Raw genomic sequence first — 58,769 nt, 5'->3', positions numbered from 1 at the left:
TCCCCCCCCCCCCCACCTCTTCCCCATCATTATCAGCCTCTGTGTTGACTTACCTCTGTGAGAGTCCCAGGGTAGGGTCAGCAGGGAAGTTGGCTGTAGCAGCCAAGCTAAGGGTGAATGCCAGGACACCTTCCTGTAAGGTAGAGGGGCTAGTGGGGGCCCACAAAGGCACCTGGGATGCCAGCGGACAGTGACCTAGCTTGAATTGATAGGGGATCTGGTAGAGAAGTTTGATGTACTGATCTAAGCTAAATCATAGAATCGTAGAAAAGTAGGGTTGGAAAGGACCCCAGGAGGTCATCTAGCCCAATCCCCTGCTCAAAGCAGGACCACCCCCAACTAGATCATCCCAGCTAAGGCTTTGTCAAGCTGGCCCTTAAAAACCTCCAAGGATGGAGGTTCCACTACCTTTTTAGGTAACTCATTCCAGTGCTTTGCCACCCTCCTAACAGCCAACATAAACCTGCCTGGCTGCAATTTAAGACCATTGATCCTTGTTCTGTCGTCTGTCACCGCTGAGAACAGTCTAGCTGCATCATCTTTGGAACCACCCTTCAGGTAGTTAAAGGCTGCTATCAAATCCCCCCTCAGTGTTCTCTTCTGCAGACTAAGGAAGCCCAGTTCCCTTAGCCTCTCCGCATAAGTCACATGCTCCAGCCCCCTAACCATTTTCATTGCCATCTGCTGGACTCTCTCCAACTTGTCCACATCATTTCTATAGTGGGGGGGAGTGCAAAACTGGACACAGTACTCCAGATGTGGCCTCACCAGTGCAGAACAGAGGGCAATAATTACTTCCCTTGATCTGTTGGCAACACTTATACTAATGCAGCCCAGTATGCTGTTAGCTTTCTGGGCAGCAAGGGCACACTGCTCACTTATATCCAGTTTGTTGTCTACTGTAACCCCCAAGTGCTTTTTGGCAGAGCTGCTACTTAGCCAGTTGGTCCCAATCCCTAGCAGTACATGGGATTCTTCTGTCCTAAGTGCAGGACTTTGCATTTGTCCCTGTTGAACCTCATGAGATTTCTTTTGGCCCAATTCTCCAATTTGTCTAGGTCACTCTGAATCCTAGCTCAACCCATCAGTGTATCTACTACTCCCTCCAGGTTGGTATTATCCACAGACTTGCTGAGGATGCAATCCATCCCATCTTCTAGATCATTAATGAAAATATTGAACAAAACTGGCCCCAAGACTGACCCCTGGGGTACTTGACTTTATACTGGCTGCCATCTAGACCTTGAGTCATTGATTACCGCCCAGTGAGCCAGCCAGCTTTCTATCCACTTTACAGTCCATTCGTCCAACCCATAATTCCTCAGTTTGCTTGCAAGAATGTTGTGAGAGACTGTAACAGGCTGCCAGCTTGGAGCAATTAGCCAGTCAGTAACAGGTTGCCCACTTAAGGGGCTACAGCTGGCTCAGTCAGTCAGTAAATGGGGGGAAGTTGACTGGCTGACCCAGAAATAGACGGGGACAGGAAGAAGAATTGAGGGTGTGGAGCAGAGTATGAGGGGAGTCCTGAAAAATGGAGGGGTTAACAAGCCTTCAGGGCAGGTTGTCATAGGGATTAACAAGCAGGGAGTAGGAGGGGACAGCCTGGTTAACAAGGGACACCTGGGCAGACTGATTAGCAGCTTCCCTGAAGCTCGTAAAACAGATACAGGAAGAAAGGGAAAGGGGAGAACGGCCAGATTAAGTAAGTCTCTTCTGTAGGGAGGGAGCTGCTAAGAGGACAGCTGAGAGAGGCTTAAGTGTGCCCAAGCAGGGCAGACAGGTAAAGGCCTGGGAAGATCTTAGCCTGAAAGGGACAGTGAGCCTTAGCTATCCCAAGCAAAAAGGGGACTTTTCTTTAGTTAGAGGACTGGAAGGGCCTGATTTTTATGTCCTCCCTGGAGGACCTGGGGAGGAGTAACTGGGGGTGAAGAGGAGGTCCCCACAGGAACCTGGGTAGGCTCAGCTACAAAGTAAGAAAATGACTGACAGCCAAAGAATATGGAACACGAGGCAGAAGCCCAGGAGGGAAGTGGGACAGGGCTAATGTGGAGAAGCAGGGCACATCAAGGTCCTGCTAGTAGGGACAAGAACACTGGAAATAGGGGTACTGTGGATTTCACAGACTGTGGATTGGACCAGAGGGATAAGGGGACTACAGAGCAGGAGAAAAAGCCAGAGCCTCAAAGTAACACCCTCATAAGCAGTGAGCAGCCTCCCTTCTCAAATGACTATCTCATGAGACCTAAAACTGCAGGGCAGGCACTGGAATGGAGGCAGGCTTTACCCAAGACCAGTCCAGGGGGGGAGGCAAAGCAAGAGTCCTCCCATCCTGTGACAAAGGGAGAGGGCCTGGGGTGAATTTTTTGCATGGAGAGGCAGGCCTCTCCAAGGAAGAAAGGAGAGTACAAGGTGAGAATTAACCCATGCTTGTGGGTGTTCATTGTGGACTGTTTGTATCTTCTGTTGCACCCTGTGCTGTGGATTAACCCAGGGCTTGAAGCTTCTTTCAAGTACAGCCAGCTTTCTGGGACTCCTCTTCCCTCCTGTATGGCACCCCAGGGTATCCTACTCATGAGTTTCCTGAGTAAGTAAAATCTGCTTTTCTGATGTCCAGGGTCCTTCCTCAGTTGCTCTTCCTTCCTTTTCTCAGGATCCTGAACTCCATCATTTAATAGTCACTGCTGCCCAAGTTGCCATCCACTACTACTACACCTCCACCAGTTCTTTCCTGTTTGTGACCAGCAGGTCAAGAAGAGCATGGCTCCTAATTGGTTTCTCCAGCACTCGTACCAGGAAGCTGTCTCCAATGTTCTCCAAAAACTTCCTGGATTTCCTGTATACTGCTGTATTGCCCTCTTGGCAGATGTCTGAATGATTGAAGTCTCCCATAAGAACCAGGGCCTGTGATCTGGAAACTTCTACTAGTTGTCTGAAGAAAGCTTCATCTACCTCACTATCCTGGTCTGGTGGTCTATAGCAGATGCCTACCATGACATTGCCCTTGTTACTCTCCCCTCTAACCTTAACCCAGAAACTTTCAACAGGTGAGCTTCAGTTTCATACAGGGGCTCTGAGAAATCATAACCACACAATTCCTCCTCTTCTTCCCTGCTTGTCCTTCCTGAGCAGTTTATACCCATCCATGACGGTGCTCCAGTCATGCGAGCTCCCACCAAGTCTCTGCGGGTCGGGTACTTGTTATTCCAATCACATCATAGTTCCTTGACTGTGTAAGGACTTTCAGTTCTTCCTGCTTGTTTCCCAGGCTCTGTGCTCTCTTGCTTTAGCCCCAAAACTGTGCTAATCCCATCCCTCTGACCCTGACTGTGCTATTTTTAGTCCCCCAACTGGGCAACTGTCTTGCAGATCCACCAGTCCCCTCACATGTGGACGTGCCAGCCTCCTTCTGATCCCAACATCCTGAGTTACTTCAGGCTCACAACACAGCTCCCAGGAGCTGTGAACAGTTGCACACACTGCTTCTAGCAGTGCCAAGCTGCTGCATGCACCATTCCTGGTCCAGGTTTAATTCATCTCTTAAAATTAGAGGGCTTCACAACCATTATTCCATGGTCTTCACAAGCCCCCTATGAGATAAGAGGGTGTTATCTCCATTTTGTGGGTAGGGACCTGAGGCACAGAATATCAAGGTCAAAATTAATCTGAGTTCCCAAACCAAGCCACATACAGCATGTTTTTCACTTTACTTATCACTATATTCAAAGCACAACTCTTATTGGCTTCAGTTGCAGATATGAGTGCTCAGCATGCCTGAAAATCAGACTCCAAGGTATCAATCGGGGCACTCATCAGAAGTTGGTAGGTTTGGTTTAAATGTGTTGCTAGTGTTGCAGAGAAGGAGAAGGTAAAATTCAATTCTCACAGATTTTAGGATTATAAACATCTGAAAACATGGTTTTAAAGTGCCAGGTATTGGGCAAATTTAATAATAGTAGAGCTCCCTGCCTTGCCTTTCTAAAAGCATTGCATTTGAAAAATCAAGTAAGGCCAGGTGCAAGGTATAAGGCTGCTTTTCCTTGATCCAAAAGAGCCCTTAATGGGTTGGGTATGTACAAGGAAACAGAACAATGTGTGGGTGCCCTTACATGGGGAATGGAGAGGTCTGCATTAAGATTGAAGAGAGAGGCTTGAAGCTGCCTTTGCATGTACTGCAAGCACACAAACACCTACCAGCTAATATTTCCTGGAGTAACAGTCAACACCCAAAAACCATTGACAGGTCTACAACTCTTCCCATTACTTAATAGGAGCAGTTGCCACACTTGTTTAATGCTGCAACCAGCCTTGGTCTTCTGTGAATTACAATCCAGAGGCATAATGCCTCTAAGCAAGCATGTATAGAGCTAGAATATATCTGACACACACTAAATGTGCTTCCTCTCTCTGCTGTCCACAGTGTAGCTCTGAAGAGGTATGAGAGAAACCTAAATATTATCAGGAATATCCACAGATACATGCAAAAGCACTAACTATGCAGAGAAAGTGTATGTTCCATACAAGCATATGCGTATGAAATGGATGACAGTGCTGTGAAATGAGCAAGTTGGTGTCCGTTCAGAAAGTGAGGCTAATTCTCCAAATATACTTAACTACCACAAAAGGGAAGTGGCACTTAAAGCCAGCTGTCCAACCCCTTGTTGTTAACGGTGCAGTTCAGACAGCACACCTTGCTGCCCCGGCTCTGTCTTTGATGCTTTATCTCCAGAGCAATGTTACAGATCAGTTATTCTGAATCAATAATATCTGTACGCGTGTATGTATAATCCACGCTCAGGAGGGTAAATTGGAGCTAATCAAACTGAAACAGCATTTATACATCTGGTAGCTCCCTGCTCACTTGGAGTAATCCACTATATTAAAACACAGTGATCAAAAGACCTAGAACTGAAATAGTGAAGACATCTGATTTTTAAGTAAAACTACTCTCAAAAGCAAGTGCCTTGTAAAAGCATACAGGTTTCTACAATACTAAGCAACAGATGCAGCTAATACCCAAACCTAGACAATAAATTACCTACAACCAGCAGCTGTCAGATCAATTAATTGATCAAACAAATCTATCTATTTGTCTGGGGTACTCATATGGCCTCAACCACCATAGTATCTGAGCACATCACAAATATTTAAAAAGTGAAATAATACCACCTCTTTCATGACCTGAAGAGAAAACTGCTTGATTTGTGTCTTTTTCTATGTGTCTGATTGATTTTAGGTGTGAGTGAGGGGGCGTGTAGCATGTCAGTATGACTAATCAGGATTTCTTTCTTTGTTAAGAGATGATAATTTTTAGAGAGGAAGCAGGAGTCTCCCCCAAACCAGGACAGCCACAAGTGTCGGACTGCTCCTGTGCTCTGATCCCTGCTGATTCTTTACTTGGCAGCAGCAGCAGAATTCCAGTGGATTTTTTTAAAATGGGCAGTTCACTAACACGTGAAATGTGCCTGCTATTAAAATTATGTTATATTGTGCAGTGAGCTAGACAGTGATCCATTCTGCTGTGTAATTGTATCTACATTATATACAATTACAGGGGCTTATTTTCAGCTTGCAGTTTCTATTTTTAGGTATTCCAAACTGCATGTGCACATTCTATCTAATCTCTCTTCCCTAATCCTGTCTAATCCCATCTAATCATCCTGTGTGCCTGTAGATGGGCAAGGAAGGTGCTCCAATGCTCTGTAAGTACACCATGACAGAGCAGACTCAATTAATCATGGAGTGTGCTAATTAGTGCACTCCAGCAGTCTCCGCATCTTGTGTATCAGCATCCCCGCACTTCAAAATGGTAGCAGGGGCATTTTAACTAAAACTTGTTTAATGAGCTTTAGTTAAGCACCCCTACCACCAGAGATGATTCAAGCAGGGTGTGGGGCCTGGGGCAGATCAGCTTGTGCGGAGCCCCACCCCTGGATGCGAGGAAGCCAGTGGCAGATTTGGTGGTGGAGGTGGGGACGTCAGCGAGTGGCCAGCCATGAAGCTGACGGCAGCACAAAATTGCTGTGCCACTCCACTCAGCTCCACGGGACCCCCAAAATGCAGGGCCTGGGGTGGTTGCCCTGTCCTCCCCCCTGCAGGGACAGCCCTGCCCACCACCATTTTGAAGAATGGGGATATTGATATATGAGACGCTGTGGGCACTTTAATTAGAGCGGCTCTTGGAGTTGCTCTAATTAAAGTACCCCCTCCCTACCCCCAGAGTATGTATAAAAACGCCCCCTAATTATCGAGTAGACAATTCACAATTTTACCCCTCCTATTCTCCAATTCAAATTAATAGTAGCTTGTCTCAGATATCTCCTTGAAGATGTCAAAACCAATATGGTGGAATCAGAGCTGTTAATCCTTTCCACATTCCTCCTCACTTTATTCTTCCCCAGTCATTTTTGACAACACTATTATCCTGCATCTCTGTCAATGGCACTCACTTAAACTGGGCATCATATGTGGCTGGGGCCTCTGTTTAAGTCCTCATAACCAGGCTATGTCTGAAAACCCTTTTTCCCTATCCATTTACACAGATAAAACTCATGTCCAGGTTCTTGCAATCTAACATCTTGATTATTGTAACATTTATCTTACTGACCATAACAAATTAAGGCCGGTTTGTAGGCCATTGGTAGCCATCAAGAATACTACTGGCAGAACTCCTTTTTTCTAGTCTGTTGCTTTGACTGCCTTCCTTTTTTGTATCTGTCCACCAGCTCTGCCTGCTCTATAACATGAAACATAAGAAATTTGCCTTCTTTCACAGCGCCACAGATTTTGCCCTGCCTACCTACTCCTTTCATTTTGTTTCAAGAAGTTGATTCTAACCTCCAAATGACCTGTGATGTTAACCCTGGTCACCTAGTCAGATCTTCCAACAAGCACCTTTGCGCTTTCTCTAATACGTGGAAGGAGCTTCAACTTAATATCTAAGAAGCTGCTTTGTTCTTCTTAAACCCCCTTGTAAAAACTCTCCAGTACTTTGATGCCTGCCAAACAGCTTGGAAAAAGCTAGTCTGCTGACATACTGAAACCATCACCTACCATGCTGAGTGACTTGGTCTCATTGTCTCCTCGTGCTTCCCAGTCCATTGTCTTTTTTTGTACTTGGATTGTCACCCGTTTGGGACAAAAAAATCTTTTTATTTCATGTTTCTACCATATGTAGCACATTGTTGTCTATGACTAGGACTTCTAGGCATACATGTGAGAAATACATAATATAAATATATAATAAGTATAGTCATATCCTGGTATATATACTCATGTGTTACAGTTTCATTTTTTCTACATGGGTCAATTATACAGTCTAAGGCCTGCATGTGAGTTCTTGCATGTTCAAAACCATTAGCTCCAGCATCTTGCTCACGGGCATATTTTGACACTTAACACACATGAAGTTTTTAATATTTTTAAAGTGTGCATATAGTGATCTGTATTTGCAAAGGGTGAATGCCTTGCATGTATGTAATTAGGATGTGTACAGGTTAAGAGTAAAGAGATCTTGATTTAGAGGAAGATTTGCATGTGTTACGATGTATGACAGCTTTTCCAACGTTCAGTAATTGGTCATCCTGGCTACTATTGTGTCACATACAGCAATGTCAATAAAACATTGTTTAATTATGGACAGGGGAAAAGAGAGAGAGAGATTTTTTGGCAGGAAATATCACAATCTTCAACTAATCTGGTCTGGGTAAAAATCCAAAATTAATAGTATCAAACTGAGCAGCAGATGTTGTAAAAGAATCAGTCACTGCAAGGAAGTTGGTGAGCCAATGTAAACCTGTGGGTGTAGCCTGGAGAACACTGGACAGAAAGGAAGGTAAAAAGGTAAACAAAACCCAGCAGGTTAAAGGGACACCGAAAGATAAACTAAAATGTGTAGCACATAAACAGGCAGCCATGATCTAATCTTTTCTTTTAACTATGTTGAAAATACTTCTATAGATTATTTGTACCCTTCTGCATTTCTTCTCTATTCCAATCTCTAACGGATTGGAGAAACTGCTTTAATCTAACTGATATGTTGTGAGACTGATGCATTCTGCTCCTGACTTCAGCAGCGTAACTGGGGAGGTGAGGGGCCAGGGACAGCAGCCTTTGCGAGCAGGGGTGCAAAGCAGACACCATTGCAGTGGCAGCTGACCTGCCTTAACATTAGTTGTCATAATTAGTGGTGATTTGTCTGCCCAACTTTGTCTGCCACCTTATCTGAGCAGTCAAAAGGCTTGGGTGGTTTTTTGCAGGGATGTATATTTGCCAGTCATGTGACCACAGGATGCATCTTTTGCAGGGCTTGAACCTGACAACATCAAAATTTAAAAGCATTAGCATCTACTGCTTGAGCAGTGGGCCTAGTTTGTTAGTACAGGTGCAGGAGCAGCACATAAACTGCTGTACTTAGTCTGGGCGCTGGAAGGAAACAACGAGCAACACTTTTAACTGTCATTACACCAGTCAGTGTGGTAGGGCTTCAAATATTAGACTGGTATCCAAGAGATGTGAGGACCTCCTGACAGAACTGTTTTTGGCTTTTTGCCCTTAGCAGTCAGGCTTTTGATATAGTTTGTCAAAAAGGAAGTAATGGGTCAAACATGTCCAGCCAAATCCTTAATTTTTCCCCCTGGAAACTGGAAAAAGACTAATCTACTGTGTCTTCTAAATCATCCAGTGTTGTCTCTGGATGGCAACTGCTGCTTTGTGGCACACTCTGTTAGGTTTTTTTTGTTTTTACTTTTCTAGGTTTGACTCGGTTCTCTTGAAAATAGATCTTTTGGCTTGGTTTTGACAGGCGGAGAATCCTGGTCTCTCTGATAGTTTCTCTTTCACGTCAACACACATTTTGCTTCCTTTGCTGTTTCTCTAACCTATTCAGCCCACTTTCTCCCAGACCCCTTGCCAGTTTTTCCTTAAATTGAAAAGGCCTCAGTGGTAAGATGGTAGATGGGCAATATCCATCTGTCATCTGTGGTAAATATCAGTAAACTGAACTGGAATAGAAGTACTGACTTGACTTTGTTAACACACTGCTGGGTAATAATGTGTCTCACAGGTTATATCCCTCCTCTGGATCTGAAAAGTCACATTAGCAAAAGCAGCAAAAATTACTTTTACTTTGTTTATCTGTGTATAAGGAAATTCAGTTCTTCTGTAAGGATCCAGAGAGAATGACTAGAATAGCAGGTAAGGTGCTGAGGCCTGTGTTTAATTCACAACTCTGCTCCACTGACTGCCTCCGGGCCTCAAACAAAACTCCGTAAGATGCTGTCTCCAACAGTGCTGGCTTTTTATTCTTGTGAGTTTAGACCAGGACTGTCTACCTGGTGGCCCATGGCCTGCATGTGGCCCACAAGTGGTTAGTATGAGGCCCCCAGACTCCCACCTGACCACCGCTCTCCCTTGCAGCAGGGGTCTCAGGGGTTGGGCAGCACAGCGCTGTTTGCGGTGCTGGGTGAGCCTGGAGCGCCCATGCAGCATGATGCTACCTGGGAGCCCAGAGGTATGACAGGGCACTGTGTCATGCAGGGATTGTAGGTGGGATCAAAAGCTTCCCCATCCTGAGAATGTGCTTCAGTGCTGTCTGAGAATGACCCATGTCTCCAGGAAGTCATCATCAGGCACCTAGTCATTCTGGCCGGCAATTAAAAGCAGCTGGATGTAATGCTAACTTCATCAGTCCCTTCTCTTCCCATTCCCCAGCTCCTTGCTCAGGACAGTGAGGACACATTTTAGCCAAGATTCCACTGGAAAAAAAGGAAGAAATCACAAAAAGAAAAAAGCTAATAATTCCATCTAGCATAATAGGCTCTTCATAGAGCTCTACAAAACAGTCAAACAGACCCCCAAATCCACTAAAGTTCAATGAAAGTCCATTTGGACCTCTTGCTGCTTCTTTTTGACATCTCTAGGTTTGGATGAGTTCACCCAAAATAAGCAGGTTATGTTAAAACTGATGAAACTCCCTGAGCTCATAGCAAAACCATCAGAATTTGCAATGAAAATTGCTATTACTGTCCAAGTTTCAGAATATTGTTTGGTTTTGTATGAAAAGAGCCTCTATCAGTATTGCAGTTCTGCATGTCCCTGAACTTTGGAAAACGTTGGACTTGCACCTGAATGTTACAAGTTGGTTTCATCTTTTCTTTGACTGAATTTAAATCATGAAATGAAATAGGAGGAACTGGAAATCAACACATTGAATTTGGCCACAAAGTTTTGTCAAGAGTCAGATGGAACAAAATGGAGGATTCTGCCAATCTTTAACTTCATAGTCAGGTTCTGAAATAGCAACCTAGGTCAGAAAGATTGGCATGATGCTAATGATACATCCTGTACTGTTCTTTGTGAGCCATGTTCATCAAAGCTGCGTCAATAGCCAGTCGCTAGAGCCTATGGCCAATTTCTTTTAAAAAGCAAGGAGTTATTGGTGACCTCAGCACTCCAGTTGAGACACCATAGAAAAAGGCCTGATTTACAAAGTTCTTGGCATCAACCATCTGAAAATCAGGCTGCTTAATAATTGATCCCCAGTAGCAATGGCTCAAAAGCATATAATTTACTTAATTCTAAGTATGTGCTTAAGCATTTTACTAAATTGGGGCCTCTATCAGATTTTATTAGAACCCAGAGTACCTTAAATAAGATTGGATGAATGTAATGACCTAAAGTTGTCTGACAAATGTATCAGCTAAATGACTTTCTCCTTCACTGATTTTAGTTGCCCGTGTTTTGTTCAGATTTACAATGAAGCATTTTAAAGTGATAGATTAGTACTTAGCAGTAAACATTTTAAATGGGGACTCCTACCCCCGGTTTAATTTCTGCCCTCAATCATACAGCATTAATCAATACCCGTGATGTTCTGTGTACTTCTGTTGAATCATATGAGAAGTCTCACCACATGGAATTACAAAACCATGTCCAGAGTGTAGCTTAATATTCAGAGCTGATGAGTGATCCAGTATTGATCTGAATAGGAAATTATTTGTATAGGGATGCGTGCACGTCTGTCTTTCTGTCTGCAACTGTTTTGACCAAATTGATGTATGACTATTCAATCTAGAAACACTCAATGTTACAAGGCAAGAAAGACAGGCTATCAAAAGTACTGCAAAACATGACTAGTGATTAAAGAATAAATAATGTTAGTAAGATGACCTTTCTTCACTGTAAATGCTGTACAATTTGCTCATATGTATTTATCACTCAGTATTATTCAATACACAATTCCTCTGGATAGTTCTTGAGAGCAGTAAGTATTTGATATTTCTAATCCAAGTCCAAGTGGTACCGAAAGGGTGTTGTGGTCACATGATGCAACTTCTCTTTTCTGGTTGAAGGTGCATAATTCTTAGAAATAAGCTTCTGGTGTGAATATTAATATGAGATTCCCTTTCAGCTGAAAGTCCCCACTGTACAGAGATCTAGCAGAAGGCCCAAAGTCTCCTTGTTTCCAACTTAAGCCATAGTTAGGGTACTTAAAGAGGAAAATGCTTTTCACTGGGCCTTTGCCTGGGAGAAGAGTTAATTTTACATAAGGAGAGAAATCATGAGTCTGCCTTCTAATATATTACTACTGAGGGATCCTGAATGGAGTAAGGCACTTTGTCATGGTTAGGACTGTGCTTTTTTCATAGGCCTACCAAAATACAAACTAGTCCCCATTCTTGTAGCAGAACTGCCTGGCTTCTGTTGTCTGCCAGGGGCAGCGTTGTACGTGTACCCGGTGGCACTGTTCTTTGAAAATATCTTCGTTCTCTAAAACCCAATGAAAAGTTACTGCAGAAGGGAAATGGATGCAGCACAAACCACTTCAATATATTAAATGAATATTAGAACTGTTTTTTCCCCCAAAACATTCACCCAACACTTAAACCCAGTTTGGCATGGAAATATCCAGGCAGGAAATATTTGTATTTATTCACTATTCACAACTAAAGAAAAAAATGTACCGTTGACATTTACGGAAAATTCAGCTTAATCAGAGGCATAATAAGCAGGTGGGGAGAATGCCTGAGTTGTGTGGGGTTTGAGGAGGGGAGGAGCAGGAGCAGAAGCAGGAGTCTTACCCCAGCAGCTGCTGCCACCACCGCTGCAGCATGCCCGACAGCCCCAGCTGTTGTTTACAGCATCAGCAGGGTGTCCATGTGCCCAGCTCCTCCTGCAAGAGCAATGCTGTGGGGCTGCTTTTGCTACTGGGGCATGGACAGCATGGGGAGGAGAATTATTCTGGTTCCCCTCCGATGTTGGCCCCTCTAGCTGGTTCCTCTTGCACACCTCAAGTTATGCTACGGTGCCTAATTATTTCAGAAGCTGATGATTCTGCTCTATTTAAGGAAAGGTTAGAAATTTCTTAATCTACAGGTAGCCAAATTAAGGAAGGAAATTAAAATGGATGGACAGCTATAATTTTTAATAGTTCAGAAATATCTAGTGGTAAACGCATGGAAGAGTACACACTTTTTTTCAAGAATAAATTCTTCCTTGGCTTATATAAAAATGACTCTACTCCTGTAATTCTCCCAGGCACTTTTTAAGGATTGCATCAAAGGCAACTTTCCCTTGAATTAGTGTGATAGTTTCACTCCGGCTTGCAAAGTTCTACTCATCAGTAAGCTCCCAGCTAACACATTCTTTAATGAGTAAAACATCACTGATTTTCTTGTCATAGCATATTTGGATGGACAAGTAGCACTTTTGCTTACACTGACCAAATTTCACAACAAGTCTGATTTCACCCCTTTGCTAAGTGAAAAATCTCTGCAGATAACTGTTTCTTTATGTAAAGGTTTTTATTTTTATTAGCACATAGGTAAAAAGAACAAAACGGACACGCTAAAGCTGTATCTTTATGTATTGCTCCAATATGGGCACTTATATTAAAATATAGCTTGAATATCCATTACCTTTACTGCAATACTGTGCTGTTGTTAACCAATGATCCCAGTTACCAATTCCTCTGTCACTTCTTTCAGTCATAATGTTTCAGAAAGGGGGATCATAACCATAATGTATGTACCAATATGCCATGCAGAGAAAGGGCCTTCTCTTATTGATGGATAAAGTGTTTATATTCAATTTAAAAGCTATTAAAATGATTGAACAATGAGGGTGCATAAATTGCTTAAACTGACTGAGGTTGCAGTAACCTACACAGTGCACATGAGAGATTTGCAAAGAGGTTATATTCAATATTCATAAAATAAAGAAAAAAACCTTATTAAATCACAGCCTATCGTGAAGATAAAGAGCATTGTCTTGAACAAATTTTACTGATGCACTTTTGTCCACACACCCAAGAGTGTAAAATTAATTCATGGGCTTTTGGATCCTATGCAGCATAGACTGGGTGCTGCTGCATGTGTATGTATGTGTGTATGTATGGCATCCCCCTGACCACAGTGCCCTGGGCAGTCACCTACTCCTAAGGCTGGCTCTGTCTATATGCCGAAGGGCAGGGCACGTATGCAGATCTACTTCTCACCTCAGCCAATGGAGGGATACTACTTTACAAATATTTTGAGGCTTCACACCACTGGAGCTCATTTGCAAAGCATTTGATAAATGTTGCTGGGGTTTGCCCCTCTCCAAGCAGACAACACATTCACATATCACTGTCAACTCTCACTCCATGCAGATGCTTTCTCTAACGCTCTATCCTATAATCTGTTGTCATTTTTTGTAGATTCATAGATGTTAGGGTCGGAAGGGACCTCAATAGATCATTGAGTCCGACCCCCTGCATAGGCAGGAAAGTGTGCTGGGTTCAGATGACCCCAGCCAGATGCCCATCTAACCTCCTCTTGAAGACCCCAGGGTAGAGGAGAGCACCACCTCCCTTGGGAGCCCGTTCCGGACCTTGGCCACTCGAACTGTGAAGAAATTCTTCCTAATGTCCAGTCTAAATCTGCTCGCTGCTAGCTTGTGGCCATTATTTCTTGTAACCCCCGGGGGCGCCTTGGTGAATAGAGCCTCACCAATTCCCTTCTGTGCCCCCGTGATGAACTTATAGGCAGCCACAAGGTCGCCTCTCAACCTTCTCTTGCGGAGGCTGAAGAGGTCCAGGTACCCTAGTCTCTCCTCATAGGACTTGGCCTGCAAGCTCTTAACCATATGAGTGGCCCTTCTCTGGACCCTCTCCAGGTTATCCGCATCCCTCTTGAAGTGCGGCGCCCAAAGCTGCACGCAGTACTCCAACTGCGGTCTGACCAGTGCCCGATAGAGGGGAAGTATCACCTCCTTGGTTCTGTTTGTCATGCATTTGCTGATGCATGATAAAGTGCAGTTAGCTTTGCTTAGTCTCCTAGTGTCCTTTGGAAATCATTGGCACACTAGTGCCACAGAACATAGAGCCAGGGCTGCTACTACTGCTCTCAGTTCAGGCATGTGAAATTCTGTAATAACACACACTGTGGCATACAAGCACGGGGCCAATCAAAGCCAGATGGTAGGATTTCCTTTCAGTTACAACCGTAGAAACCAAGAACAACACCAGAGACATCAATAGAGCCAAACCTGTATAATAAAAAAGGGTTTAAAGGGCCCAACCAGCCCCAATGATTTCCCCCCACCCCCCAGTGTCACAAGACTATTTCACTGAGGCCCTGTTTGTACCAACAACCCTAACTAGTTTAATTCCAAGGGTTCCTCAGTTTTGGAGCCAAACAAATTTAGTGTTGAATTGATATTGACCATTTCATGGAAGAGACTGAAGTCAACTTTAAATCAACATATTTCAATTTAATCTCTTTATTGCTTTTCTTTCTGTTCCCCCATAATATTACCATCTCTCCCCTCTTCCTGCTAGTTTTCTCTGTTCTTTCTCTACCTTTAAAATTCTCTGTTCTCTAATCCCTACCATCTCTTCTGTCTTTGTTATTGATTCTTCCTCTGCATCTTCATTTCATCACTGTCCCTTGTTCCCTTGCTCTCGCTATGTTTTCATACAGCCCCCCTCCTCCCCCATGAATCTTCTTTTAAAACAACTTAGGGTATGTGATTTTGTACTCTACATTGGCCGGGAGTTTTGTTTCTTGCAATCTATTAATCTATTAACTTTGTCATTGACTTTCAAAGCCAAATATTTGTTTCCATTTTTATTTTTGAGGAACCCGTGATTTACAATCACAAGACAGACTTGTATAGAATACACAAACTAAGCTGGGAGCCAAACTAATTAAAACAAAATCCAGGGAGGCATTCACCAATGTATTTTTGTATAAGATAAAACACATGATAATAAAAGAGATAATATAGAATATACTATAACAGTATATTGTAACAGACAAAACAAGCAAGAGTTTGAGATCCAAAAGGAGGAGGGGGAGTTGACCATGACACTCTATTTGAATGAGCTACTAAGTTAATCACACATGCAAATCAGTTAGCTTTTTTTCACATATGCATAATTATGCATAGAAATTCCAGTTCATTAACCTGATTCAAAGCCCACTGAAGTAAATGAGAGGCTTTCTATGCTTTCGATCAGGTCTGAGTGTAAAATAGAAGGATTTCTTTGTACAGCTGAAAATATAAATGGACCTTGGCTGTGACATTCTGCAATGTGGCACAAAGAAATCAGGAGAGCAGCATATATGGGTTGACTGATATTTTCATAAGCAAATTTGTACTTCCTCCATTGAGACTGAGGTCAGCTGGAGTAGCACCAGAAAGGCAGTAAAATGGGGCCTGATTAGAGTATGCCTAGACATCCAACTTTGCAAGGAACACAATCCTCTACCCTAGGCCATGCGGCCTGAAATGCAACAGCAGGGAGTGAGCCAGAGATCAATGCTGGCATATCAGCTGCATAAATCAGTTAAGCAAGGAGCAGTGGATGCTGATGACCACATCAGTGTGCTTTCTTCAGTCATCACTCTTAACATGCTCTTCCTTGTGCTGACTGCCTGTTGGCATCAAGCCTTCTGTTCCCTCTCTCCTTTTAGCTAATTGCCTCCTAATTTAACTCCAGTGAACAGATTTAAACAACAAAACAAATTATGAAACAAGTAAAAAAGAAACTTGGAATTAACCTTTTGGTTGCCACCATCCCTTTGCTCCCCCTGCTTAGGAGTTATACCTCTTTTCCTTACCCTTTGTATTCCTTATCTGTTTAGATTTTAAACTGCTTGGGACAGGAACTATTTCTTATTCTCTTTCTGAGTGCCTGACACTGAAGCCCATTCTCAGTTGTTTTTTAGAAACTACTATTAAGGCATTAACAGATTAAGAATATCTTTACTGGTAACAAACAGTACACTTGACCTCAGGTATCTGACATCTGAACAAACCAAATGTACTGTTGTAAAAGCACTGAGAAGGTAGATTTCTGGCCAAGGACACACAGATAATCCCTAGGTCTTGCGGTGAGAACTTTAATGAATAACGAGTCCTAAGAATCTTTAGCAGAATAAACTATTTTTGCTCGTATCTGTACTTCCGCACTCCATCTTGGAGGAGAAAACGATATGACAAAATACTGTGAAATAAGATGCCCTTGCATTATTTCTCTTTGTGTACTGAATACTCTAGCAGCTTGAGTAGGGTCCAAGTATTGAATTGAATATTTAACCACTGAATCACTGAATTTGGTTCATTCAATGATAGCAGTGTTGCCATATCTATTGCAAGTGAGAGAAAACCCAACTCAATCTTTGGCAGCTAAAAGTCAAGGTAGTAAGCTACTGATACCTTTATTCATTATGAACAGTGCCAGACTCTGTAACTGATTGCTTTGAGTGCAACTCATGCAGCCTGGTTCTGTTCACATGAGTATCCAAGTCCATTGCACCACACCTATATGGAGTAGGATTCAGGCTTTAGTTCTCTATACCATCTCTGACTGCTAGAGAATACTGCCATGAAAACAGTCTGTTTCCTCATTCCTGTTTCCATGTGCCAAATGCTAGAAAAATGTACTGTCGTCACTGTTTGATCTGTACCCAGGTCAGGCCTAGCTCTGTTTGCAGATTTTAAGTTTCAGGTCTGCTTACTAGTGTGTGTCAGTGCCACTGTAAGGGCAACTCTACACTTCTCAAGCATTTGGCTCACGTGGACAGAAATGGAGTGGGCAGGCCATGTTCGCCTGGAGGTGCACCATAGCACAGTCAAAGGTGATGTACATGAGGTTTGTAAACGATTAGCTGAGTCTTTAATGCATTCTTTGCATTATGCAGTCTTCCTACCAACTTCTCCTTTTACAATATTGTTTTCAGTGTAAGCTATTTTACTAGATATCTCCTGAAGCAAAAGCTACCTCCCTTCTGTTTGCACACAGCTTTTGTTTTTCTCTTTGTTCTTGTTTCTTGATGCCATGGGGGACCACTGTGTCATATTGGTTAACATTTAGTTTTTTATATATCTGTCTCCTTCTTTTTCACTCACAGCACGCACTTGCTGCATTTGCCGTTTCATCACTCTTCTTGAGCTAGAACTGCTTTCTCAGTTTCGTATACCTAGAGCTGGGCAACATTGTTCAATGCTTACTAAATTCACTAAAAAATGAGGTATTGGGTAACCAACTATTTCTCAAATTGACTGAATTTGAAAAATAATTTGGCTGTAAAAATCAGGGGAGGGCAGTCATTTGAAAATCGTAAAACATTGTGTTTCAACGTTCCTAAATGAATGGTTTGGCCCTTTTGTTTTAAAATTATACTTGTTTTTCATTTTAAAAGTGATTTTTTTGGATCCCCCATAAGAAAGCCATGTTTGCTTCTTATTTCATCCTTGGCCATTCCTGATTGAACTGATAAAGTTGAAGCTACACCAACTTACCACTGCACTACTCCAATTCCAGTTCACATATTTTTCTTTAAAATGCAGCTGTAGCAGTCTTTTAGGGGGAACAGAGGTCAGCTGTCTGACCCAAACTTTGGTGGCCTTCTGGGTTAGCTTGGTCAAGCTGTAGTGGTTTCCACAGCCAACAGTACACAAGGCAGCCAGGATCACATCCAGCTGGCTTTGATTCCTCCAGTCAATCAAGCACCTATTCAGACCTGTATTGATTGAGGGGAGTCTTCTGTCAACATCTGCAATGAAACTTGAACAATAGTGGGGCATCTTAACAGTTTTGCCCCTTATGGACCCTTCTCCTGATCCTGTCCCCAGCATTTTAAACTCCAAATCCCAAACTGTAAGAACTGTGGAAACAGACCAAGCCCAAACAGTTGTTTGATTGATATTGTTCCAGAGTCCCCACAACGTTCATCTTAACAGAAAAATGACGCAGTGTGTTGTCCTGAACCATATTCTGTTTTATGGTGCCCCCTTACCACCATTTTAGAGCTGGTAATTATCAAGCAGGTACCTTAGGCAACATCTGATGAAGGACATAGATTTCTGAAGTGGGACCGAAGGGGAAATAAGGTGCCTCAAGTCCAAACTTATCCAAAAAATCTTGTTCATTTGACACACAAACTTCCAGGGTGCTTCCCTGGTTCAAAATGAAGTTTTCTCACTACTTGTGTGTACACAGATGCAAATGTACACAATTCTCCAGTCTGAACAGCTAACTGCCTAGTCTCTCCTCATTTCTTGGGGGGGTCCCAATCTAGTCACCAGTCTCAGAGCATGCCTAATACGTTCTGACAAGATGTATTGGATTCAAATGGATCTGTAACCACTTAATTTTAAAATCAGATGCAGGAGAAGAAAGCTGTGGTGGTAATATTGTATGTTAAGCAATCATTAGATAAAATAAACTACAGTTTCTGGGAAGGGACTAGAACTCAAGACTGTCTCGTCTATGAGGTTAATACTTTCACAACTGTGCTACAACCTTAGGTTCTGTATTAGGTGTATGCTCTGGTCCCACACTGCATAGTTTTAGCCAAAAGGACAGCGTGTACTTCAGACTAGCTTGCTGGTTATAGCATCTCTTGCCCTTCAAACTCTTGTGGTCGGTGACCCTTTAAATTTGCTAGAGACAAGCAGCCCCACCCCTAAAGGAGTCATCAGGTAGCTAGCTGACTTCTGTCCTGTGTGTTTCTTCTGTTTGTAGCTGGTAAGTTGGCTTAGTCCCTCCTTTATTTTTCTCTACTTTCAGTCAAGAAGCTGTCTTGTCCTCAGGTGGTGCTACTACACGGGCTAGGCGTGACATGCAGGAATGGTTATGAACGCTTCTGGAAAGTTTTCCATGTTCTGAATAGCTGTTGGGTTTTTAAGCATTGTTCTGCTAAGTGTTTTTATTGCTGGTATTTTAAAAAATCCTGTAAATGCTAAGTCTAAAAAGTGTAATTTTGCCCTGTATATCCTGAATAGGGGACCAAAAAATTCTGAATTTGCTAGAGAAGTGGATTGGTTATGGGATTTGGAAAAGATGCCTGTTACACTCCTGCCAAGATCAGTAGTGATTAAAAGTAGTTACCATCTGATTGTTGCTTAGTGATCTAAGTGAGAAGTTTTGGTGGTCTCAGTCACTCTTCCTGTGGACAATTTTCTCTATTGCAAATGACATACTCACTGGCATTCTTAGCAAACAAGTAAAGAATTCACTGGACCATTGAAAATTAACATTTTAAGGCAGGGTTGAGGTGCATTGGCAGGGCAGTGTGGGAGAGATTGGATTGTTGCTACTTGTGCTTTATTTGTTTTGTGGTTTCTGTACATAGAGGATTTCAGCAACATCAGTCTGGCATCATTCACAAAGACTAAATTCACATAACAGATTTACAAAGCGAAGAAATTCCATTCCCAGAGCTGGTCTAACAGCCTTAGCAATGGCGATGCATAAATGAGGAAATAGCCAAAACAAAAAGTAAAAAGGAGCCCAGCTGATTTTGGTTTAATTGAAAATGCACAGGAAAATAAAAGGGGAGATATTTCTCAAAGGGGAGAAAAAAACTTGGTAGAAAAAGCAATGTTAGTTGTAAGCTCCTGTCAAACAACATGGACTAAAAGAAAATTGCATTTTTTTTCCTTTGGATAGTTTATTTGTTTTATAATGAAAAACACAGAAATACAAGAGAGAGAACAATGGCAAAGACCTGCAATGCACTTGTGTACAGTCTTACAAGGCTGAGAGCCACGTTTTAAAATGCGTGCAAATACAGCAGTGCTTAAGGACTTTGATTTGTGTTGATTGTAAATGCACACACAACTGTGGGTGTGTGTGTAGACACAGTGGGTTTCTTGCATGCATTTCTATTCACATGGGCCACGCAGACCTTGTATACATTACTGCATATCTAAGCCAGGAGAACGTGAAAGTGCGGGTGCCCTTGCTCCAGGACACTTGCAGATCTCATCTGTAAAACCAAAGTCTCTTAGGAGTCAAAGTATGTCATAGTGGCTATTCATCTGTATATATCTTCAGTGGAGTATCCTCCTTCTCACAGGCTATCTATGCATAAGCCCAACTGTGGAATTGTTTGCCACCTGTGCTGATTTTACATAATGATTTACTATATATAGTATGTGATATACATGTACAATTTTTAACATTTTGGCTAAGTATCTGTTTCATGAACAGTTCTTTTCCTGCCATTTGGTTCTGTCCTTGTGATTAAGGAAGGTCACTGGCCTGTGACTTGAATCCTAGTTGTTTTGCTTCCTACCTAATCCTGTTCAAAGGTATCTGGTCTACTTCTTCCTAGTGCTTTTTGATCCAGTCATTCCACACACCACAAATTATTCCCTGGTGTTAAGTATCACAATGCTAATATCTGTAAGGAAGGTTGTATACCTCAGTTATGCTCTTATATCCTGCAATTATGGGTCTTCTGAAATACAGAGGGCTTGAGGCTTGGAGAGGCTTTTAGTTCCCATGGACCCAGCATTGGCTTTTTAAGCTTGTAATTGGCTTTTTTAATTTTGTAATCAGTTTGACAAACTTAAGACCTATTAGAAGCACGCAGGAAGTTACTAATCTTCTCAGATTCCTCCTTTCTCTGTGCTATTATAGATCATGTGATGTAGTCTGTTGCTGTAGGACTATCCCTCGCCATCCCTAATTTCCATAGGAGAAAGTAGTTAGTGTCTTAAGATAAAACTCCCTGGGCTCCTGTTTAATGGAACAGGAACAGTTTGAGTAATTTTCACTGTTTGGATTTTTGACGTGTGAGAAGTAAGAATAAAATATATTATGAATATAAATAATGCTGGGCTACACTGAGGATTTTTTGCCATTCAAAGAAAGGGCACCCATGTGTTTTAACATGAGTTTTAAAGTCCTTTTTGTTAGGGTTACCATACGTCTGGGTTTTCCCAGACATGTGCTTTTTTTTTGGACCCCTGTCCTCCCGTCTGGGTGGGGTTTTAAAATGTAAGCAAATGTCGGGGTTTTTGCTTTGTCTCTGCTTTCCTGGGCCAGCTGCTTGGGACTGGGAGCAGCAGGCAAGGTAACTGGATGTCAGGGGGCACCAGCAGGGCTGGGGGGGAGGGGCAGGGGGCTGTAGGCCAGGAGTGTGGGGCACCAGCAGCACTGGGGTGCAGGGCCTTGGGAGTGAGAGGCAAGGTAGGACATGGACATATCACTACCCACCCCCCCATCATATACGCCTTCGCCCTTCCTGCCCACAAGTGTCCTCTTTTTTGACACTGGAAATATGGTAACCCTGTCTTTGTCCAATTTCCTTGCATCTTGGCTTCAGTACTTCCATTATTGTGTAGGTCATCTGGCTGACATCAGCAGTTAGTACAGTGGTCACCAACCAGTGGATCTCAAGCCATCAGTAGATCTCGCAACCTCTTGCATTAGATCTTGGATCCTCTTTGAGTCAGAGTCTAGGGTCAGGGTCTGAGTGCCTGCATGCATGCAGCCCAGCCCAGCAAGTCAGTCCATGGGGGAAGGAAGGCTTGGGGGCTAGATTGAGGCCCCTGCAGTGAGGGACAGTGCTGCAGAGTCAGGAGCAGGGGTAAGTTGAGTGGGGCCCCGGCCAGATGGAACTTATCTGCTGGGGAGGTGCATCCCCAAATAATTTTTTCTCCTTCTGTCTCAATCTGCCCCCTCTCCCTTCTCTCCCCACAGACTTACTTGCTGGGGGGGGAGGGGGCGTGGCAGTACGTGGTAGGTCTTGGGTTGCTTTTAAATGCCAATGGTGATCTTCTACTGAAAAAGGTTGGAGACAGCTGAATTAGTAGATGTATGCTAAATCTTATCCCTCACCCCTGGTTTTTGCATCCTGCTCACTATTTGACTGCACAATGACAATCCAGCACTGTCTTTGGTAGCAGTCACTGCCTGAATTAAATGGAATGGCTCCCACCTGGTTGCTCCTCTCTTGGCAACCTCCTACACATCTCTTCAGGTGGAGCAAACACTCTCAGTAGAAAAATAAGGGTATTGTGGTCAAGATGAAGTTTTTGGTTGGAAGTAAGAGAAACTGGTGAGGAATTAACACAAAAAAAGGAAAACCTCTTGCCTTTCCCTGCTGTTGTCTCCTTTCAGAATCAAATGCTGGCCCAGGGCCAAGCCATAAAAACTGTATAAACCAAACCAGAATGGATTTCAGCTAGTGCCTATGATTTCATGGTAGGGGATAAAGATGTCTAACTTGTACTTCTGTTGCATAAATCAGTGTGAGGGTTGAAATCAATGGACCTATGTTGATTTGTGCCAGTTGAGAAAGTGGCCCCTACACTTTGCTCTGCAGCTCCACAAGTCCTGATGACACCAGTGTTTTCCATGTGGATTAGCTGCAACATAGAGTTGGGAGAGATTCGTCTTAATTGCATCCTGTTGGCAATCTTCAACCTGCTTCTTGTCAACTTTGCATCACAACTTATCCCCATGCTGCTATTTATCAATTTCACTCTGTGGCAGAGCACTAAAATGACAAGGAGTGATACAGCGACCATCAGCTGTGTTAACCTGACAGTGAAAGGCATTGTAATCAGCCAGCCAGCCCATGTGTTTTGCTTTCCATTCTTCACTTCATTTATATCTATATCTATATCTATGTATTACGTATGCCTGTTTTATGAAGTCACAAAAAAATTCAGTCAAGGTTATTGAAAAATAAGAGGGAAGACATATATTTAAGATATACTTTGGCACTAGGCAGAGATGTGTGTAAGTGTTTTGTTTTATTAATAAATCATAACTTTTTTCTTGCAAAGCTTTAAAAATATTAATCCCAAGTCATTGTCTGTAATATAATGTTCAGAGCAGTAAATGCTGCTCTTCTAGCCAATTTCAGTAATAAAAGACAACATGAGACTGTAAAAAGGTACACTCTAGGGGTGCGTCCAAATGAGCATGCACGTACCTCTTGCCCCATCTCAAACCCCTTCGAGATGGGTCAAGAGACATGTGCGGGAATGAAAAAATGTTCCCCATGCTAATATCCAGGGGTCAAAAAACCCCCAACGCTCTGGAGAGCAGCGGAGCAAGGCACAGTCCCAGACTGTGCCTGGAGGAAACACAGGAGTCAGCCCTCTAGAAGAGAGGCTCTGGTTTTGGCCAGAGCATCTCTTTGGTGCTCCTGCTGCCCCTGGCACTGTCCAAGGTGAATTGGGTAATGGAGGTGGGGGGGCTTATGGGGGTGGAGGGGTGTTAGTGTGTGAGGGGTGGCAGGCAGATGTCAGGAAGGTGTTGGGGTGAAGCTGGCAGTGTGTGGAGGGACCCAGCCCAGACCGGTGCAGCTCACTAATCTGGCTTTGCACTGAAGCGGTTCGCACAACTCCGGGAGGTACGCACAGGAGCCAGGCCTCCCAGAGCCGTGTCACCAGCTTTGGTGCAAAGCCAGACTAGCGAGCTGTATGGGGCTGGGCCAGGTCCCGCTGCACGCCACCTCCCTGCAGGCACATTGGGACAGAAGTGGGACGCAGTGCATGGGGACTGCGCATCGCGCGACCGGCCCGGCCGGGCAGCACAAGCAGCCCCAGGGCTGGCAGGACCCATCTGGGCTCGGCACACGGTCCCCATGCTCTGTGCCGGGTCCTGCTGTCATGAGACCGGCCCAGTCGGTTGGCAGAGCAATCCCAGGGCTAGCAGGACCCGGCTGGGCTCAGGACACAATCCCTGAAAGCTGGGAGCTGGCAGCAGTGGCCTCAGAGCACCCCACTCTCACTGCTGCTGCAGAAGGTAAGTTATGGGCCTGCACAGGGGGGCTGTGGCCCTGCAGGGTGCCTTTTTTTTTTTTTTTTTTTTTTAAATAAAAGCAAATTGCAATGTGTTGGGCTCTTTCACAGTGATGTTTGTCATTTCCATCATTCAAACAGTCATTCAAGATGTATTAAATGCGAAATAGAAAACGCTGATACAGCGATTCAGCTGTTGATTCCTAATTTGCACCACATACTCAGCTTTTTGGATCTTCCTTTTTATCAAACTCCTTGACCCTGCTTTAACCAGAGAAACTAACAAATCATTTAACCTTCAGAGAAACTACGTTAGGTTTTTTTGTTGTTTTTTTTTTTTAAACCAGAGGAATTTCTGTTTGTGAGCTGAGGCAGAAACTACTGGAATGTATCTGTGCAGTGTCCAGTAGCTCATCATGTAAATAAAACTGCCCAAAACAATATTCATTTTCTTCCTGTAGAGAAGCAGTCAATCAGTGTGTGAATCATATTAATTGTAGGAATCGGAGATTGATTGTGTATGCATCCATGACCAGGAATACAGTGAGGGTGTTTCACAGAACTCCAGATCTTAACAAAAGTGTACTGGAAACATACTGTACTGTTTAGGATCACATAAAGAGATTAGGTGACTAATAGAGCAGAGCATAACAATCTTTATTATAAAATTAGGAGACTCTGCTCAGAGGAACCCTGTACTGTATACATAACAAACTATCCAGGTAGAAATACAGAAGTACTTAACTAATATAGCAGTTGCATGCCACCTGTGTTGTCCATGGACACAGTGCACAAAATCCAATAATAAGGACAGCTTTTAAATGTGCCTTTTACTACCTCATCACAAGCTGTATTGATCGTACCTCCCATGCAACATCCTTAACACAAAATACAGCAAGTAAAAGGAGAAAAATAAATAACCTAATTTGTTGAGTTTTTACAGTTCCATTTGGACACATAGGGAACAAATCTTGTTGCAATATAGCAAAATAAAATATTTCAAAGAAACTACCTCATCATCATCATCAACAACAAAAACAAGCTACCCACACAGCCTTGGCATTTCAATTTTCTGCTCATTTTCTTTAGTTCGTGGAAGTCTCACAATGATAGGAGCCTGGAGTGCAGCAAGCAAAGCCTGTTCTCAGAAATGGCAATTATAATGAAAAAGGAAAATATCATAAAAAAATATCCAGATCCCTCAGACTCTGCAAATTATTCCATCAGACCTGAGTTAGAAATGACTCTCCCTGACTGCCCCTCTTTTTTTCTGCAACTATTCACACCACAAATCAGTCTTGTAACTATGTATGGAACTCCTATCTCTTTTGCTTTCCCTATACCGTACCATTAAAGGCTGTTGTCCATCCATATGGGCTGTTGCTTTTCAGCAAGACTGAACTGATTGAAGCATATTACAGAGAAGAGACACCCTGTGCCTTCACGCAAACCTTCTGGTTCTCCTTTCTGATGATTCTAAAATAATTCATTTGTGCTGACTATGCGAGACTTACTCCTTATGTAAAAGTACAGCAGGACCAAGATCTACCGAAGAGAGAAAAACATCAAAAACCTTTTTGATATTGTTATATGTAGAGACATCTAATAAATCCCATTTTACTTAATAGTGAGATGGTTCTACGCCAACTGCAGGAAGCCTGGTCTGCACAAAACTGCTGCTGTTATGTCAGGCTAACCCCAATTTTAAATGGATTTATCCACATAATCTTCCTGGAAGACAGAGCTTTTCCCAAATTACTGGGATGATGAGATAATAAAGTCCAAGTTCACAAGGGCATTTGGCAATGGAATATGAAGCACCTAAATAATGTTGGTAATCTGGCATATGAAGAAGGTTGCAAAGAAGGGACTCAAACCCTGGTCTTCTCAGGGGTAAGCTGTTGCTTCAGTCCCTGGCTCATGGGTCTGTACTCACTGGCTGTGTCTACATGAGATGCTGACTGAGCAGTTGTTACTGCGCATGCACAAGTACTAAATGACTGCGCAGTAATGGCTTTTTAGTGATGCTGATGGCACAGTAGCTGATTACTACTACGCAATAGCATCGCATCATGCTTCACACCACGCGAGGCTATTGTGCAGTCAGTGTCTTGTGTATTAGTTCTTTAATATTTGGCAAGGGCTTCACAAACCTTTCGGGGACACAACTTTGTAAGTGCAAAACATTTATTTATGAACCTCTAAAGGTTCATTGCTGCAGGAAAAAGGAGAAGCTAACAGGAGATAAACCTGGACAGTTAAAACCTCAGCCTTTCCATTTAATTAAGGGAGAAAAGTAGCAGTAAAAAGTCTGTGTCAGAGGGTAATAATGAAACAAAACTGAGTCAAGATGTTAAAGAAAAAGCCATGCTCCAGAGTCTCCACACAAAAGTCCAGGTTATTTCAATCTAAACGATTGTCAGGCAGTGTCACTCTCCCTAATCAGCCTCTAATGCCATAAGGCACAAGGCCAAAGCACTCAGCAGTCTGACAGTTTAGTTTTCTTACATTGATCCAGAAAATATACACTACTCCATTTGCACCATCTGCTACACAGGTGTCATTCACAGGCAGCGGGGTGGAAACCTGGCCTAGTCAGAACTGAAATGCCATTAGAGGGGAAATAAAGGATGGTGTAGGAGAGACTTGAAAATACAAAGAAGCTAGAAGAGCGGAAAACAACAACAAAGAACAACCGTGGCCTCCCAGGGAGGCATAATAGATGCATCTCTGAGTTCAGGGGAAGCAAAAGATATTCTTTCAGCATTTTTCATCCAGTTTTACAATAACTCGTGAGTAGGGAAGATTTGACAATGCTTTTTTAAGGGGTCAAAATGTCTTCTGCAGGATAAAAATGGAATATTACAGAAAGCCAATGACAGATGTAGCAAGTGAAATCCAGTCAGAGAACTGGACTGTAAGGAAATTCACTGATAAGATTATGAAGTGCAGTTGACATGATCTTGATACCTTCAAGAAATTCATTTGTTTTGCTGGACTCTTAAGAAAAACAGTTTGCTTGGTTTGAGACCTGCAAGAAAGAGGAGTGTGTGACTGCTGATTCTGCATGGATGTAAATCAGTGAAAATGCAAAGGCATCTGTGTATTGTCACAATACGCAGAGAATCAAACCAAGGCTTGGAATATTGTGAGTTGTGCAAACCAGGGGCTTTGTTCCACCAGTAACAGAAATAGCAGCTGGCATTCGGGTCCAAGTTTGGATTCCTCTGTCCCAAGTACCAGTAGATTTAGAGCTAAAGTTTTGGCTCATGATTATACACTATCCTAAGGCAAACTGAGGAATTTCAAGGTTGCATCAGCACATGTAATATACAGACTCTTGATTAAACGTTGGATGTCAGTTACAGACAGATTGGGGACTGTACCAATCTGCCAACTGTGTCTTGTCCTTTTTCAAGCCAAGTGTCATTGAGAACTGTTTAGTTTAATTTATTAAAGGGTTTGAAATAGATTTCATTGAAGTTTCAACACCTGTTTGAAGCTGGTTCATGCCCACATCTGTTTCATGGATTCACCAATGCCAGGAAAGTCAAGAGTTAGTGTTGTCTGCATTGTTCATAATGTAAAGGATAGTTGCAGTTCACCCATGCTGTACTTTGCAGGCTGCTTGTTTGGAGGTAACTCCCTAAACAATGAATCACAGAAATAAAATATGTTCCTGGTATTGCATATGATGTGTGGTCACTGTGATTACAAATCATGATGCCAGAAATATTTTGACTCCATTACAAGAGGGGGCAAGGGGGTTGGGACCCTTGCCAGCACATTGCCTCGAGCAGGAGGTTCAAGCTGATTGTAAACTGGCATTCCATATGCTCAAAAGACTTTTGGAACAAGTATAGTCTACATATGCTTCTGTTGGCAAGCTCATGAATAGAAAGGAAGATATTGTCCTGGCCCCACCTAGCATACCTCCCACTCATTTGAAATGCTCTCCTGCAAATGGAGAAGTGATACTGGCACATATGCAAATATGAGAGTGATACTGGCACATATCCAACCTGGTACAGCTGGAGAGACAAAACACTGAATGAATTCTAAACCAGAGGAGACAGTGATGTAATTGCATTAGTATAAATCATGGTTTCTAAGTTATCCTCCCACTCCAAAATTAGTGGAACAGTTAAAGGAGAGTAACACTTACCATCATGCTGTGATGTGCCAGGTACACTTTTTTCCATTCTGTTGAAATCTATATGGTTCAAAAAATATTCTTAAGAATAAAATACTTAAGCAATATAATCTGCTCTCTCTACCAGCTTTTCCTCTTCATAATAATTAATCTGTGCTATATTTTGTATGGTTTCTGTTTGGGACATCAGAGAATGCAAGAGAACAGTGAAGCAATATTGTTCAGGTAGCACCATCTGCAGTGTTTTTCTTACTTTTGAATAGACATGCTTTGGTTCAGGAAAACTTTCCTTATTTAATCAATTTGCTCATCCAAACATGTGAATGTGGCCAAGTTCATGGATTCACAGGGAAAAACAATTGTCTTCTTAGTTTAAGAGCCGAAGCTGAGAGAGTCTTTTCAAACCTAGCCTTTGGTGACCTCTGTGTGGAGGTTGTCACACAGTGTGACAAAACACAACTGTAAAAAGAAAAGCCCCTCTGTGCAGACTGATTACTTCACAGAAGGGAAGAGGAAGAAGTCAGTGAAATAAAAGGCAGCAATCCATGGTTGAACTGGGCAAGTTATAAATATAACCATTACATTTAACCTTTTGCCAGCACTGACCAGGCAGTAATACTAAAAGTTTTCTTATAATTAGGTTATGAAGTAACTGTAGATAACAACTCCCAATAATTTGTTGTTGAATTTTTAATGGCAAGCATGGCAATACTATTGTACCCCCACTTGTTAGTATGGCTTAGCATATTTTTAGAAAATGAGAAACATTTTCTAAATGTTTAGATGCACCTTTTGCTATGGCGCATCTAGTTAGTACCTCATATTAGAGGTGTTAAACATAATGTGTAGTAGCAACGGTGCATTAATGAACGTGTAGATGCACCCCCTAAAAGCCAATTAAGTTGCACATAGTGGAAGATGGGGAAGAATCTGCCCCATGGAGTCTGATATTAAATTTGATCTCTCAAAAATGCCTACAGTATTAACAACCTGGAAATCATAAATAGCTTCCAAGAAAAGTGAGCTCCAGCTAATTAAATGTATAAATGCACATATTACCTCCATTCTCTGATGGCTTCTAATGCAATAGATTCATCCCAGCAGAAAGGAAAAGAAAGCCAGTGTATTTAGATTCATGTTATCTGTATGTTTAAATCCTTCATCCACTAGGATTTTAAGTTGAATGCTCCTAATATGAAGCAGTCGCTATAGAGCTGCCAATTAATCAATTATAACCTCCTGAAAACAATTGAAAATAGGATACCCAAAGATCACAGAACTGGCAGCCATGCTAAGACCCTGATTCAGCCAAGAACTTTAAGTACATGCTTGACTTTAGCTGCACCCTACGGATTTGTTCATGGAGCCAAGGGTGTGCACTCCACATAGATAAACAACACACCTTAGATGTCCATTAATTAGTAGTTTCAAATAACAATAGAAAAGAATGTGCACTGCATAATCAAAACTGCTGGGTTGAACACACATGTGGATCTCATCTGAATTTGCCCAGAAGATCTTAGGTCACTATCAGCTATCTTTATATTTTTGTATGTTCCTGCACTTCTTGCCTTTTTACCAGAGATGAGAGTTTTGAAATTCTCTGGGCAAAAAAAGAAATCTACTCCTCACAGTATGGAAGCATGTCATTGTAACGCTGTAAATGGTGTGTGAGAAGAACCCATCCCTGTGACATTCCCCATGCTGCTTCCTAACTTGAAAGGTTTGGATAAATCCAGATTAGAGTTGTGTCAAACTTGGCAGTTTTGATTTGTAAGGAGTGGAGAGGACTTGCATGAATCTTTTTCTTCTGTTTCTTTTCATTCATGCTGTCATAACAGCAGCACAGTTCTCCCCTTAGAGGATCCCCATGGACCTCAGTGGGAATTCTGTTCAATATAGCTCTACAGAATTTGTTTCTAATTACCTATAATATAATATGCACTTAACTAATGGGCTGGTTTTATGTCCTTTGTGGCATTTTTCTGTCCGTCTGCATGAATGCCTCATGCAAATTATTCTGAAATTTCAGGGAATATCACAGGTGTCAGTGGGCAGAACCTTATTAATTTGGGTTAGAATTAGAAAACTGAAAGGGTAAAATGGGGAACGCTTGCAGCCCCTTGGCCATATGGTGTGCAGATCTAGCAACTTCAGTCTGAGCTATAATTCTCTGTAGGTTAAAACCCCCCCAACAAAAACAGTCAATACAGTCATTAGCACCTTCCATTGATGGCACAGTTCACTCCACTGCCACGAAATGTTATGATGTTGATGCTCTGAATGTCTTAACTTCCATAAGAAAAAGCAAAACAGAGAGGAGGTGGGGAAGGGAAGGGAAAAGGAAAAGAAAAAGGACAGGACTCCAATCCCCTTCCACGAGGACATCCACCACCATGCCTGTGACAAAGAGAAATGGAGCTTCTAGCCTGATGGAAAGGCGTGAGGGAAGCAGAGATTCTCGGCAATTGTGAAGAGGGAGAAAAGAAAGAAACAAGCTGATCAAGAGAGGCTTTGAAGCATGTGACTCCCACCCCTAGTCCCAGGAAGCTAGAACTCACACCTTCATCTATGGGCCAGATGCACCAAATCTGCTCTGTGTCCTCTTTGGTTAACCACACCCAGGTATCTTTGCTTGTCATTAGCATCACTTGGTGTGTCTGCATCAGCTTGTCCTTCATTATTGTATGCCCCTTTTCATTGTCCTGATCTGGCAGCTGGGGGGAGGGCTGATCACCCTGGATTCCAGCTGAAGTTCAGTGATTTGCCCTTAGCTCCTCTCAGGCAGAGTCTACATAATAGGTTTGTTCTTTTCTTTTTTTATGAATGTCAGTACCTTGACATAAGTGGCAGAGAGGCAATTCCTTTGATCAGCAACACAAAACATACTAAAGTGAATGCAGCCAAGTGGGCAGCTGAGCAGAAATACATTTATTCTATATGGACTTACAGGATGGTCCCTGCTGTGTGTTGTTGCCCTTTCCAATGTCTCTGAAATATTAGGTTGTGTCAGGTGACAGACAGTTCACCTATGTGCCTTGCCAGTCACACGGCCTCCCCTGACACTAGCAGTGCATGTGACTAGGAAAAAAATAATGGATGTCAAGCCACTCAATGGATGTTCTTATCATTGATATATACCAGGATCTTGATTGCTTCTCCTCCTCTGCCTCCCTTCTGCATAGCTGATGATTTGCTGTAGGATGTGGAAAGATTTTTCAGTTCAACTGATTTGTAACATGTACCTTTCTGCCCTCCACTAATGTGTTCACTGAGCACATTTCAATGCTGGTCTAAAAACACTAAGGATGTTTGCTTTATTCCCCCCTCCCCCATCATAGTACTGGGTTTTATTTTGTTTTTTGTTTTCCCCTTCATTGTGGCAATTTTCTCTACAATGGTCTGTAGATTTCTCTGTTTCCTATGTGCTCCTGTGCTCTGTACCTAGAACCAAACCCTGCAGTCATTGCTCAGGCATAATTCCCAGTTGCCCAGTAGGGAGTTCTGACAGAGTAAAGATTGCAGAAGAGCTTCCAAGTTTCTCTCTATGCTTGAAACCTCTGTCCTGTCTACCTTGGCCTCAATTTCATCACTTCCCCTTCTGGACCTATTCTTGCTATTATGAAGCTCTAGCGTGGAAGTCAGTAACAGATGAAAAACAGAAAAAATATTTTAGCAAAATACATCCTGTTTTCCATTCACGGGACTCAAAATGGGCCCATGTTTATGGTATTTTAATGGAGTTTTAATTAAAATGTTATCTAACATTTCTGTTGAAAACATTATCAAGACATTTTGTTCCTTTACACTGAAAGATACTTTCTTATTGAAACCTGGGATTTTGGTAAACAAAATGTGTCTATAATGATTTTGAACATTCATTTTTTTTGTAAAAGCCTGATTAGAATATTATGAAAGAATTCACAGTAAGAGGATAGTTTCAACTATAGCAATATTTCTTAAAGCTTTTTCAGTGCCATGCCTAAATTCACTGTTGATACCCTATACACGTAGCAAATGTTTTTAACAATGTTATCAAATGCTGCATTTATTTGAAAATGTTACTTCTCATACAAATAATCATTTTCTGATTCTAATTATCAGTGGATAAAAATGTAGGCTGCTTATTCTTTTTTTCTGCAGCATTTTTTCTCTGCAGCATTTTTTTTTTCTATTTATTTTCCTGATTTCTTAATTCTGTCTTTGGTTACCTGGAAACTCGAGAAAAGTAATGTTCTGGGGTTTTTTTTAATTTCCTAGCATTGCAATAAATAAAATCTATTTAAAAATCTATATGAAATATTAAAAATCAAAATTGGTTCTTATAAAGCAAGATTCTGTTGAATTCTCTGGACTATACACCAGAAATTTGGATCCCTTTTTAAACATATCTCTAGGAGCATTGTCACTGCCCTTCCTGTGTGCCTGTATTGATTTGCTTGCTAATAATATACAAGTGTGACAAAAGACCTGGTCCCTTATACCTCAATGGCAAACTTTCCCTTGAGTTGAATGGGGTCAGGATTTATCTAAAGTTTACAGGCATCTTTTGAAGGAGATTGGGTAGAAGAAAGATTGTTCATGTTGGCCTTGCTCTTTTCTCCTTATAGAAGAGACTTCTTGTCATCTATCCCTGGGCTCCCTTTCTTCAGCAAAAAAATAACAAAGCCCTTTTGGAGTGTTATAACTTTTTTCCACTCAAAAATAAATGGATTTGGCCTGCTGTTCATCCTCCTACCCACTGCCTGATCCTTCCCTCTCTGAGAGTTAGACACAGGAACATATGTCACACACAAGTGGCATAAATACCATATGCAAATGTATTTTTCTGTGTAGGTGGAAGATATGAAAAATCAGCTTCTGACTCAATCCCCCCCTCCCCTGAAAAACCCAAAAAACAACAACTCAGGTGAGAAAACATCAGGAAAAATGGAAAATCTACCTTCTACCACCAGGTAACTCACCACCTGGATAAGAGAGAGGAGGTCGACATTGTATACCTAGACTTCCAAAAGGCCTTTGATCTAGTATACCATGACAATATCACGAGAAAATTGGAGGATTGTTGGCTTAACTGCTCAACAGTTAGGTGGCTAGGAAGCTGGCTGTGAGGTAGGATCCAGAGAGTTCTCATGAATGGATCCTTGTCATCCTGGCAAGAAGTGGCCAGTGGAGTCCCTCAGGGGTCTGTGCCTGGTCTAGTGCTTTTCAACATTTTTATCAATGATTTGGATGTGGGGGTGAAGAGCTCACTGGCCAAGTTTGCAAATAACCAAGCTTTGGGGGAGTGTGGTCACACTTGAAAACAGGCTGCAGATACAGGTGGACCTGGACAGGCTGGCAAGTTGGGCAGATCGGAACCAGGTGAAGTTCAACATTGAAAAGTGTAAAGTGCTCCATCTGGGGATGAACAATTCCCAACATACTTACAGGCTCAGTGGTGCCAAACTGACTAGCATCACAACTGAAAGGGACGTAGGGGTAATAATACACCATAGTATGAACATGAGCCATCAGTATGATGCTGCAGCCAGCAGGGCAAAGGATACTCTGGCATGCATCAAACAATGCATCTCAAGCAAAACCAAGAAAGTGATTCTTCTGATTTACTCAGCATTAGTGAGACTGCAACTGTAGTACTGCATCCAGTTTTCAGCACCACACTTCAACAAGGATGTGGAAAAGCTTCAGAGAGTCCAGAGAAGAGCCACCAGTATGATCAGAGACTTGCAAGGCAAGCCATATGTGGAAAGGCTGAGGGACTTGGGTCTCTTCAGTCTAAAAAAGAGAAAGCTGAGAGGTGATTTGGTAGCAACTTAGTGCTATATCAGAGGAATACATCAAGGGCTCAGTGAACAACTGTTCACCATGGCACCATTTGAGAAATCCAGGAGTAATGGCCACAAACTCCTGGAAGACCATTTCAGGCTTAACACTAGGAAAACTTTTTCATGCTTAGGGTGTCAAGACTGTGGAATAAACTCCCTCCAGAGGTGGGGCAATCGGCTACCCTGGAAATCTTCAAGAGGAGACTGGATGCTTACCTCACTGGGGTCACCTGGCACCAGTTGTCTTTCCTGCCTAGTGCAGGGGGGGGGGACCTGATGATCTTGCAAGGTCCCTTCCAGCCCCTAACAATCTATAAATCTACAAAATGGATCTATTTTTGTCTTTTTAAGCAGCAGTGAGTCCCATGGAGTGAGGATTTTGCATACTTTGCAGACCATTATTGAAGTTGGCTACGTGAATTCAAGTCCAAGTCCATGTCCATACACCTTTTCACCCCTTTTCAGGTGCTCTGGAAAAGTGCTAGCTGCAATCAAAGGGGTACCCTGAAAATCTAGGCTGACAAAAGTGTATCCCTCATATATTTGGAATTTATTCTGATGGCCAGATGTAACAAAGCTGAGACAGAACCCAGAAACCAACATCAGTTGTAGAGTCTCAGGCTGTGTAAACATGTTCAGATAACCTAAGAGAATTCTCCTGGGCTTCTTCTCCTGGTATAAAAACTTACCGGAGATTCCTGAACAGACATTCAAACGCTGGGCTCCTGAACAGCAGAGACTTTGCAGTGCTGATATTGCACACCCAGGGGCACCTGTTCACATATCTCCATGTACTCTGTGGGCTCCCTCAACCTGCCTGATGACAGATGGCAGCAGTATACCGGGCAGCCCTGATAGTTTGGCCTAGACTGCTTAGAGTCAGCCTGTCTCTCTCTCTAGCATAATATGGGCTTGTGTAGAGGGCGTTCTACTCCCTGCTCAGCTGGAGTAGTAGAATCCAGCTCAAGTGACACACTGAGTGCAGTAGAAGTGACAACTTTTGCCTGATCTGGCAACAGAAAGCAGTTTTGTAGCTGTGATCAAACATAATTGCATGGCTGCAAACAGCTTTAAAAATGGCCAATTCCAACCCCTCATTGCATGAAGTATCAGGTGAAGATGTTTCAAAATGTAGCGTCTTCTGTAACATATCTGCAGAGCTCCCAGCCTACCACTGTTTTCAGAATGGGAAGGGGGAAAGGGAGTGGAGGGAGTTCAGTTTGGGGGTTTTCAGCCCCTTCAGGGGTGGGGCGGGTATATTAGAATCCCTGATCAAGGTGGGAGGGCTCCAATTCACCCACCCTGCCCTTTAGCACCAGCTGGGGAGCCTCAAGAATGAGCTCCCTCTGCTGCCTTTCCCCCCTCCAGTTCTGAAATTCCCCTACTCTCATTTGAAAACAGCGAACACTGGTAGGAGCCTTGGCCATTGCTGTGGGAACCTGTTTGCTAGATGCCCTTTCCCCACAGGAACCAACAGTGAACTTCTGTTTGCTTTGGGGTAACATTGTAACTCAAAAAACTTTGCAGAAAATGTTCCAAACTACAGCTGGGAGCTGCACTTCTGTCTCCACCCTCAGTCTCCTGGAAGGGTGAAGGTGTTATTGGGAGTTGCAGTGTCCCTGGACTGATTGGTAGTGAACTTCTGAACTCTGTTGTGCTGTGACCTTTTTTTTTGAGTTGCGAACATACACAGTTGAAGCCATGGTTTAGTAGGAAAAATCCTGAAGTAAATGCTGCCTACAGAGCCAGGTGCCGTGTGCACATGAGTATGTCCTATGCAAGGGGTGAGAGTGCCAGGTGCATGAATACATGATTGGCTGAGTGAGTGGTTGATAGGTGTCTGTGTGGATGTTATAAAGGGGGCTGTTCTGAGGAGAGATTGAGATTGGTCCCTGAGAGATTGTGTTCCTGAGCTGCAGACATGTGCGTTGTGTGGCTGGAGGTGACTGGCAACAAGTGAGAGTACTGCCAATACCTCGCATTTGTGTGCAAGAGTGGGTGAGGGCTGGGGCAGCCAATATCTCTTCTTAGTGCGTTTGTGTGTTACAGTGGGTGAGGACTGGGGTGATCAATCCCCTCTTTGTCATTTGTGTTGTCAGGGTTGAGAGGTGGGGGAGCCAAATCATTTTGTTGTGTGTATGCAGCATTGAGTGGCAGTAAGGGCATATGAATGGTGCTGTTCACAGAGTGAGTGAGTCTGCTGGTAAGACAGCCTTCATTGCTATTTAGCACCACCTACGCTGAGTATTGGTACTGTTGTTTGCATTTTATATTGTATTGGGGTTTATATTCCTCTTGGTACTACTGGAACTTGTTTGTTGTTTACTTGTTATTGTTTTGTTGTTGTCCAATATTTTTTAATTACCCCTTCTCATTGTGTGTATTTATTACTAATTAATTATTATTGAATGCCGGGTAGAGCCTACCAGTAGGCTTAGCTTGGCAAGAATAGGCTGCACACTTCCTTTTCAATTTTACTGTGTGCTAATTAGGACTTAGTTAATTAGCATTAACAAGGGGGGTAAGAGCAAAGCATCCTGGAGTATTTGTGAACTGTGCTGTGGCTTCTCTTAATAAAACAAGTTGTACAGACATTCACACCCAGGATAAACTTTCCTGATAGTGATTTAAACCTAGTTATTCCAGTTGAATTTTTCTTTTTTTTCCCTCTGGAGTGGTCATTTTTGCATTGGGAGAAAAAAACTTGAATGTCTATACACTCATTGTTTCTCCTGGGAGAGCCATAGGAGAAACTGAAAGTTTGTGGTCAGCCTGCCCTTAAACTGGGTGAAACAGTAGAACGAGGCACTCACATCCTTCCATTTATGGCAAAGACCTACAACCAGGCAATTACACCCCAAATGTAGTAAGTGTACACTTGGGAAGCAATTATAAATCCAGTTGCAGCAATTACAATTTACCTTTCCCAATGGAAACTTGTAGGTAGGGCAATGGGGGATGGAAGTGGGGAACAAATCAGCAAGTCTGCAATTTTTCTTTCCTATTCTTTTTGTATTACATCTTCATTCTGCCTGTCCTTGGGACTGTTTTCCATTGCTTTGTCCTAGGCACTCTTCCTGCTTGTCCACCCTTTTTCACAGCCTTTGTAAATAGAACACATAGTCAAAATACCAGCATCCAAAAATATTGATGAGACTGGTCAGACTGGTTGAAAAACTGAAATCTGATTTTTGTGAAAAACCTTGAAAGTGCTTATATTTCAGAGTGGTCATCATGGGCCCATTTTTCATTCCTGCATAATTTTGTGACGGGGGAGGCTGAAATTTGTATTTCAGTGCTTTGTTGATTTCCTCCCCACTCCATTTATTATTTATTAATTTATTTAAGTTTTCAATGTGCAAAAAAAATTATTTTAATAGTTTTAAAAAACACCCACATAGGTTTAAAGGTATGGGTTGGTATTCTGGCTCCACTGAAGCAATGACAAAACTCTTACAAAGGCAAGAGTTCAGTCATACAATTTTTAACACCATTTTATTTAATTTTTCATTTAATATTAAAAATAAATAAATAAACTGGCTCTAGAAATTAGACAATAAAAAATTACAACCTAGTTTTAAGTAAAGCATGTTTCTCTAGGTATTATTACTATTTCCTTTTCTTGTTCCCCATAACTGAGCAGCTCTTAACCTGGTTGCCTGCTGGTTTCCTATGTGCATTTGGGAGGTAGGATTGCAATAGGGATATGTAACAGGGAACCCTAGCCCTGTTACTAAGAGGCAGGGCTGCCCCTTTAAGATCCAGGGCTACAAGAACCCCAAGCACCAGGAGGGTAGGGGTTATTATCCCAACCACCCAGGCCAGTCAGCTGACCAGAAGAAGGCAGGGCCCTGGGCACATATAAACCCCAGGGCTGGGGCTAGGGAGTGAGTTCTCTGGTAGCAGCCAAGAGGGAAGGAGCTCTCATAGAGGAAGCTAAGAGGCAGCTAAGCCTGACTGCCTGTTCTGCTTCTGGTAGGAAAGGGGCTACAGGAGCTCATAGGTACTGGTGGCAGGGGGAGGCCCAGTAGATTGAGAGAGAAGCTTGTCTTCTAAAGGGGGTTAGAGTGTGGCTTATAGGACTTCTATTATGTTATAGCCCAGGGGTTCATATTTATGTTATTGTTTGCCGGTGGACTGGACTGAGGCTATCTGGGGAGGAGGATGCCTCAGTGGGGCACACTACTGTGCAAAGCCCCAGCACCAGGGTGGCACAGCACCAGGGGGTGATTGGACCCCAGCACTAGGGGGGTGCAGAGTCAGGGGGTGATTGGACCCCAGCACCAGGGTGGTGCAGAGTCAGGGGGTGATTGGACCCCAGCATCAGGCAGTGCAGAGATGGGGGGGCAGAGCCCAGTTCTAAGAGACAGAGAGTGAGCTGACCTAATGCCCTAGGGCGCAGGTCAACATTTATAACATCTGTGAGGTGTGGGCCACTGTGTAGGGGAGGTTTGGAGCAGTGGATATTGACCCCTAGCATTGGGGGTATTAAATGGGCAGCCTCCCACCTGAATAACATCATAATTATTGTTCCATCAAGGTGTGGCAGGAGAGATAGGTGAATGGGTAGCCCAAAGACAGAGGGTCAGGCCTCCAGTAGACAGGCGCAGGATGGACACCTGTCACAGGATACATCAAGGCACTACTGATTGAACAGAACCAAGGTAAAGGAGGCATTTTAGATGTGGAAAAACTAATTTACCTTTTCACGAGAAATGTCATTTCCTCATTTTTATATTTTCCTTTTAGTTAGGATCACAACTACACAGTACAAGGCCTAACCTCAGCTCCTTAAGAGACCTGCCTCTCAGAATTTACCAAAAACAGGAATTAAACTCTTAAAGATATGTAGGCCAGTGATTCTCAACCACGGTGCTACAGCAAATACTTACAAATGACTGACAAGATAAACCCAGAGCTTTCCAGTAGGAATCCATAGTGCCAGAAACATTCTGACCTATTGTGCTCTTTGTTGTGGTCTTTGAGCTCTCTGCAAAAGAAAAATTGTATTGTATTTCTATAGTAAAAAATGAGTGAAAGCTAAGAGGTGGCGTTTTCTATGGGTTGCCTTGGGTCTAATGATGGGTGACTTGGATAAAAAAAGGTTGAGAACTACAGTTCTAGGCCATCGGCATTGAGAACTCATGGCAGTTGGTTGAGGTCCAAGATGAATAGAAAAGTGCAAATATATTGCCCATCTTTAAGAAGGAAGGAGGAGGATCTGAGGAATTACAGACCTTTCAGTCTAACCTCAAAATCAGGAAAGATAATGGAGCAGGTTTTCAAGAAATCTATTATGAGGCTTGTAAAGGAGAGCAAGGTGATCAGGAACAATTAGCATTGATTCACCAAGAGTAAATCATACCTAACCAACCTGATTTCCTTCCATGGTAATTGGGGACCTACCTAAATCACTGGGAATACTTTGTCCAGTTTTGGGCCACACACTTCAAGAAGAATTTCAACAGATTGGAAGGAATCCAGCAGAGGGAGACAAAAATGATTAGAGGCTTGGGAAGCATAACTTATAAAGAGAAGCTGAAAGAATTAGGGTTATTTAGTAAGAGAAGACTGAAGGGGAATTTGATAACAGCCTTCAAATACCTGAAGGTTGATTTATAGAAAGGATGGACTTACACTATTGTCTGTGGCCATGAGGGACAGGACTAAGAGCAATGACCTCAGTCTGCCACAAAGGAAGTTTAGATTGGAGATGAGAAGGAACTTTCTGACTATGAGGGTGGTCAAGAATAGGAACAGACTACCTAGGGAAGTTATGGAATTTCCTTCATTCCTCAAAATTTTCAAGAACAGGTTAGACAGACATTAGATGATTAAGTCAAGGATGATCCTGTCTTGAGCAGGGGGGGTAGACTAAATGGACTTGGGTGATTTAGTTAGTTGTATCTGTGGAATTCATTGCAAACTCAACTTCTGGACTTCAGCATGAGGGCTCTGGAGCTGATGGTCCAGCTCCTGAACTCACCTACTTATGGTCATCCCAGGAATGGAAAAACCTGAATCATGATTCCCATTCACACTCAGTGTATGCTATCTTCACAAGATCAAAAAAACTGGGAAAATGAGGGACCTGAGCTCCTCAAGGAAAATTTTAAAGCCAGGTGCATATTCATGACAAGCCTCCCTTGAGGGGAGAGGGTAGGAAGCAGGGCAGCTGAAATCTTTTCCAGCTATCCTGACAGCATAACCTGCCATGAATGATACGCTTAGAATCGGGGCTTCGTGAACTGTTTCATATGACTACGAGGGCTGTGCGAAGCTTCAGTCCTTGTTTCGATTTGGCAGAGATTCGGTCCGATTCAGTGGCCAAATCTCCAAATCCAAATTGAATCAGGAGACCCTTTAATCTCTCCAAATCAAATCAGAACCCTCTGAATCAATTTAGAGATTCAGACATAGACACAGCTTTAAATGTTTTTTTTACATACTTCAAGGTACCAGGCAGCTCGTCAATGCTGAGATGGTGGGGCAGATGGAGCATCCCACAGGGGTTATGGGGGGTCCCCAGCACATTTGGCAGCAGACCCAGAAGTTGGACCAGAAGCACTTCCGGTTCACTTCCGTGTCTGCCAGGGAGCATACTGGTGTGTCCCCCCGCGCCTCCCCCAGCTTGGCAACTGGTGCCTCCTGGGTCTGGGGAGCACCCAGGATCCCCCCATGGCCAATTGCTGAGCTGTGCGGGTTGTGAGTGGGGGCACATGCTCCCTGGCAAACCCGGAAGTGGACTGGAAATACTTCTGGTCCACTTCCAGGTTCGCTGCCGACCATGCGGGGGGGGGGAGAGTCACTTCTGTGGGACACTCCATCCACTCCACCATCATAGTGTTAATGAGCCATGCCTGGTACCTCAAGGTATGTAGAAAGAAACATTTAAAGCTGTGTCTATGGCTGAATTGCTGATTCTCCAAATAGGTATCAAATCTTCGGATTTGGATTTGGCCAAATCAAATTGGGGGTGGTGATCCGAATCAACTAACTGAATCACTGTCCCTGATTCAGACTGAATTTTAATCCAATACAGCCTATTTTACACACCCATAGCTCCAAACGACTTTAGCAAGTGCTACAGAAACAGATGTGCAAACTTTGTAGCAATCTAGGACTCTTCCTCTCCCCTCACACAAACACTCCCTCCCCACCCTTTTCATTGCCTCTGATGCAGAGGGAGCAAATATTATGGACAAATCCTCACTTGTGTAGCTCTATTCTCTTTGCCCATGTAGGGACTGTGTTAGAAGATGTGGTATCAGTTCCTTGGAAGTCCTTACCAGAAAGAAAGATTCAATTACACACTTTTGCTATAACTAGCTTTAAAACTTTCTCTTCCCCTCCAGTGCTTCACAAGGATAAAATCTCAAATATTTGTCATTAAATACAGCAGTTGCAATGTGTTGTTTTCTCCTCTATTTAGACTTGAAGAAATTAGGGGGAGGTTTCGTGTCAGTCTCAGCTGATTTTTTTTGTATTCAGTAGTATTTCCAAAGCTCATCACAAGATAGGAAGGGTACAATTAATTCTTCCTCAAATTGGACAGCTTGCAAGTTTTCTTTTGCCCTCTGTCAGGCTGGGCACAATAAGTTCTTTTTCTGAGATTCCTTTCAGCATTCTGTTTGAGGCATAACAAAGACGGCCATGCCAACACACTGTGCCATCTGCTTCTCAAGAACTAGTCAGTGCAATGTGTGTCAATGTCTTCCAGGAAGCCTGCTGGAGTGACAGTCATCTTCACTTACAAGCTGCAGAATCGGAGGCAAAATATAATGTATTTGTGCAAAATTAATAATGAAAGCTCTAGCTATTAAGTTGTGTTCCTACACAATAGATAATGTGAGATGACTCTTCCCTATTTAATCCAAATCATGTCACATTAAATAAAAGATCTGAACAGCATCCAGCTTTCCTCCTTAGTAATCTGAGTTCTAGTTTCCACTCCCTTTACAGCCTGGGCATAAAACAAGATTTAGGTGGCTTCAAGCACCAAGTTTAAAACACCCTCTGCTAGTTTGGGAGGTACCTAAACTCATTACTTTCTTTCCTGTTTTCATATGAAAATTCCCTTGTCACTTGACAATCTACCTTCTAAGATTACCCAGAACTTCTTGTCTAAGGCAGGCAAGGCCCAGTGAGGCACCATCCACATCCACACTTCTGCTGAAGCAGACACCATGCAGATTGGCCAATGTAATATTTCTGTGCCAGAATAGGAAAGCAGAGGAAGAATCCTGTCTCTGTTCTAGTAGTTAGGGCACTTATCTTAAACAGATTATGCTGCTATCTGGTCTGTCCTTCATGCACTGTTTTTTATCCAAGGATCAGTTAATAGAAAGTTCATTTAAAAAAAAAAATCCTTGGAGCAGGGGCTAGAATTTGGATCAGTCCTCCTGACACCCCAAACATGAGGATACAAAGTCGAGCTTCTTTGCTTGCTCCCTTTCTGGCCTCATAATTCTTGCATTGTTGAGTGTACAGTGGCACAGCTTCTACATAATAGTTTACCGCACGGTCATGGAAGACTGTATTAAGAAGCAGATTCTCAGCTCTGGATCTGGAATGCCTAAGCACCAGAGAGAGACAGTTTCAGACACTTGGTGTGAACATTTTTTTGGCTCATCTTAAGGTGCTTTAGTTCCTCCACGCATCATCTAGGGAGCCTCAGTGCTTGATTCTGCCCTAGAAGGCAGGCACCTACAATTTAGGAATAACGTTGCCTAACTTTAAGGCCCCTTACTCCTTTATTGCATTTGAACCAAATATCTATAACATCTAGCTATGCTTTTCAAAGGTATAAGTATAATGATTTTTTAGCAGCCAAACAGTTTTGAGGTCTTGAGCCTTGGCTTCATTCAAATTCCCTTAACTTCATTCCCTTGACTTAATTCAAATTCCCCCAAATTTACTATATTAATCTGGCTAGTATCCTAGTTGTTACAATTATCCATCACCAGGATAAAACAAATGATTTAATTGTAGCTCTCATACTCATCAGCAGCAGCAATCCCTCAGTCGTGAATGATTGATGGTCTTATCTGTGGGTCCAAAGATCCCTATCTGGCATGGACAGATTCTATTGCATCTCAGGCACATGTTTCCATGTAAGGTGGGTGGCTCTGGGGTGTTGGTTCCAGCTGCAACATGCTGTTTCTGCTACTCTCACTTTTCCATCTTCTGTTGTCATGAGTACTGGGATCCTTGCAGCAGACTCTTCCTCCTTTTGTGATGGTTCTGAACAATAGTCTCTCACAATTGATGTTGATGTTGCATTTTTTTCAAGCTGGCCTTGAGGATATACTTGAAGTGCTTTCTCTGCCTTCTCCTAGATGTAGTCAAGGTAGATATGCCTTGACTGAGCTGGGAGAATAAAACTTAATTCGGGAGTCAGACATCTGGATGATATGGCCAGCCCAGCAAAGTTGATGTCAGATGATCATTGCCTCAATGCTCATAATGTTTGCGTGCAAGAGAATGCTAACGCTGGTGTGCTGTCTACCCACTGGATTCGAAGGGTCTTCAGTGGTGGCACTGATGGTACTTCTCCAGCGACTTGTGGTGCTTCCTATATGTTATGCACATCTAAGCTCCATACAGTAAGGTGGGGATCATGACCACTTAATAAACTACAAGCTTGGTGTACAAGGCAAGGTGTACAAAGGCTGAGCTTTCACATTTAAGGTGATATTGGATTTCTTCATTATTGTGAGGCTGCTGCAAGAGATGACTTCGAAGGTATGGGAAATACTCAATGTTCTCCAGAGTCTTGCCATGAATCTGAGTTACTGGAGCTAGGGACTGATTATTAAGAACTTGTTGATGGAGGACCTTTGTTTTCTGAATGTAAGTCGGTCCCATTTTCTTATATGTCTCAGTAAAGATGTTGATGATTGCCTGAAGGTCTGCTTCCAAGTGAGCACATACTACAGCATCATCAGTGTACTGGAGCTTGATGATTGAATTTGGGGTGGTCTTGGTTTTGGCTTCGAGTTGGCTGAGATTAAACAGCTTACCGTCATTTGCTAGTTTAACACCACTTTAACTGGAAGCTTGTTGGTGTTAGATATAGCATTGTGGTAAGGAATATTGAGAAGAGTGTTAGAGCAATGATGCAGCCTTGCTGAACTCCCGTCTTAACCTCAAAGGGACCTGTGATATATCCATTATTGAGAACCACCACTTTCATACCATCATAAAGCAGGCAAAGAATGATAATGAATTTTGGTGGGCATCCGTAGTTCAGAAGGATCCTCCGCAGCACTTCTCAGTTGACAGAGTTGAAGACTTTTGTGAGGTAAAGAAAAGGCTGTGTAGAGAAATTTGTTATTCCTGGCACTTTTCCTGCAGCTGGTGAGCTGTGAAGATCATGTCAGTTGTGCTTCTTGATCCTAAACGCACACTGTGATTCCAGAAATATCTCTTCAGTAAGTGGAAGGAAACAGTTCAAAAGGTTTTCACAGTGACTTTTCCTGTGGTGGACAGAAAGGCGATCCCTCTGCAGTTTCCAGTTGGACCTGTCTCCTTTCTTGAAGATTGCCACAATCATGGCATCCCTGAGGTCTGGGAAGTAGACTGTCCATGGGGGTCCTGGTGTTCCAGGTTCCAAAACTGATTGCGTGTCTTCATTAATTTTGACTACAGTAACAGTGATCCCATTGGGTATGGCTATCCTGTCAGGAAAAAGATAGCCAATCTGTTTAAAGTACATTTTCTAGCCCTCCCCCATGTTGGGTGATCCTGAAGAATCCTGAAGAAGGCTACTCAATCATAGTTACAACTGCCAAACCACACTCCTGGCTCCAAGTGCTAGACAACCTTCTTGTAACTGCCACCTTCATGCCAGTTCATGACCTAGGAGCTTCCTGACCTCACAGTATTGCTCCTGTCATTACTAGCTGGTTGCCAAAGGACGTGAGGAATGCATTGGAAGAGTCATTTCTGTAGAAGACACCTGTGCATGATTTCTTTTATCATGGAGAAGCTGCTACACATCAGCTTCCACAGGGTTTTTGACAGAACAGGACCTTGATCCAATGGCAAGGAGGCCAAGACAGGAGGACGTCTCATTCTGCTGCAGCCTTCTTATGCCTTTGCAGCCATTGAGATTCTAACATCTTCCATGTGTTCTGCCATTGAGGACTTATAGACCCACTGCTGAGGCTGGGCAGGCTTCTTATAACAGTGACTTGTACTTGCCACGTGACAACACTGTTAAAGGATATATGCGGCTTTTCAGCAAGGAAAGCATTGCCATCTACTATCCCCATCACATGCTGGTGGTGCTGCTGCTGCTGCTTGGTTTGCTTATTTGTCAGAGTTACCCCTACTTACCTTGCAGCTATCCTTCCCTGAAGGTCATTCCACTAGCTTCCATCTGTGGGAGCATTGGGTAATGGTACAGCTTTGCTGCCAGAATTGTGGCTGTAGCACATGAAGAAATAGAGAGATCTGGAATTATTAAAGTACTACCAGTCTGAACAAGCTTTCCATGTCTATATTCGTGACACATAAAACCGCTTGAAAACCTCTACATCTATCTACAGGGAAGCTGTTATCTTCATCTCTCTGAAAGTATTATTTCTTCATCTTAACTTTATACTTAGATGTGAATAACTACATAATAATCAATGCTATTAAATTCATTCATGTATTTTACTGTTTGTAAACTATCTTCACACAACTTTTTTCCCCAGGCAGATTCATTGTTTGTTTAATAATTTCTATAAGCAATTTCTGACCTGTAGATTGTTCTTGATGAGAACCTGGTGACTATTTGATAATCATGTTCATTTGGCTCACCATGTAAGCCCCTTATGTTTTTCCACTGATTCAATGTGTGCAACTCTTCAGATTCAGGAATATTGTGTAAAGAATATTCTGCAAAAATTCACCATTTTGAGGAACGTTTATACAAGTAAACTAACTGAAGTAAAAGGGAAGAAAGCAGAGTCTAAATAAATGTAATATATAGAGTGGACTTACTATACAAGGTTCTGAAAAAAAAAATCTCATTTCAACCATATGAGGTAACTCCCTGTAGGTGAGATTACCCCTGGTTGTGTGAAGATAAATGATGGCTTCCAGGATTTTTGTAGGATATTGTGTTCCTCTGAAATTAGGATACCCTCTCCTAAAGCAATGAATAGATTACAGTTTTATGTTTCCAGAGACTGATCTCTCTTTTTTTATAATGCAGACAGAGATTGTATAGAAAGATTCAGCATATTAGTTGAGTATTCTGAAGCTACCTAGTTTCATTTAATGCTGTGAAAATACCAGAGGGGGAAGCTTCCTTTTCCCATTAGATTTTTATCAAGTTTCGGATCCTCACTTATGCCCTTTTTCCTCAAGTGATGTCTTTCAAAAACTGTATTTTTTCTTGATTTTTGCTCTCATTAGTTCCAAATTAAGGCAAAGACCTTGGTGGTCTGTATAATGTACATATAGGTCAGTATTGCTAATGAACTCAAACTGAGAAGAAGGTATTGCATAGAGATGAGATGGGTATTCCCAAAGGGAAGACTATTAGTCTCTGGACAATCTGTTAGCATCCAGGAAATATAGATTGACAAGATACTGCAATTAGCAGTGAGTAGGTAGGGTTTTCGCTCTCTTTTTCCCCCTCCTCACCAAATGGTTCTTCCTGCTCACTAGCACTCTGTTATTCAGAAATGGGCCAAACTCTTCTTAGTGGGATTGACCTCTATTTGTCTACAAATTACTCTATACAAGACATTGTCCTATTCTTAACCCACTATTAGGAAAAGTTATTCCTTCCTCCCCCTTCTTTGAACCTGGACTGATTTTATTTGCAGCGTAAAACCTGGTAAAAGTCATAGAGATCAATGAAGTTGCATTATTGTAAGTGTTCAGAGTCAAGTACTTGCTTTTTTAGCTCCTGAATCTGGTTTCCAATGTCTGAGCACTGGGTCTGAATAAATACTTCATTTGTCAAAGTTGGACTTCATTCAGCTAAAACATTTTTCCTCTGGAAACTGCTGATGTTAAAGTAGTTGTTTTAACTCAAATGTTTCTCTCTCAAGAGAGACTCCTCTCTTTCTCTCTCTAGATATAGATATAGATGTAGAATCTGCATCAGCTTCCCCTGTTCCCTTCAATGGAGGGACGTATTTCAGTTTTACGGAGGTATCTGTTTCACAAAGAGCACCTGTCTCATTCTTTAGCTATGTTTATTGCTTTTAATATTATAGAGTTAAAGGGCCAACCACAAATGTAGCCCCATTGTGCTTATTGCTGTACAAAGCCAGATTGTACTGCTGTACAAAGCCTGTGCAGTCCCTGCCCCAAAGGGAGGTCCAATCTAAATATGCCATGTGATTTTTTCCCAAGTTTGATTTCAGTATTGCGACCCATTAATTCTCAAGGATTAATGGGTAAAGGAAGAGGTTGCTATGTTGATCTAGTTGGTCTATATGTTTGAAGACAAAAGCTGACCTTTATTTGACTTTAATTGTTTAACTGCCAACTTTAATTAGCTACTACTGCTTTCTTCCTAGATTTTACAGGACTGTGCATGTGGTAAGATAAAGGATATTTGTTTCCCTTATACTTCAAAGACTTCTCTATGAACTCAGCATGACTCTCTTATGATAGGATTTCCATACCGTACTGCCTCATCAGCATCCCTTCTATTAGTGTTCTGTGCATGGTTCAGCATATGTTAAGGAGTTCATCTTTTTAATCGATAAATACACTGATTTTGCTCTGTCATGACCCAAAAGGCATGATTTTGTGTGTGCTTCGGCACCAGAATTATCCCCGTCAAGTTGCAGAGCATTGCACGGGAGAGTTTCCTGTAGCAAGAGGAAACCCCGGTGCAGGGACGAGTTTCCCGCCTTTTCTGCAGCTTCTTTTGCAGGGTGCATTGCTCGAGTTGCAAGAGGAATGCACGGTGCAAAAGAGTTCCTGCCACCGGTATGCAAATTCGTTCCCCGTGATTGGCTAGTGCTAAATTATTCACACGTGGCGGCTAACGATTGGCCTGTTAGCCGTATAAAAGGCTTGAGCGGTTTCCGCCCAAGCCGAAGAGGACTCCACATCCATCTCGTGGGGACTCTGGGTACACGGCAGGGTAATAGAAACCCTGTGTGAGATCCAGAGGAGTGTGGCGGCCTGATCCACCGCCCACCTCTTCCCGTCTTCGAACGCGACTTTTATAAGATGTATTTACGATTTCTATTTTGGTGGCTCGTTCACCCAGAGCATCCGGAGCTCTGCACCGTGGAGCCTAGCAACCTCCACGAGACCGTCTGTGTTGTCTGTCTGTAACTGCAACTCAAGCAAGCTTCCCAGCCTACACCATTGCCATCTCAGTGTAAGTAAACAATCTTTAAAACTACCGATACGCGTCTGTGCCTAATTCCAGCTCGAAGGCCTTCCCTCTCCGACCCGGCGTGCCCGGGCTGCTGGCCACAGCCCGTGTGCAGCGCGGAAAAGGGCTCGGGTTGCTCCCGGCCCGCACGTGCTCCAGCAGAGCTTTTGCTTTGATGAGTAACATTTTGCAAGCCAAGAAAGGGCTTACACATTGGAGGCTTGGTCAACAGTCATGTGTTTGTGACCTTTTCAAGGGTGAACTAGAAATACCTTTCCAAGAATCTAGAGAGAGATTGGTTTGCATGTGAATCATGATTGCCTTTTTTTCCCCCTGCCCTCTTGTTGATTTTACACATGTAGAGTTACCTGGACTCACGCTATCTTATCATACATTCCTTTTTCCCCTTTGGAGAATGTGATTTTTTTTTCCAGACCTGACATTTTGTACTTTGACTGAAAAGTGAAAGGAAGCAAACTCTTATCTCTTCCTATTCGTCTAAAAATATTGTAGTATAGCATATGCAATGTTTGAAACCACCTGAACTTTCACAAACAGATTTGACTCATCTGTATTGTGCATATAACACAAACAAAAAATGCCTATTTAATGCCTGGTCTTGCTTCCCCTGAAGTCAGTGACAGATTTCCCACTGATCTCAACAGGGGCAGGTTAAAGAATTTTAAAAAATGCTATAGCTTTGGCCACAAGATTGCAATTTTAACTATTAGACCAGGGGACTGAATGACAGGACTCCCAGGTACTAGTCCCAGCTCTACCACTGGCTCACTGTACAGTTCAATTTGTTCACATGAAAATGTGTTTAATATTTCAAAGGATATTGCAAAGCTAAAATAATTGAGAATGTTTAGAAAGCTCTTTGAAATCCTTGGATGAAATTTACTGTAGAAATGTAAAGGATTATTATATCTTCTGACACCAGTGAGCAAGCAGACTGACACAGCACAGCACCTCACCACATTGCACAGCAGTGGCTGGTTGACTTTGCAGGGATTTTTCATTCCAAACAGCATTTGCAATTTGCTGCAGTGACTCCAAAGAGTCACATAGTCTAATTTTATATTCATATTCACTTGCATCAGTGATTTTTTGCAGGGGGAGGGGGAAGGACAGGAAGAGGAAGAATGTGTTTTCCGTAAATTAGATTAATACATTGTGTGTATTTTTCAGTTTAGGATGATCTGACTCTGGTTCCATTGTTTCTTATCCTATGGAGAGCATGTTGGGTTAGGATTTCCTTGCATTAGAACCCAGATTTCTGCACATTTACTTTTATGTTTCTGTAAAATGTTGCCCTGATAACTCACTTCTGCATGTTGTTTTAAAAACAGTACAGCTGAGAATTAAAAATAATGAAAATGTGGAGGTTCAAAAAAGAAAATGAATAGCTGTAACTACTGCCTGTGTCCTCCACCTACAGTCTCAGCAGGTCCTGGAGCAATCAATTACAGCCTGGATTAAGAAGACAGTATGTCTGGCACTTCATTTATTACTGCTTTGTCCAGTTTCATCATGAGGACTGTTCAGAAAAGGCACACAGCATAAGATCTCTATTGAATCCCAACCTGACAACCTCCAAGACTTCTGGAACAAACACCAAGGTCAAGGCCACTAAATACTTTCTTCCTTCTCTGCCAATGAACAAACTGTATAAGGCTAAGATGGGTTGTACAGACATAAAAAGCAGTATCTAATCTGAAGCAGCTGTAGCCTGTCTGATTCGACTGAGTTAGGGGCTTTAAAGAAAAAGTCTGAGTACACAATTAAATAGAATGGAATGGAAAGTGGAATGATCCTCTCATTGAAGTTAATTTACCTGATGCAGGTGAGGGACTTGTTGCTTTGTTTTGCTACCATTGTTAGTACCCCCATTGGTGTCCAAATCCTGGCATCAGTTTAGTTCTGTATATAGGGTACAGGAGCCTAAGACAGCCACATAAGCTGTCAAATTTGCATGGTCTGTGAGAGAATAATGACACAGGGGACTTGATTTAGCTAGACAGTTGTGTTCAGTTTTTTTCTTTTTAGATAGTTACATGTGTACAAAATCATAGGAAGCTCAGTTTAATTACATACTAGGCGATCTAGATCTCTCATCTCTTCTCAGAGAATGCAAGACACTGAAAATGTGAGCTCTTTGTTCCCATCCAAACCACCTAGCCCTATTGCTACTTATTCCCTTGCTGGGCTGCAGCATTTATTCCAATGCTTATCATTGGAAAAATCCTGCACATTTACATGTGGGGAATGGGCCTCTGTTTTTCATTGCTCCTCTGAGGGTTATGGGAACATTTATTTCTCTTCAGAGTGTAGAAAGGTATTTGCCCCCTCTTCTCTTCCTGTCTGACAAGTTCATTTTTGAGCTTCTGGTTGGAAAATCTACACAGCCCCTTTGAACTCACTTACCTTGCTTTGATATCCTTATTTTAAAACCCAGAATTAAATATTAGCAAAGACAACAGTTATATATTATAATCTTGATCCCTCATGATCCCTGTGGCCATATAGGGTGAGCTCCATTGAAGGGCACCAACTTGTTCACAGAACACATTTCCTGCAGGAGAAATTCAGAAGGGCTGGATCTATATTCATTATAGAACATCAGAAAGGTGCTGACTTTTATGTACATCCCTATGCATGACCTTATTTTGCACATCTGCAAAGCCTTTCTCATCATAGATCACATGGACATTAATTTGTTAAGCTTCAAACGCAAATTTGAAATGATTAGTAGGTCTATAGCCATACAGAAGAATAAGCAAAAACACAGGTGACTTGCTTGAAATGGCATAGCAAATAAAGAATAAAAATGTTAAGCTCAGAATCTCAGTGCTTTCCTCTGAACAGTAATTCTTACACTGTCCCTGAAAAGGAAATGTGGGTAAAATTAATCTAAAATACTACTGCTCTGAGAGAGGGTTTGGGTAGCTACAAGAAGAAAGAGATTTGTGCATTGAGTGGCACAAGCTGTTAATTTTCCTTTCTCTGAGCTTTAATATGGAGCAAAGAAGAAAGGCACTCAGTTATCCCAGGCAAGAATATCACAGCAAGGGAGAAACAATCTGCTTCCAATAAATACAATAGTATGTTGCCTTTATAATAACTTTTATTCGGCATTTTCAGAAAGCTTGGCAATTTCCATTCAAAAGTTTGTGCAAATTAGAAGATGGTGGCACATGCATTCTAAATCTCTGCTCATGCCTGAATTTTGCCAGTTCTAGGCAGGGGGGCAAATTTTGCAGGGTTAGTTCTTATACATCTTCTAAAATAAGGAAGTAGGACCTGAAAAATATACCCCTGTTCATCATGGACCTGGCTGTTCAGGAGCTCCCAGACGTCCCACTCAAGGTACAGCCTGAGGCTTGTAGAGATGAGGAATCTGAGGCCCCATGCTTCTGGGGCCACTGGGTGGAGACATGTTATTGCCTCTACTTTGTGTGCTTCCTCCACTGCCTCAATGGCATTGAAATAAATGTCAAAATACTGCTGAAACTGATGCTAATTTTATGTACATCCTGAAGGTGTGGAGGTGGTGATTTGGGTAAGAGCAGATAACCTTTGTTGGAAAAAAAGATATGGCCAGGTTACTAAGAATTAAGAAGCCAATTCTGAAAAAGGTATTTAAGTGTCTTCATCCTTAGGTGCCTAATAGGATTTACAAAAGTAGTTGAAAGTTAGGTACCCAGCTCCTGTTAGCACTTCAAAATCATTAGGACTTAGGTATACAAGATGAAGACGAACACCTTTGTGTTTTAAGCACATTAATACATTTTAGCTCTAACCCTTATTCAAAATGTGAATTCGAAGTGGATTAGTTAAATAGCATTACACTGTTGTGTGGACACTCCCACTGAGAATTATAGCTGTCTTAATTTGTTTCATTTTAATTCACTTTGAAAGCCAATGACAGACAGATCCAAAAATGAGATAAGCACTTAAATGGGACTTCAGCAGACTTGAGTGCTTCAGTCTCAGATTATGTTCAAACTGCTCAAACACCTCCCCCCGAAAAAAACCCAACCTTCCTCAGCAGCCATCTAAACCTAGAGAAGCCTAACTGTAGTAGACAAGTGGTGCTCAAGCTTTTGGCACTGCAGGCCAGATGTGTAGTGCGGGGCCAGTCCAGGGGCTGGATGGAGCCTTGTGTGCTAGGATTGGACCCTGGAGTCTGGCACCATCCCCTCCCTGCCCCAAGTGCTTGGATTGGGCTGCAGGGTCCTGATATCACCCACTTTGACCTCCCCAACATTGGGATTGGGCCCTGGGGCCACACTTCCCCCTATGCTAGGATTGGATTCTGGGGTTTGGTGTCGCTCCCACCAGCCCTGCACACTGGGATCGGGCACCTGATCCAGCACACAGGGCCGAGGGCTTCCCATGGGGACAGAAGTTTCACAGCAGGGGAGCAGTGCCCCTGCTCCCCTGCCACCAAATTCCCGGACCTACGGGGAACTCTGGGCCCAGCTGACACAGAGCTGTGGGCTGGATCTGACCCATGGGCTGGAGGCTGAGCACCCATGTGCTAAACAACTCTCTTATGAGCTACAATTCTATAGGCAACTACAGTTCTGTCTTGCACACATGCCCAGCCTAAGATGAATGCCTTGGTCTGAGGAGCTGGGTGATAGCTGGCCCCTGAATCCCATTTGGATCCAGAAACTAAGTGGAGTGATGCCTGGGTCTTCTGAGGTGCCAAATCCGGTAAGTGTGCTATAAGCACAACTAACACACAGTGGCATTAATCATTAAGTTAAGCACAAAAGGCAACCACAGGCACTTTTCCAAAATACATAGTAGCAGTGTTTGTACACCTTTTCTGTAATTGTCTTGTGCTTACAACCCTTGCTCATGAAGTGGGAAATTTAGATTCTAGGTCCTCTTCAGCCTGAATCGATTCAAACCCACATCTCTTAGGTCCCTCGGGGTGTGGCTAGGACAGTGACCTTGCTCACTAAGCCACAGGCTAAGGTAGATGGGATCACCTTCCATCATTCCTAGTGAAGCTGGATGGCTGTGCAGCAAAGCAGGCAAGATTCATGGGACCAGATATGGGGTAAGTAGAAGGGAGCCTGTACCCTAGCATTTAGAGTGCTGCTCTGGTAGGGGGAAGATCATGGCTCCAATCCCTGCTCCCTGGATGTTACTGCATTAAATAGTAATTTCATTAAAAAAATGAAAAAATAGAAAGCCCTGAGAACAAGTCCATGCTTTTGCTCCTAGGCTACAAAAGCAGGCTCTTTATTTGTTCATCTTCTGGGTCCTTTCACAGAGTACCTTTGGGTGCCTACCTGCAAGAGTGGATTACAGGTTTTTCATCCAAAGTGAATTAAAGCATCTCCTTGAAGCCTTGACTAAGAAGACTGTACAGATGTACTATGTCAGGCAGGGGCTCTCTAACATGTACAGTTTGCTGACTGCCAATCCCAGCCCTGACACAGCACTGATGGCTAGAAAATGATATTTGGAGATTTGCTTTTAGGAACTGGCTTGTAAATAGAGTATATTACATTAGAACAATGGTCCAGGAGAGTGGCAATTGGTTTCTAAAAGTCTGTTTGTGACAAAGTTTCACATTCTCATCCTTTTAGCAGACACTGGGTGCATCTACACAAGATGCTACATCACTGTAGCAACGAGTTACAATGATGTAGTTCATCACTATAGCGACGTAGCATCAGTGGGCACAAAGCATGACACCGACGCTACTGCCCAGTAGGGTCGGAAATGACCTATGTACCCCCAAGATTGCACAGTAACCACTGTTACTGTGCAGTCATTTTGAACTTGCTAAAGTACTAAATGTAATGACTGCGTAGTTGGGTGCACGTGGAGACACACCCACTGTGTCTGAAGCTAACAGACAAGCTGGTACATACATCCTGGGAAATTGAAAACATGCAAACAGTGTTTCACAACAAAGGACCCTGCAGCATTGGCACAGTGACCAGCTGCAAAGCCCCTGGGATTTCTGGTTTTGAGTGCAATAACCAAATTAAGATACTAGTAAATGACCAAATAAAGATGTATGCATATGATGGGTTTGTAGAAATAAAGAATTATGCTGACAGGACAGAACGTGAACAGTGCGATGACCACATGGAAACCAGTCAACGGTACCCAGAACTGAAGAGTCATCAGGAGAAAAAGAATACATAATGAGGGATTGTCAGAGCAGTTGGGGGCAGTCCTGAGACCACCGTGGGCAGACGGTACACCGCTGGCCCGTCTCACACAACCCATGGCGGGGCAGGGAAGTTGAGGTGGGCCTCAGCCCTTGACCTCCAAGACTGCTGACATTCAAACAAAGAACTGCAGGGTGGAGTTTGTGTACTGGCCAGGAGTAACATCCCCTCTGTGAAACCCTGGAACTGGTAGATAATTAGGATGGTGGAAGGGGGTATTTTATTTGCTTGCCTGCATTATTCTTATTTGCTATTACTATGTATCAATAAAATTTGCCTGTTATCAAATGGAGATGTCATGGTTAGTCTGAGGGTTTCGGTGCACCTGGACCAAGGTGTCAGGACTGGGTCATAAATCCAGTACCAGCAAGCACCCTCTGGGGCTGTGGGCCCCTGGCTTTCAACTTAGTCTTAGAGGATCCTGCTTGGTGAACAATCCAGGATCTTTTCTTTTGATGTGTGACTTTCCTTGTCCCACCTGGAGGTTTGATACAGCAAAAGGGTGCCAGGGGACTGGTATTACGGCTGGGTGAGGACTGCAAATGGTTTGTGTTATCTCTATGGAGTGGTTCAACAATAGCTAACGTGTGTTACTTAACACAATCTGGAGATAATCCTTGCACAAAAAGCCATAATTTTGTACATGTTTTACCCCTTGAACCCACAGTCACTTGCATTTTAAGTGCATTTAACATATGCTAAGTGTAAAGTGCAACACGACCCTCAGTATCCTTTTTTGGATTGGGGTCCTTATGTAAACCCAAACTGAAGCCACTTTAAGTCCTAAAAAGGATTTCCGTATAAAACAAGGACTAATTAATCCACCGAAAGTTAATTTAAATTAATTTAACTGAGTTGTCCTGCGGGGACAAACCCCATCGCTGTGTACTATCTCCTCATCTGCTCATTAGGAGAATATCATACTAGTAACTTGATACCTAGCATTACAGACACCATTATTTCCTCCACTGTGAGGAATAATAGCCCCCATCTCCTTAATTATTATCCCACTATCATTAAGCTTAGAGGAGATAGACACTGTTACCGAAAGCAGCTTCAGATTCACATGGCAGTGCCCCTGGTGAAAGTGGCTTGACACACCTGTCTCTCTCTATCTTTGTTCTTATCAGCAATTTCAGTTTCAAATTGAACTTGAATGCAGCAGCTCTTTGAGACATTGGAGTATCTTTATGCCATATTGGGAGGTGGGCAAGGACAATACCATCCCTCTGCTCTGTCTCCAGCTGCAGTACCTTGCCAATTCAGTGTTTTTCTCACAAATGGCTTGGTTATTCTTTGAAATGCCATATCCGCAGTTTACAAAATAGTGTTTGCTTATTCTATTCCAAATGTTTTGCTTTGTGCTTTTACTAGTGTTATGAGGGAGAAGTGAAATAATAAGTGGGATTCAGATACATGAGCTGACTAGCTAATTTAAATCTTCACACCATAACCTGAGCCTCGGTTATTCCTTTGTTCCCTGCCAACCCTGAAGCCTCAGAAACAGTCACAAGAAGCAAGGGGGAGTTTCCACATTGATATAGAAAACCATAGGGGTTAGGGTCACAAGCCAACAGGCCAAAGGGTGGAACCAGGTAAAATATAAAGAAACATCAATACTGTGGTAACATACATGTGGCACCTTAATTTCCTGCCCACCCCCACCCCCCGAAAGGGGTTCCCAAACAAGTCTTTAGTCCCTAGAGTGCTTAAACAGCAGCTTGCAGCTGCCCTCAAGTCTGAGTCCACCTCTTTCAGTGCACAGTCTCAGTTGACCGTGTAAGTGAGATCTCCAGCTCCACTGCACACTCCTCTGTGTAGGCCTGACCAGGTTCCATGTGCTTCCTCTTCCTTTTTTGCTTTCTCCCCCTGCCCCTGCAGTCCCTGGGGGATTTGTGGGAGTTGTAGTCCAAATTAACAGTCAGCACAGCTCTTCAAACTGCCCCATTTCCTCCTGCTGTTACACACATTACATTCAAATTACACCTAGGTGAGATCCTCAGCTGGTGGAAACTGCTGTAAGTACTTTGAAACCAGTGGAATTACACTCATTTATCCAGTTGTCTGCATTTTTGCATATGTTGGATTTCACCTTGTTTTTCTTTTTATTTGTGTCTTTGCCCTTTTTTACATAACCTGTTTACAAATCATGCTCCAGTTCTTCCTCCTCCCCTCAATGGAGGACAATTGGATTGTGCTCAGCTTTGTCAGTGCGTGCACGCTAAGGGCATCAGTAAAAGTAGCACTAATTTACATTAGCAAGGAGATGCTTCTGTCTTTGCTCTGAACGGATTCGCATCGAGCTGTGCTGGCTAACCTTACTTAAAAGTCAAAGCCTGTACATTTTGCTGCATTGAAAGTTTGCACAGTAAAGTGCAGCAGATCTTACATGAAAGCAAATGAAACGACTTGTACAAACACTAAGCTGTACCGTGCTAAAAGTGTGTTGTTCTAAATTAGTACAGTCCAGTTCTGCCAAAAACAATTTAGCAACCTCAGACCAAAGGCGCTGACTCAGCTTTACTGAAATGGAAAAATTGAGGAAAATCTTAAGACTTTAGTGGTAGTGGCAACAAGTTTAAATTGCTGTCCAAGACACGAACACTGCTTGCCAAGAGATGTAGGATGTTTGAGGTCAGTGGATAAGTGAGAACTTAGTGATGAGAAAAAATATTGGAATGGTAGCAATAAAGAAGCCTTTATAGTCAGGAATAGAAGTGTGTAGGAACAGCTGGAAGCTTAGGTTTCTAAACTTCCAAGAAAGTATAATAATTTCTTTAGCTAATTCTTAATAAATTATGTATGTTATGGGCATGTGTGGAAAAATAAAGCTAAGGGCACTATCCACGAGGGCTGTGCAAAGCTTCAGTCCCTGATTCGATTCAGCGGAGATTCAGCCCAATTCAGTGGTCGAATCTCCTAATCCAAATCGAATCAGTAGACCCTTTAATCTCTCCAAATTGAATCAGAACCCTCTGAATCGATTTGGAGGATTCAGAAGGATTCAGTGATTTGGACATAGACACAGATTTAAATCTTTTTTCTACATGCCTCAAGGTAGCAGGCGGCTCGTGAACCATGAGAACCGAAGCACTTCCATTCCACTTCTGGGTCCTCCGGGAAGCATGCCTCCCTGACTCAGCAACTGGTGCTTCCTGGGTCTAGGGGGCATCCGGGGTCCCCCCACGGCCAATCACTGAGCCGGGGCGGGGGCAGGGAGGGGACCCCGTGCACTCCCCGGTGGACCTGGAAGTGGACCAGAAGTACTTCCTGTCCACTTCCGGTTTGCCGCCAAGCATGCGAAGAGCACCCCCGTGCTCCTGTGGGATGTTCCATCTGCCCCAGCATCTCAGCATTCACGAGCCATGCCTGGTACCTCAAGGTACGTAGAAAAAACATTTAAAGCTATGTCTGACCAAATCACTGATACTCTGAATCAGCATTGAATCTTCAGATTTGGATTTGGCTGAATCGAATTGAGGACAGTGATCCGAATCAACGAATCGACATACTGTCCCCAGTTCAAGGCAAATCCAAATCTGAATAAAAAATGGCCCATTTCACACATCCGTACTATCCGCAGCTCTATAAAGCTGGCGGGGGAGGGGGAGTGGAGGGGTGTGGTGGCAGAAGTGGGAAAAGGCTGCAGCAGGTAAGGAGTGAGTGGGAGTGAGCAGACACATGGGTGCGCAGTGACAGCTGGGTGGGAGTGCAGGGCACGCACCAGCAGGGCCCAGAGCAGGGTGACAGGCGCATAGGGTAGGGCCCAGCAGGGCTCTATGGAGCCAGGCTGGGCTGTGCCAGAAGGGAGAGGGAAAGCCAACCCAGCTCGAGAGCCCCTACCAGCCTGGCCCTATGCTCCTGGTGCCCTGCTCTGGGCCCTCCTGGCCCTGGCCCTGGCCCCATACACTGGTGCAGGCCCTGCACTCCTGCTCAGCTGCCACTGTGCTCCATGCGCCCGCATAGTGCCACTGCCTACCTACCTGCTTCTGGTTTCACTGCTTCATTGATGCTGGCTGCTGCCATTACTCTCCACCCCATGCTGGCCGCTCTGGCACCACATGGTTCCTGGCTGCAGGCTGTAACCATAGCAATTGGCTCGGCCCCACCCTGGGGACTGGGGTAATTGTCTGCAGTACCCCCCTGCCTCCCCAGCCCTTCTTATCTGTATTTCCCTCTGGCACAGGGAGGCAGGAACAGCCCCCGGGGCCCCG

The 58,769-nt window shown here is 43.0% G+C and overlaps 1 long non-coding RNA gene across 2 annotated transcripts; it reads right to left on the bottom strand.

Moving 5' to 3' along the window:
* Nucleotides 1-9,676: 9,676 nt before the first annotated feature.
* Nucleotides 9,677-29,336, bottom strand: LOC102368564. 2 transcript variants are annotated; one of them, XR_001358965.1, is made up of 3 exons: nt 29,243-29,336; nt 28,196-28,243; nt 9,677-9,752 (listed from the first exon to the last, which is right to left on the bottom strand). It is a non-coding gene; the product is annotated as an uncharacterized LOC102368564 (long non-coding RNA). The 2 variants fall into 2 exon arrangements; XR_325202.1 differs by lacking the exon at nt 9,677-9,752 and adding an exon at nt 27,547-27,676.
* Nucleotides 29,337-58,769: the final 29,433 nt, after the last annotated feature.

Source organism: Alligator sinensis, unplaced genomic scaffold (assembly GCF_000455745.1).
Source record: "Alligator sinensis unplaced genomic scaffold, ASM45574v1 scaffold1487_1, whole genome shotgun sequence".
NCBI lineage: Eukaryota > Metazoa > Chordata > Crocodylia > Alligatoridae > Alligator > Alligator sinensis.
The sequence above is the reverse complement of the archived record's forward strand: the minus strand, read 5'-3'. Positions and strand labels throughout refer to the sequence as shown.